We start from the raw sequence: 72089 nt of genomic DNA, 5'->3' as shown, positions 1-72089 counted from the left end.
TATTTCCACTCATGCGTTACCTATTCTATTTTTTTGTAAGTACTCTCTTTCCAAAGGTTGCCTGGAAGAGATTGATTTAGCGATAAGACCGCCTTGTTGAGGTTTGTTCATTAAAAAAAAAGTTGAAATTTTTAGAACAAATTATTAGAACCCATGGCGGCACTGCATTTGACAACCTCAGTGGTCTAGTGGTTTAGCATACCTCTTTACTATCGATGATCTCTGATTCGATTCCACGCACAATACAAATATTTGTATTTATAAGTATATTTGTTTGTATTATTTATATTCTATCAGTTGTCTGGTACCGATATGCCAGCTCTACTTACCTTGGGATTAGATGGAGGTGTGTAGATTGTGGAATCGAACCCGCGACTATCCGAAGTAAGGCGGTATGCTAAACCTCTAGACCACTACGGCCGTGAACAAAGTAACAAAACATTAAATATATTTATAAGCATAAATGCATTACTGATTTTATACCGTCCATTAGTAACTTTAGCCCGATATGTTAAAAAAAATCAAAATATCTTTATTCATGTAGGTCTATTACAGACTCTTATGATATGTCAAATCTACCGTCAGTTCGGAATGATATCGAGATGAGAAGAACTGACAAGAAACTCAGTTCATATTAAATGTTGTACATGTTTACAATAATACAGATTCATTTTTAAAATCTGGGACAATAGAGCGATCAAAATTTGGGACAATAGAGTGATCACCAGCATATGCTATTGCAAAAACAAATAGTCTAATCAGTGGTCGTAACACGAACAGACCAGTCTCCACAAGCACCTGTTCACAAGTATGACGGATGAGCCAACCATCATTGCACTCAACCATATTAAAAGGGGCACATTGACCCAGCCCACCACAAACCACAAGTTTGATCTTTATAACGAGCATAACTATTTAAAGTTATTCATGTAGAAAGTCAAATCTACCCGATGTAGTGGTAAATCAATAAGTTGACAACACTGATCTCGAGTTCTCGTGCTTTCATGTCACACGCAAACGATCTCTAATGCCGATGTACAGGACACGAGTTGTAAACACTAGTTCCTTATGAGACTCATTTATTACTTGCATTCTAACACCAACAGATATTTTGACAGCTGATAATTGACAATTTGACAGCTGTCAACGTACGTACAGTTTATTGAATAATATCTAGAAATAAATTGTCTAGTAATCAACTACCACTACTAATCAACGGTCATTGGGCTGGCTGGCATCCGTCATACTCGTGAACGAGTGCTGCTTGTAGTGACTGGTCTGCTCTTATCACTACGACTGATTTAATCATATTGTTTATTTATATTTGACCCTAATAAATTAGTACTGGTTGGTATTATGTTGTGAATACATAATACCAACCACCGTTTCGACTTGTAAAATGTGAACTTACAAGGATTTTTTAAAAGAGCAACACACAAGTTTCTTGCGTATTCTTCTTGTGATGAGACAGGTTTCCGAATGAGCGGTAGATTAAAATAATAATTTTGTTATGACTATTCAAAAGTGCTTAAATTAAGTTTGTCTTTAATAAATGATGTTCTATTCTATTCTATTCTAAATAGTAGAACCCGCTTACTCGATATGACAATGGATAACTTTTGAAAAACTCACACCATTGTAACTCCTTGGAAGATATTATATAAGTTTTCCCTAATCTTTATTCTTGTAAACAAATAAATAAATAATAAACATTCCTGGACAATTAACACAGCGCCATCTAGTCCCACGGTAAGCAGAGCTTGTGTTATGGGTACTAGACTAAAAATGTGACTATTCAAAAGTGCTTATATTAAGTTTATTTGAATAAAGATTATTTCTATTTCTATTTCTATATCCTATATCCTACTAGTACCAGCAGATACCTATACCTATTATATAGATAGGTACAATACACTTGTATGAGTTCATATTTAATTTCAAAATTGTTTAAATTAAGTTTATTACAATAAATGATTTCTATTTTATTCTATTTAACACTAATAATTTAAATTTAGTAGCCAATCGATCTGTCAATTAATTCCACTTTAATAAACTATATATATTTAACCCGTGACGTCGTCCGCGTTTATCGTTCCGATTTTAACTTTATTTTTCTAAAATAAAAGTAGCCTGTATTAAATGTTACTCCTCATTACATCAGCTACCTGCCAATAAAAGTCCCGTCAAAATCTGTGCAGCCATTTTAGAGATTAGCCGGAATAAACGGATAGACAGACAAAATTTGTAATTTAAATTATTTTGGTGTATGTGCCGTATTTATATTCATATATCTACATGCAGTAAAAAACGGTTATTTCGATATTACAAACAGACACTCCAATTTTATTTATATGTATAGAGTACAGATATTGCAAAAAAGAACATACTAAAGAGACAACGCTCGAGTTATTAAAATTGCTTTTAATAATAAGGTACACGCCCACATAGTATATTGATTGAGGTTACATTAAAATCAAGGTAAGTATTATAATTAAACGAATTGTTTATTACATTTATATCTCGTTGCCTCATCTAAACGAGCTCTCAACTAACCGTTCCGGATTTCTAATTTAAAATAATGTATTACGCTGTACATCACAAAAAACTACTATTACTACCGTTTCAAAAACGCCAATAAACAGAAGCCATCGTTCAAATCCGATTCGTTACCATCAAAAATCGATAATAAAAGTAGCGGCGAAAATCGTAATCGTTTACGATAATAATCGCCACTATTCGATATGTATATGACGGTAATCGATCCGATTTCACGCCGCTATACACAGATAAACACAATAATCGGCGTAATGAATAAAAAGAGATCATTTCGCGAGGGTCTCGATTACCCTAAGGTCAAATTGTGTGCACATGTCAAAACTGCAACGGAAAAATGAACTTTAACCGTTTGAAATAAGACTTATTTGATTTTAAATGAATCCATTTGTCACAAACCACAAAAGAGCCACACTTGTGCAGCTGACACTAAAAAACGTATCCCGAGGGGGGTATTGTTAAGTCACCCTCTTATGAACAGCGCGCACTTAACAAATAAAAACCCTATTTTTATGAATAACTTTAATGAACGCATTTGTAACAAGTGGACAGTTCGTGCGTTCACAGATGTTTGTAAAAACAATTTACAATCTGTGTTCATAAATCCAAAAGCGCTTAAACACATTATAGAACCTCAAATTTTTGATAGATCAGAGGAATCGAACCCGCGACCATCGGTCGTAAAGCGGTGTGCTAGACCGCTAGACCACCGAGGTCGTCAATAATGCAAATGTAATACAAATATGCTAATAACAAAACAAAACAAGTGAAATCGAGCATCGAGCAAATTGCTTACCGAATTAGTCTTACCAAAACGGGCGGAATGACAATGAGGCCGCCGTTTAAGGCTTGGCTACCCTTACCGGGCGTAATGTACGCGACCTGCGACCTGTGGTAGAGCTTCGGATATCACTTCATTAGTAGCACCAACCGTTACGCCTTTGCACTTTGCTTTGCGGACTACAGTCGCCATCTATACTGAATTAATCAGGATGTCCCGATTTCAATCATCTGTGTCCTGTGTCCCGACGTAATCATGCGTAACCTCAATTGTCCCAATTTTAAATATACTAGAAATAGTAATACTCTTTATTCAAATAGTAATAATCTTTAATCAGATATGCGTTATATATATAATGTAACTGTGTTGGTATAAACACTGTAAACATAGTTGGTGAATAATAAATAAAAAAAAATGCAGTGTAAGCTGTTTTGAATAGATTAATTTTTGTATTCTACCACTCATTCGAAACGCAGACTCATCACAAGAAGAATGAGCAAGAAACTTGTGTGTTGCTCTTTTAAATAAATGTTGTTCTAAGTAAATACACATTAACAAGGAGCAGGCATGTAACAATCAATATAGAAATCGCTACGTACTAATTCATCATCATTGCCTTGCCTTTATCCCATTATTTGGGGTCGGCGCAGTATGTCATTTTCTTCCACTGCTCTCTATCGGTCGTCATATCTAAACATACTCTTCTTTTACTCATATCATATTTCACACAATCCATCCATCTTTTCTTAGGGCGTCCCCTCCCTTTACATCCATCCACATTCATATTATACACTTTCCATAAGACATGGTCCTCATTCCTCCGCAGAACATGCCCATACCAGCTCAATCTGTTACCTCGCAACTTTTCTACGTACGTACTAATTATTTGTGTAATGTAATTAGACAATATTGTCAGCACTATAAATTTTGAATTAGTTTTTTCTAAAGAACATTATTATCATTTATAAACTCTTCAAATTTATATAATTAATTCATAATCACTTATAGTCGCGCAGTATTAGTTTACTAAATAAGTAATGCCTAACCTAAGAATCGGTTTGTTAGTTGTAATTAATGATTCAATTGCTAGCAACGTACCATGTCGAGAACTCCTGAAAACATCGTAGTTAATTTCTGTTGAATTTGTCATAATGACCAAACTACGCCATGAAGTATTGGCTTAGTAGCTTACTACCATTCTATACTATCATCTAGGCGGAATATACGTTTATCACAAACAAGTCCACTCTTCTATAATTATACACTAAAAAAGAACCCTAAAAATAATTAAGTTAGTTTAATAAAAATGTACAAGAACCTGTTTTTATAGAATCAAAATGTTTTATCTATTAATTCCTGAAAAAATATAGCTAGAGTTGGTCAGCATAGTGGTAACCTAATTTCAAGTAAAGCGTTCCACTACACGGCCATGTATTTCTATGAACATACAGAATAAGTAGAAAACCATCATTAAATAGTATAAAACAAAGTCGCTGTCCCTGTGTATGCTTAAATCTAAAACTTCGCAACGGATTTTGAAGCGGTTTTTTAAATAGATGGTGATTCTAGAATAGAATAGAATAGAAAATCATTTATTCAAATAAACTTAATTTAAGCACTTTTGAATAGTCATAACAATTTGTTTTTTATCTACCACTCGTTCGGAAAGCTGTCTCATCACAAGAAGAACGAGCAAGAAACTTGTGTGTTGCTCTTTTAAATAATCCTTGTAAGTTTACATTTACAAGTCGAAACGTGTGAATACAAACTACCAACAAGCACTAATTTTTTGGGTCAAATATAATCATGCAATAAGATTAAATCAGTCGTAGTGATAAGAGCAGATCAGTCCCTACAAGCAGCACTCGTTCACGAGTATGACGGATGAGCCAGCCATCACTGCGCTCGACCATATTTTAGGGAGCCCATTGACCCGGCCCACCACGCCGCCACATGTCTGGACATTTTAGTGAGCATGACTACTCATTCCACACGACCACGTCACAGCTACAAAAATTACTATATGGTAGTTACAGTATTCGCACTTTACATAAGGATGCATGCGGCAATCAATACAAAAGCCGCTACGCTATCATATATCAAGAAAGCAGTATGAAAATTAAAATTAAATAGAGGAAGGTTTATATATCTAATACATGTACCATTCCCCCTATATGTTATCTACTATTGAGCACAGCATAGTAATAACTGCTCTAACTCTTTGGGTCTATTTTGAAGTATCATCTTAAGGGTGATTTATTAAACTACTGTATGCCAGAAGCATCATTTACACAAATAATAAATAAAATGAAGTCTACGAAAATGAACAATATGACCACAATTGTGTTATTTTTTGGTAATAGTATTCAATTAAATAGGCAGGATGTAATTAAAGGAATTGAATATTTATTACAATTAAATGTGTATAAGATTGTATTGTGCGCTTTTCCTTACACAAAAGGACATCTTCATAAAAAAATTAACAGTAAGGTACATTACCTGAACAACTTATTACATACATTGACATGTCGTCATAGTGACATTTTTACATTTTTTGATACTAATAGTTTTATTAGTGATTTTTATTTGACAAAAGATACAATGTATCTCTCTAAATTATCTAAAAATAAAATAGCCACTTTAGTGGCTTATAATATTGACTACATGAACAGTTTACATGGTAAACTTAAACATAAAAATACTGACATAACAAATAATTCTATTAATATTTGTGACATAAATACTATGACTGCAGATTTAAACTGCTCACAAAGACAAAGGGAAAGCAATCAGAATTAATAATTGTTCATCAGAACATACAAAGTTTTCCCGGCAGCGAGTTAATTATACAATTATTTTTAGAAAAGTATAATATTGATATTGTCTGTTTCACAGAACATTGGCTTAAAGAGAGCAATATGATGTTCAATTTAAATAATTATAACGTTGTCAGCTGCTTCAATAGAAAGTCAGTTAACAGAGGCGGGTCTATGATAATTGCAAGAAATAATATTAAAGTAAAGGAACGTGCTGACATTGTTAGACTTTCTATTGAGTGTTGTATAGAATTATCTTGTATAGAACTAGAAAATTATATCCTTATATGTGTGTACAGGCCTCCTAATAGTGATTACAATGTATTTGAAGGGGTGATGGAGGATATATTAAAAAAAATATTTAATAGTATTAAAAAAATTATTGTATGTGGAGATTTTAACGTTGATATTCTTTGTAACACGCCCACATGTACAAAAATTATTAGTTTATTTCAATCATTTGATTTAAGTCATGTCTTTCATGAACCCACTCGTGTAACTGCCACGTCTGCTACTTGTCTTGACAATGTTTTTTGTAACTGTGAGTATACAGAAAAATTCATAATAAATAAACTTCCTTCAGATCACTGTGGTCAAGTTGTTAAGTTTAACAGTCAGATCAATAAAGTCAACAATAATAAAAAATCAAAAAGACAAATAAATGTTTACAATATTAACAAATACAAAAGCGCGATTAAAAATAAATTGGATTTGCTGTTACAATATAGTAATAATCCTGATTATCTTTACACCAAGCTAATTACTATTCTATCAGGAGAATATGAACAATTTTTCAAGAAAAAAGAAGTTTATGTTAAATCTAAATTCACGGAATGGGCAACAGTAGGTATACTTAAAAGTAGAAATATTTTGTTTGATTTATACGATCAAAAAAAATATCGATTTGATGACAAATTCACCACTTATGTGAAAAATTATTCAAAAATTTTTAAAAAAGTTTGTATTACGGCTAAATCTAATTATATTAATAAACAAATTAACCAGTCTTCTGACAAAATTAAAACCATCTGGGGCATTATAAATAAAGAAACCGGAAGATCTAAATTAGCCTATAATCAATTTGCATTAAATTATGATAATAAATTAATAACAGCAACAAAAGATGTAGTTAATGTTTTTGAAGATTTTTTTGCTAACATTCCGATTAACATTACATCTTCTCTGGACTCATCTCCATCTCGAGCAAAAATATTACTAGAGTCTAATATCGGTTGTTGTGCTTTAAGATTTAAATTTTCACATGTTAGCCCCGTTCATATCATAAAAATATTCAAACATCTAAATTTAAAAAATACAGAAGACCTTTGGGGCATGTCTGTAAAAGTAGTTAGTTCTTTCATAGATATTGTTGCTCCATATCTAGCTATTATTTTTAATAAATGTATTGATAATGGCACTTTTCCACAATTAATGAAATTTAGCAAATTAATCCCACTATTTAAATCAGGTGATAAATTTGAGCCAGGGAACTATAGACCTATATCTATTTTGCCAGTTCTAAGTAAGGTGTTTGAAAAGATAATGTTAAATCAAATGTTACAACACTTTAGGGATAACCGACTGCTTCACAGTCAACAATATGGTTTCACCGCCGGCAAGTCTACCACTGACGCAGGTGTAGCGCTGATAACACATATTTTCCAATCATGGGAGAAGTCACAGGATGCACTCGGAGTTTTTTGTGACCTATCAAAGGCATTTGATTGCGTGGATCATAAAACACTTTTGTACAAGCTCGAACATTATGGTATAAAAGATAATGATCTAAAATTAATGAGAACTTATTTAGAGGATAGGGTCCAAACTGTAGATATTGACGGTATAAAATCTAAGGGAGCTAATATTGGGATGGGCGTTCCACAAGGGTCAATCTTAGGCCCCTTTCTCTTTTTAATTTACATAAATGACCTTCCCTTTATGGTAGAGAAAATTGCAGATATAGTGCTGTTTGCGGATGATACTTCGTTAGTGTTTAAAATTGGACGTCAAACTAATCAATTAGACGATGTAAATTGTGCTATATCTGCTATATTAAATTGGTTTACATGTAATAACCTATTATTAATACACTTCCTAATGTAAGACCAATAAATACACAGTTATTGCTTAATGATGAAATAGTAAATTTTGTTAATGATACAGTTTTTTTAGGTATAACAGTGGACTCGAAATTACAATGGGGGCCCCATATTTCAAAATTGGCCAATAGACTCAGTTCAGCTGCATATGCAATTAGAAGAATTAGGCAATTAACAGACGTGGCGACGGCTAAACTTGTATACTTTAGTTATTTCCATAGCATTATGTCATATGGTATACTACTGTGGGGTAAAGCAGCCGATATAAATACTATATTTATTTTACAAAAGAGAGCCATACGTTCTATTTATGGTATGGGTTCAAGAGAGTCATTACGTCAGTGTTTTAAAGATTCAAATATCCTCACCGTTACTTCACAATACATTTATGAGAATATCATGTATACACGGAAGAATTTAGAGAGTTTTAGAAAACTTAAAGACTGTACAAATAGAAACTTACGCAATAAAAATAAGCTAATTTTACCTAAATGCCGCCTGCACAAAGTCAGTAATTCATTCTATGGTAATTGCGTAAGATTTTATAATAAACTGCCAGAATCTGCACTAAATCTGACAGAGAGGCAATTCAAATCTTATATTAAACAATTTTTGTGTAAGAAAGCCTATTACAGGATAGACGAATTCATAGACGACAACATATCAAGTAAATAACTAGTTTATTAGCATACAACGTTATAATTTAATTTTCTCATTGCTTTCTTGATTTAATTGATTGATTTTAGAAATATGAAAGCGTAGCGGTTTTTGTATTGATTGCCGCATGCATTCTTATGTAAAATGTGAATACTATAACTATCAGATGGCAATTGTAAGTAGCTTTGACGTAGTCTAGTGTTTTGAGTAGTCATGCTCACTAAAATGTCCAGACTTGTGGCGGCGTGGTGGGCCGGGTCATTGGGCTCCCTAAAATATGGTCGAGCGCAGTGATGGCTGGCTCATCCGTCATACTCGTGAACGGGTGCTGCTTGTAGGGACTGGTCTGCTCTAATCACTATTGACTGATTTCCTCTTATTAATTGTTGAACCAGTTGGTTATATATTCAATATTATTTCTATTTGAGTATTTAATAGAATTAGTGCTAATTGGTGGTTTGTATTCACACACTTAAACTTAAAAATGTAAAGTAATAATAAAATTATTTAAAAGAGCAACACGCAAGTTTCTTGCTCGTTCTTCTTGTGATGAGACAGCTTTCCGAACGAGCGGTAGATTAAAAAATGTAATGACTATTCAAAAGTGCTTCAATGTAAGTTTATTTGAATAAATGATTTTCTATTCTATTCTATTCTATTCTATACTGCCTCTTTAAAAATTATATTACTTTTACCCAACATTATTACAATATAGTTGCCGGTGGCTTTGTCTGCGTGTTCTTTGTATTTACACTACTGTACTTGTTCATTTACTATAGATGAAATGAGTATAGTAACGCCATCTGTTGTCGAATAGTTGAGTCTACGACAGCATATTTATTTCAAATAATGCAATGACATTAAAAATTATTACATTCTATAATCAATGTTTAGTTTAAGAGTGTATTTAGTGTAGTGTACATAAAAATATCTGTAGATAAAGTATACTCTATACTATGGCTCTTAGGTCATAAAAAATAAGTCTGTTTTTATGACTGGCAAATAGAACCCTTTACCCCTTCTCGCTTCAGCTTGTCGCGTGCTCATGTTCCTGGCATGAACATTAACTCTGAACGTATTGACACAGATCTGTGCAGCCCTGTTAAACCGGGGGGAAAGGGGATTGTTAGTAATGTGGAATAATAACCCCATTGCTAGCAATGTACCATGTTAGATTGACCTCCACGCGGTTCCCCCTGGAAACCATCGTGATAAATTCTTAGTGAATTTGTTACGATGGGCTAACTGACCTGACCTCATGCTCATCTTATCATCCTCCACTGGTGCCTCGCCAGCGTAAACCGTTAGTGCAGGCGGGTACACCATTCCATTATCATATAAAAAAAAAAAAAGCCCTGTTAAACCGTATTACCGTCTTGTCAGATATCTGTACCCGCAAAACCGTGATTTAGTTTTTTTTCATCCTTATTTAAAACAAAATAAGATTGGGACGCATTTGAAAATGTACAGCTGGCGCATACGGCCTCTTCATTTTCGATCGCTGCGACAGACGACGAACATTACAAAGGATAAGCATGATTGTATCGGTCTGGGCATTTCCTATGTATATTATGTATCTATTTAAAAACATATAAATGTATTAGTATGTCTAGTATCCATAACACTAGAATTACTTGATTTTAGAATTATCTTGGATTATTATTATTATATAATTAATTATCTAAATATACGTAATGGAAAATTAATAAACACCTGTATGATAGGTAAGTGTTTAAGTTTCCTTAAGGGTCTCCAACGCGCATGTGACACCCCTGATGTTTCAGGAGTCCATAGGCTATATGGTAACCGTTTACCATTAGTTTGCTTGAACTGTCGTAGTATAAAAAAATTGGTGGGTAGGCAATAAATAAAACGTCTCACTTATAATCTATTTTCATTGATTTAATAGACATGTAGGATTACATATACATATTTTATCTCATCATAAAACTATATTATATGTATTAATTTACTCAGCTAAATGTGTCCTAATAGTGATCAGTGAATGAACAACAAATACAGGTATGACGGGCCGCACGGCTGCGGCGCTGGCCGCCCACGTGTCTGGCTTGCGGTCAATCGTGAACTCGGTGGCGAAACCGCGGGCAGCCAGAGCCGCGGCGACGGCAACGCAACAGATCTCATAATCGTGTTAGCTACAATATAACACAAACAATTTTTACACACAAATGTAGCGGGGCACACTACTATAATTGAGGCCAACATATATCCTACACTTGACTAGGTTGGCACCGCGATGTTTGCTGCATCAAATGATATCTACTCCTTTATTATGTTACTCTGTTGCTAACAATTCTCTATTGCAACCATAAAATCTACTAGCGATGAACCATTTAAAGATACGTAATTGCAACTGTGAAATGGTTCATAAATAAGAAGTTATACATTTTCAATGTTTGAAACGACAATTGTTAGCAACAGTATTACATAATGAAGCCCCTGTACGAGTGCTAACATAAAAACGATATAACTAATATTACAGTGCACCCCATATGCGACAACATCCAACCACACAAAACATTTTGTATATCGACTGTTAGGGGTCGTTCAAGTATTACGTAAGCAGATTTTACAATTATTTACCCCCCATCCCCCTTGTCAGCAACAGTAAGCGAAGCTGTTACCCCTCTCCCCATGATTACGTAATGTATTTTTTAGTAAAGACAATGTGAGGGTTGCCATTCGTGTAAAAAGTAAATAACGACCAATGACGTAATCTTCACCTAGACTATCCTCTGCACCATAGTGCTTACGTAATACTTTAACGGTATTTACCTATTCAATACAGATTATCTCTGGCAAGACGTAACAATTAAATATAGGCTCAAAGCCGCTTTGTACAATATACCACTCTTTGGCTTAACACCTCTGGGAAGCGTGAAATATAATAATTTATATAAAAGCCATTTCAAAAATGAGTACAAAATAATATTTTATTAAAAATTTGCAATTTTCACAAATCGTATAGGGACTCGCAATTAAAAATAACTTTATATTTCAATTATTATGTATTAACATCACAACAAATATTATGCTTACTTAATGACTATATACCACCGTCTAACGCAAGGTACAACGGCGGATCCAGGGAGGTCATGGGGGTCATGACCCCCTGAGCCCAGGACTTAGGTGGACCACTAATTGAACATAATGATTTTAATTATATATTTTGTCACCATACAATTTTTATTAATATTACGTACATTAATAAAATACCTACTTATTACTTGTATCTATTGTTATCAAAATTAAATTATAAGTTCTTGACTTGACCACAACTATGTGAAACTCCTGGCGCCAAAGCTAGATCCGCCATTGGTAAGGTGGTTATTAAATACACAACATAATGCAATGAAAACTTCAGAACAATAAAATATTATATATAAAACTACTAATAGAAACGTCTATAACAGATCTTTGTTGAATGGGTAACATAACGCTGATCAAAACTAAAGGTATATATTTATCTGATGACGCATCAGAACGGTCTCGATTTTGTACTTTTAGTAAAGTACCGAAAAAAAAATTACCAATATGAATACTGGTAATTTTTTTTTTCGGACTACTCTAATCCTGTTTTTTTGTCTAGTCTAGGACCCATAATATAATCTCTGCTTGTCTTAGGACTAAATGATGCTGTGTTGTGATCTTTATTTATTTTTGTTTGTCATCAGGAATCTGCTTATTTTTTTTCGGACTACTCTAATGCTGTTGGCCGCAGCTGGCCTTTACAGCTTCACCGGACGATAGGAGCGAGTGCAGATGGCACTCCAAACCAAAGGAAGTTACGGAGCGGTTGCAGGCCAACTCCCGCCTGACGGATACGACTGAGGGCACCGCTAGGGGTTCGAACCTCGACTAGGCCGTCGTAATATCGATCCCCGTTTGAATTGGACAGGGATGTGTTGTGAAGGCTTCTGTTCTGTCTCATCAGAAATGGTCCCCGTTGAGTCAGAGGTGTGTGGGAACGGGGCGTCATGACACGACAGACAAATGTACAATCGCCAGTGTTGTGTTATGACGCGTCGGAGTTTCACCATTCCTAGAGTTACGGCTGTATTGATTTAAAATGACAGAAGGCGCAGAACATCTATCTAGATCTATCTAAATATAAAAATGAATTGCTGTTCGTTAGTCTCGCTATAACTCGAGAACAGCTGCACCGATTTAAATGATTTTAGTCTTGAAATATTCGTGGCTGTCTAAGAAAGATTTAAACGGTGATAATATGAAGAAATTGCTTATAATATAGTAAATACAAATCACTACATAGTACAAAAACAAAGTCGCTGTCGCTGTCTGTCCGTCCCTATGTATGCTTAAATCTTTAGAACTACGCAACGGAATTTGAAGCGTTTTTTTTAATAGATAGAGTAATTCAAGAGGAAGGGTTATATATGTATAATACATGTACACCCGAGCGAAGCCGGGACGAGTAGCCAGTTAAATATAAATTTTCCATACAAACTGCTGATACCTGTCAAAAAAAAACCTTTGATATATTTAATTTTGTGGCGGAACAGAGTCAGATAGTGACATATAAATACGAAAACTAGTCATCACGTCACGACACGTCACGGCACGTCACGACACGTCCGATAAACATAATCAACCTTTAGTCTCGACCATTATCACATAAATAAAGCTACCACACATACAGACACACGTACAATGTTAATAACAACTCTACATCTGTTAAAATACTTTAACAACTCGATACTAACATAATCTATACGTATAAATAAAATTGGAGTGTCTGTTTGTAATATTGAAATAACCGATGCATATGAATATAAATAGTACATACACCAAAACAACATTTTTTACAATTTTTGTCTGTCTGTCGGTCTGTTTTTTCCGGCTAATCTCTGAAATGGCTGGACCGATTTTGAAGGGACTTTTTTTGGCAGGTTGCTGATGTAATAAGGAGTAATTTAGGCTACTTTTATTTTTAAAAAATAAAATTCCACGCGGACGTAGTCGCGGGGACAGCTAGTATAGAACATAAAGCGTCATCTGAACATATTACATCTAACTGCGCCACTGCCTTTATGTATATCTCTTATCTCTTAAATTTTATTATCAACACCGACTAGTATGTTTTCAGGGGCGGATCGGGAATTTGTAGGGCCCTGGGCTAAATCTACTTAGGGCACTACCTAATTATATTACTCAACTAAAAAAATACACCGACCAAAAACAAGCGACCAGAGATTCCCCGTTCCTTTCAATAGACGCACTTACATGGGTTGATTGATCAGGGTTGCCAGCCTTATGATAGCTTTTTTGACATTCTATTATTTATATTCTAAATATAGTTTCAGTGGGTGACTGGGGGCCCATTGTATCCTCGGGGCCCTGAGGCAGATCCGCCCCTGTATGTTTTTACATAGATTTATACTTAACTATAACTCCATTTCTATATACATTTCGCCAATAAGAAAAAAATATAAAATTATAAATAATATTTATCAAATTAGTATATAAAACGACATAGACAAGCGGAATCTATCATATCTCTATAAACGTGTGTAATAGACAAATTCATTTAAAAAATTGTAAATAATTAATTCAAAAACTTCAATTTTTTCTAACAATAAATACACTATACTCTAAAATGTATAATGTCGAGATAAATCCAACCATTAACTCACATATAAAGTAAATTAAAAATTCATACTTTGTTTTATTTAACGTTAGTTTCTCTTGAAAAATACTTGATGTTCCAATGCGGATGGTTTGACAAATACGCAACTATATAAAGAAGTACATAAATTAGAGATCTATACATATAAATAAAATTGGAGTGTCTGTTTGTAATATTGAAATAACGGTTTTTTACTACATGCATGTGAATATAAACACCATATACCAAAAATACATTTTTTAGAATTTTTGTCTGTCTGTCTGTCGGTCTGTTTGTTCCGGCTGATCTCTGAAATGGCCGGACCGATTTTGACGGGACTTTTATTGGCAGGTAGCTGATATAATAAGGAGTAACGTAGGCTACTTTTATTTTAGAAAAATAAAGTTAAATTCCACGCGGACGAAGTCTAGTATATAATAAAAACATTACTGCAGATCTATTTGGTACATATAACAAGAATATTTGTGAAAATTGCAAATACAACTATACAATGCACTATGTCTGACACAGGCCATTCCTAATCGGCGACACAGCACAGATCGTGGTGCACCACTTCGATATCCGTTATTTAAAAAAAAAATAAATAGATCCACTATTAATCTGCCATTCAAAAATAACTTAAATGTTTGTAATGTTAAAATTGTTTTATAAATCATATTTGTGTAATACCGATTTGGATATTACCACTAAATGAATGACTAACTGAAAAAATGAATCCTTAATGAAAACCTAAACAAAATCTGTTATGATAGTATAATATAGAAATAAATTAACAAAAACGTCTGTGGATAATCGTTGGGTGCACCACGATCCGTGCGACAGATCCATTATAAAATATATGTATAATTCAACGTAATATAGTGTGATATGTTCAGTTGCTATCGGCTAACATATGGCATCGAAGGGTCACACGTGACGCTCGTTTACTTTGGACAACACTCCACAACAGCAAATGCAACTTACTCTACACCGCCTACCAAGTGCTATTAGAGAGATATATAAATAATCTTTATTCAAATAAACATTAAAAAATAACCTTTTAAATATATAATATTATTTTTATTCCACGACTCATTCGGAACGCAGTCTCATCTGAAGAAGACTGAGCGAGATATTTGCTTGTGACTATTTTAAATAACTGTTTTTAAGACTAAAACATACATATTTTCTAATCTTATTGTGATGAGTCTGAGTTCAAAATGAGTGCATTTGAAATGCTGAGCGGAGACCTAGTTGGTACTCTAATTATTAATATAAAATGTAAATTAAAAATTATTTTCAGTGTACCAAATAAACAATTTTCTTTCTTTTCTTCCTTTCTAAACTCATCACAGGAGAATGCTCTATTAAATAAATATTTAGTCAAACATCTTATTAGTAAAACAATAATGTAAGCTATATGAGATTAACGTACATCTATTGGCATACCTGGGCAGAGAGGTGAGATCAGAGTAAGCCAGCTGGCGACTGCAGAGTCGCTTCTGGAGAAATCTTAACCCGGTCAAAAAAAATCTGACTTACTCTACCAATCTCTAAGTCAGCTAGGTACGCCCATATGTATGTACATCACTCTATAGATTTACACTAATACATAAAAAAATACAAATACATTTTAACAATTGAATGTTTTGTCACTTTCTTTTATATGGAAACGATCAATGGGAAGAAAAGGACAAAACTACAATACCTCAAATTTATTACACGTTTGATATTTTTAAATACAAGCATTGTAAGGTTACATCGACAGTATTGTATTCATAGTTATCATTATTCCATTTAACCATCACTTGGCATTCACATTCCCAAGTGAGCACTGGTCGAAAGGTTTTTACTAGAGATGAAACGGATATCCGGTAACTATCCGGTATCCGGCCTACACGGCAGCCTTAGTACTAGTATTCCGGCCGAATTAAAAAAAATATCTGGGTAAAAGAAAATTTTTGTTAAGTAATTATTTGCTTTATTTAGTTAGTAGTACATAAGGAATAAAAAAGTTTTAGTTTTAAAATTTTAATCACTCAATAGTAAATGACTGTTATAGAAAGAAAATGAATTTATTAGTTAGAAAAGTTCCGCCGGATATCCGGCTATTCGGTTACATGGTTGGCCCAATATCCGGTATCCGGCCAAACTGCTATCCGTTTCATCTCTAGTTTTTATTCTGTACAAATTTTAATACTCTGTGATAGCACTTTGATGGGAATTATATATTTGAACTATGGGGTACATAGGGTTGCCATGTACATATTAACAGAAAATTACCATCAAATACAACACAGTGGTCAATATCTTCTGATAAACAGTTACCATATCATATATTTTAAAACATCAGTTGCATTTGCCATTGTCACCAATTTTCTATTTTATTTTAATATTACAATAAAGAATCCATAAATGTTAATATAAAAACTCGCAAATACATAAGTGTATTAAATTTTAAAGTAACATTCCATATAAATAACAATATTGTGCATTGTAAAACAATTTCTAATGTATATGAATAGAATCAATTTCAAAGCCAAATTATAACAGTGTGTACAGAATGATGTTTGTTGGCGTTCGGAGAAAATTATGACATATACACAATGTAAGGTAGTTGTGTGTAGTGTAACTACAATTTGCGATTAATTAATAAAATAATAATTATTATTTAATCTACAAAGAGTTTTTATTATGACGAATAGGTTGACTATAGCTTAAGGACATTCAGGGAACTTATATTTTTAGTCTATATGAATAGACTAAAAATATTGTAGATTAAAATCAATATATATTTAGCAAAAGCCAATTCCAAAAACTGTTGATAAATCTTCGACCATATATAGTAACAAAAAACTTCAAATATTTCATACGTCATACTTGTGAACGGGTGTTGTTACGACCACTGATAAGGTTATTTCATTATGACAACAATGCAATAGCTCATGCTGGAGGTCACTCTATTCTCCATAATTGAATTCAAAAATTAATCAATTTTTTATAATCCTGTACAAATTAATTTGAAAAGAATAAGAACAAAGTGTCTTGTCAGTTCTTAGCTCGAAAGTTGATACTAACGGTAGATTTGACATATCATAAGTCTGTAATAGACCTACATGAATATAGATATTTTGATTTAATTTTAATATCAATAGAATTGCTTCCACAACTGCTGTATATGCTATATTTTTATCCGCGCGATAAACAATCACCCTGTACAACATACAGGGCGCGGCTCATTGTAGCACTATGCTATTATTGTATATATCAAGCTATTTATACATATGGCTCTAGGTGCTGTGGCCGGTTGCTTCATATATATTGTGTTTCTGCAATTACAATCAAAGACACTAAAGTTTTAATCGATTTAGGTGTTTTTTTAAAGTCCATTTCACTACTTAATAGGTTTATATTATTTTGTTTAATTCCGCTACATTTATCATGTGTGAGATCACATATATTGAGTTCGGAAACTTGACTATCTTTACGACCTTCTTAATGGTGATGAAAATACACTCTAACCACGATTTGCTTGTCAACAGATTTGTTAGTTGCTACAAGTTTCAGCTTTTTAAGAGAAAATCTATTATATACAAATTTATTGCTGTAGCTAATAGTAGGTGTACTGTTTTTTTTTAAATAGGACTGGTAAATTGTTGTTTTTTTTAATCAAACAACAATATTATTACTAACATTAGAAACTGATAACCAAATATAGTTTTCTCAGACCTCTCCCAATTTGATTCATGCCTTGATCTTTAATGACTTGTAACTGGAATTGAATTAGATTTATAAAACATTGTATACCCCTTTAGGGGGTGGCGAACAGTCGCCCGGGGCCTCGCTCTTAAAGGGGTCTCGCTCTTCAAGGGGCCTCGCTCTTGAAGGGGCCTCGCGTAACAACCAAAGCAAATTTTAAACAACCAGTGAGTGGAAAGTTACTATAATCCGATTTAGGCATTAAATTGCAACTGAAGAAAATACCAACACTAAAATATACAAAGAAAAATAGATTAAAAAACAATAAAAATAAGGCCTAGTTTTCTATAAAGCAACATTTCATGTAGGACAAAGGGGCTCGGAAAACCCGGAGCCTCGCAATGGGTAAGGCCACCGCTGATTGTGTATACAAGGGATGTTAGGAAGCTTCGTAACCGAGAACCGAAACCGAAACTATCGGATATCCGATATAAAAAACCGTAACCGAATCCGAAATAACAGTTTCGAATAATATCGGATAGGGACAGAGCCTAATTGAGACACGTTATGTAACCATTTTATTAGCTATTTTTATTTTACTTTTGAAATTCCTTGAAAAAATCCGTAACACGAATTATCCGAAACTAACAGATGATCCGAAATAATTTCATATCCGCATCCGTATCCGGTATAATAATCATTCCTATATCCGAAACCTATCTGATATACACCAACATAATATGATGTGGAAAGTTACAACATTGACGACCTCGGTGGTTTAGCGGTCAAGCACACCGCTTTTCGACCGATGGTCGCGGGTTCAATTCCTCGCACGGCACAAACATTTGTATTCATGAGTATGATTGTTTGTATCGGTCTGGGTGTTTTCTATGTATAATATATATGTATTTACAAAAAAAATATCTATGTATATGTATCAGTTATCTAGTACCCATAACACAAGCTCTAGCTAGCTTAACTTGGGTCTAGATGGCGCTGTGTGAATTGTCCTGAGATTATTATATTTATTATTATATTACACTAAAAACCCGGTCTATAAATTTCAATAGCGTTTTGTACTTTGTAAATTGCAGAAACAAACAATAATCACAAACCGTCCGGCCACTGCGGACATCTGTACTTAGAGGTGATTTGGCACATTCGGTAACAGGAACAAAACTTATACATACAGATACACAATTAGTTATAAACAATATACCAAACGGAAAGCCAGGTGATACCCAAAAACTGAACCCGAACTTCAAAGTAGGAATTCATATAATGTACTATCAACAACTTTTTCTTTTCGGACTACTCCATTGCTGTTGTCCGCAGCTGGCCTTTACAGCTTCACCGGACGTTATGGGGCGAGTGCAGATGGCACTCCAAACCAAAGGAAGGGCTTATGGAGCGGCTGAAGGCCAACTCCCGCCTGACGGCTCCTACGGCCCTAAATTACAGTTTTATTAAAACACATCGCTATCCATTATTTAAATTATTAACCGGGTCTTAACACGAATAATTTTATGGCAAATAAAGGTATTTACCTCTCTCGACGTTTCGACTAGGTTGCACTAGCCGTGGTCACGAGCTGACTGGAGTAACAGCGATGTTAAAATTAACATCGCTATCCCTCAAATTGCAACACACAGAAAGAATTTAGAGGAATTCCGAAGGTATAACTTTCGAATTTCTCTCAACTGATTTGCCATGATTAACGTCGGGATGCAACCTGTCCTATTTATTTTGAAAATGGGAGATTTTTTCAAAAGTGCAGTTCGATTGCGATTTTCTGGTAAGCTGGAGGGTCGTTTGAGGTTTAGGGCTGCGGGGCACTGCCCCGCCTAGCCCCTAGGTAGCTACGCAACTGAATACAGTAGAAACCGGATATAAATACTTTAAGCACAAAATGCGTACGTTCTAGAAGTTTAGCATACCGCCTCACAACTACTTAGCGATCGCAGATTCGATACCCGCACGGTGTAAACATTTGTATTCATGAGTACGAATGTATGTATCGATCTGGATGTTTTCTATGTATATTATTTATGTATTTACAAAAAAAAAAAAATATCTACCAGTTGTCTAGTACCACAATAATAATAGTAATAACACGAGCTTGGCAGTAGATGGCGCTGTGTGGATTGGGGGGTTGGTTAGAGTTAGTTTATTATATTTGATTTATCCAGAAATTCTATATAATTAGACTCTATTTAACAGTTTTTGTTTAGTTTTATTTTATTGTTTTAATTTTTATGTAAATTCCTTCTATGTTGTTGCATCAAGTATCATTACATAGTATAAAACAAAGTCGCTGTCGCTGTCTGTCCGTCCCTATGTATGCGTATTTAAAACTACGTAACGGATTTCGATTTTTAATAGATAGAGTGATTCAAGAGGAAGGTTTATATATATAATACATGTACACCCGTGCGAAGCCAGGGTGGGTTGGTAGTAATAAATAAATAACCAGTTACTACTGTACTATCACCGGCTTTGAACTGGTACACCATTTACAACTAGTCATGTATATTCGAGCTACTACAGTTCACACTGCGAGATATATAATAAAAGAAATATATGCCCTTAGTTTAATGAAAAATTATATGTAACGTGTTAACAGTCAGACAATTTGACTTTTAAACTCAATAAAATCACTTCAAACTACGCCTTTACGCTTTTAAATAACTATAATATATATAGTTACAGTGTTTTAACTTGAATCTATCATCTATACATCTATACATATAAATAAAATTGTAGTGTCTGTTTGTAATATTGAAATAACCGTTTTTTACTACATGCATATTAATATAAATACGGTGCATACACCAAAATAACATTTTTTACAATTTTTGTCCGTCTGTCTGTTTGTTCCGGCTAATCTCTAAAATGGCTGGACTAAAAAAAAACAGGCCACTTGTATCTTACAATCATATGGTGTTTCTGGAATATTCTATTTATATATAAACGTTTTGAATATAAATTAACAATATTATATCTATGGTATATTATTTAGAAACTGTTTATTATACCATCATTACATAGTATAAAACAAAGTTGTTTTCGCTGTCTATCCGTCTCTATGTATGCTTAAATCTCGAAAACTACGCAACGGATTTTAAAGCGGTTTTCAATAGATAGAGTGATTCAACAGCAAGGTTTATATATATAATACATGTAGAGCCGAAGCTGTTTTTTTTCAATAGATAGAGTGATTCAAGAGGAAGGTTCATATGTATAATACATGTACTCCCGGGCGAAACCGGGGCGAATAGCTAGTTTTCAATAAACTGAGGACACAGTTTCCTATAAGCGTAATAAACCATATAAATTCTAAACATTATAATCAACAAAACATTAGCTGTCACCATATATTCATAACATATAATTCGAGTTAAATTACTATATCTCCACAATATATGTATATATAACGAGGTGTACATGTCTGTGCGTTTATCTATAGAGACGTAACCGGTATACCAAAACTGATACCCACTGATATTATTAACAACTTTAACTTAATGACCTCAGTGGTGTAGCGGTCAAATACACTGCATTACTTTCCGATGGTCGTGAGTTCCATTGTATAATACAAACATTTGTATTCATGAATTTGTTTGTTATTTATATAGTATATAGGACTATACCTGTTCAGATTGAACCTAGATACTGCTGTGAGATATCCAGTGTTGTTTATTATGTAATAACAAGCTTTAGTTAGCTTAACTTGGGTCTAGATGGCGCTGTGTGAATTGTCCTGAGATTATTACATTAATAACTTTGTACAATTCACACAGCGCCATCTAGTCCCAAGCTAAGCAGAACTTGTGTTATGGGAACTAGAGAACTGATATAAATACATAGATATTTTGTTTTGTAAATACATAGAAAACACCCAGATCGATACCATCATCTTCATGAATTACAAATGTTTATACCGAGCGAGGAATCGAACCCGCGACCATCGGAAGCAAGACAGCATTCTAAACCGCTAGAGCACTGTGGCAGTCATTTATTACAGTAATTAAACCATACCCGAAATATGTACAAAATACATTCCCATGATTGTATGAAAGGTTAAATACATTATCAAATTGATTGTATTTTGAACATCATTCAGTTTGATGGGCACTGGGTTCGATTTTGATACACCCATTACTAACCTTGTATGTACTTATGTGTATATATTTATACCGGATGACTGTTTGCCGTTCGAAGAAAGTTATAGTACATCTATAGAAAAAGAGATAAAGTTTGTTTCTTTGTAAGTAAACTGGCTTTTAAAAAAAATCATTTGAGTTTCTTGCCAATTCTTCTCAATTAAATCTCAATACTGAACTGGACGGTAGGGAAAAAATTACAATACAAAAAGTTCGACGTTCATAAGCGGCTAAAATGTCCTACATGAATAAATTTTTACTTTCGATATTTGTTCGGAGAAATCCCAGGTTCTGCTGATCCGATTTTAAAAACTCTTTCACTGTTAGAAAGGTATTTTATCCACGAGTGTTATAAGCTATATAACATCACGCTACGACCAATAGGAGCGGAGCAGCAATCAAAAATGTAGCAACAAACATTCATTTTGAACGCATCCGTTGCGTGCACTGCGCAAAATATACGAGATTGTTCTTTTTTAAAAGTTGTAAATAATTTTTTTTATCGTAATAATTTCCTTTTCACGAAATCATCATGGAGTTAGTTCCACGTAGATATTCTACTATATTTCCTTCCGTGCGGCAAACAGTCACCCGACATATATAGTATTGTTTTGTGCTTTACTCTCAACATTACTAAATTGTACTACATTAATTAACTATTACCGTACCGAGTACACTATCCACAATGCATCATACTGTATGTTTATACCGTTAAAAAAAATCCATCGAAAATTCTGGATGCATACCCGCATTTCAATAACTACACTACGATTCTGGTTTAAAAAAAAAAGATTCAAAATATCGCCACGTTTCATAATGCATATTGAAAACCATAAAATTGTTATTACAATCATGCAAAAATAAACTCTGCGGACAACATAATAAGATTCACAGTAGGACAACGCAATCCGTTTACGTATTTGTATCCATTCAAACACTGTATAGCTTAAGGCCTATATGGACCGTTCAATATTAGAAACACAAAACAACCACTATATATTTCACGTTCGCTAATGTTACAACAATTAGTACTTTATTTATAATATTAAGAACGCAACGTCAGAATTGGGACCACGCGCTCGCAGCCACGCACGCAATCACACGCACGCACACGCCAACAACACACAACTATGAAATTGAATAAATGTGAGCACGCACTGCGGCCGCGTGACGTCACGGGCTGGTGACAACACGAGCCCCATGACGTCATGAGCCCGGTGACGTCACGCGGGGCGCGCTAGCTCGTACACTATTCAACGTCTATACGCTAATGTATTAGTATGACCCACATAGAAAAAATACGTTAGTGATGGACGAACGGACCGGGAGCGAACCAATATCGAATTTGCTATCACTGTAAAGGCCACATCACTACACTAACGTGAACATAATGTCTTACGTTTCTGAGATCTATGTCTCTGAATAAATATACTAAAGTATCGACTGTCTGACAAATACTATGAATTTGAGAGGACTGGACTGAGGACTGGGGAAGTTTGTATCCCCAGAAGTGAACAGGGGTAATGCAATAATTAATTAATTTCGCCCAGGGGTTTCAGGCATCCATTAGGGATTTTCTCCAAATAAAATACTAGCTAGAGATGTATTGAAGAATAGCAGGAACAACACTGTGTAGCTTTACAGTGATACATCATCGAAATTGTGGATTCTAGCGTCAACTCTCGAAGTACTCATATATAGTTCTCGAGAGACGGCCGTTAAACAATATGGGGTTAGTACACTATCATCAATATATTTCTCATGCACTTAATCCTTAAAAAGAACAGAAATTAATTACATATTTATTCAAACTTCTGTTTCATTCATTCATTCTTAATGAGAGATGCTTTGAAATGTTTGTCATTGATAAATGGATATATAAATATTTAGATTATATTACCGTTTACATATTATACAAGATCGTAGAAATATGATAGTGTAATAACCCTGCATGCCACGTTTATCGACCGAGAGACCGCTAACGATATTCCGCTCCATTCACACAGTTAGTCCATTCACACTAAATGAAACGTTTTTATACAAACATAACATTCGAAATAATGTATAAATAAAATATAAATAGTAATTATACATCAACATGTCAATATACCGGGAACACGTACAGAGATTTATATTTTATATTATTTATTTTATATACTAACGGCTACATAAAGCATTACATTTGTGCCATGATGTTTGCGCTCTCCCCACCAGCGCCGAGAACGAACCACGTACAAACACTCCCACCAAATAAATATATTACGACTATACACGTTCAGTTAACAACTAAACTATAAACTTAACACCTTTGGTTTTGATTTGTTTAAAAAATAAACACATTAATACTAGACCGTGTGGATGGAATACAAAAAACATCGGGTGACTAGAATTATCTATATCTATATATATATAACTCAAAGGTGACTGACATAGTGATCTATCAACGCACAGCCCAAACCACTGGACGGATCGGGCTGAAATTTGGCATGCAGGTAGATGTTATGACGTAGGCATCCGCTAAGAAAGGATTTTGATTAATTCTACCCCCAAGGGGATAAAATAGGAGATGAAAGTTTGTATGAAACTTTGTCAATTTTAAACCGATCAGGCTGAGACTTTGCATGCATAAATCTACTATAACGTAGGCATTGCCTAAGAAATTATTTTGAAAAATTCCACCCCAAAGGAGATAAATTAATGAGAGCGAAGCCGCGGACAAAAGGTAGTCTGTATATAAGTAGCATAATAAGCAATCCCTTTTTTCGGACTACTCTAATGCTGTTGGCCGCAGCTGGCCTTTACAGCTTCACCGGACGTTAGGGGGCGAGTGCAGATGGCACTCCAAACCAAAGGAAGGACTTATGGAGGAGCGGAAGGCCAACTCCCGCCTGACTTCGAGCACCGCTAGGTATTCGAAGGCCGTCGTAATTTCGATCCCCGTTTGAATTGGAAGGGATTGGAGGGGTCCAATCTGAGCGTAATTAGTTATTTATAACAGTATGCATATACAAGTTTTAGATACTGTTCTGGACGTTTAAAACATCTCAATTGCAATAATATATTGCCCTCCATCTGTATCAGAAGTTAACCATAATAATAGTACACATTATTTATGATTATAAAACAAAACCCGAGTCAAAAGATTGCCTTCTTTTGATTCTGTATAAACATTTACTCATACGATGATAACCATAATAAATAGATATAAGCATTGTTATATATAAATTATCAAAACAAAAACCGATACTTTTGGTATTCCAAACACATTAGCAAAAAAATACTGTTGCGATACGTAACAGATACGTGATAACACGTAACAGGTAACGTTGGCAACGAAAAGATATCCACAACACTACAGCAACCAATCGATTTCTAAAATCGTATTGCATGTTAATCGAATATAACTTTTAATCATAACACCAAAAGATCGAATATTACATTTCACATAATCTCAAGTTTAGTAGGTGCAGGAATACATTTTCATTGCCAATAAATAGATTTTTAGCCCGCAAAATACCATCTCAAAAATCGAGTTACAAAAAATAACTATAAAAAAAAAAACAAATGTCAAAATTTTCCAATATGTAAATAATTGAATAAAATTTCAGAGACGGTCAACATTAGATCTTTATCTAAACTCGAAGCGGCAGGCACAATTTGTACTTTTAGTACTAATCAAAAATTAAAAAAAATAAAATGAACAAAAAAAAAAAACGTACGCGCTAAAAAAATACTTCAAAATAATCTCAACACAACAGTGTTACAAAATAAGACTAAACCTTTCCAATAATCTCCTTAACAATACAAAATTCGTCAATACGAGTCGCGTCACCGGCGCATACGCACTGCGTACTGCGTACTGCGTACTGCGTACAACACACGCGTACGATGCGCCGCCGATTCAAAAATTAATACTGCAAGTGTCCAAAGTGCGACAACTCAATGAGTATTGGCCCTACTATAAATACACAACGAAGGACTAGAAGCGAGATACACATCCCTCACCGACCAACTAGGAACCGAGCGCGGACGGCGGCCGACCGAGCCGTCAGCATCACCGTCATCATCATCACCGTCACCATCACTGTCACCAATGGGGTTTACTCATCGGCCTCCTCCGCCGCCGCGACGCCCCCACCCCACCTACCGCTCAATATTTACAACAATTTATAATTGCTTCAACCTCTCGTATTAATAGGATAATCTCTCGAATATCCATCGCCGCACCGTCGATTGAAGACTTTCCGAGATTACATTGGTATATGCAATGGTGGGACACCATGAAGCTTCACCACAATATACTCTATTCACGGAGGACATAGGGACTTCTACTGCATCTGATCGTTAAGTTATAAATGCAGAGTACGCGTACGCAATACTAACTTCTAAATGAGATTCTGTTTGGGTTCAATTTTAAATAATTAATTAATTTGCATTTATTTCTTTTTAGTGATAGTAATAATAATACTATCCACTGAAAAAGAAACAAAAATTATAAGTGAACGATCTGTATATATGCATTTATTCTAACCGATCTATTGCTGTCTCTATCTTATATAAGTGTAAGACAGAGAAAGTGCTATAACTCGTCTCAGTGAATAGAGTCAAAGAACGTACGGCGTGCGACGATAGTCATACTACTGGTAATGCTACCCGCAGGCAGAGAACGATAGGATACGAACTCGTGGAGTGTAGGGGCGGTGGTGACGGTGACGGTGATGGTGAGGGTGGGAGTGATGGTGAGGGCGCGTGGTGGTGGAGGTTCAGGCGAGCGGCGCGGGCTCGTGTGCGGGCGTCGGGTTGTAGTCGCCGTTCACGAACGAGAAGCCGCGGAATTCCTCCTGCGGGGAACAAAGAAATTCATCAATTATTATGATAGAATACTCAGCCAGGGGAAAAAAACTCTATTCATCATTTTTTTAAATTAATTATAATAAACAAACCGTAAGCGTTAACCATCCTTATATACATGAACAGCAATGTGTAATATCCTTTTCAATTCACGAGTGCAGACATGTCTCTAATCACTATGACTGATTTTCTCTTATTAATTGTTTAACCAGTTGGTTATATATTCAATTTTTTTTCTATTTGAGTATTTAATTGAATTAGTACTAACTGGTGGTTTGTATTCACACACTTAAATTTAAAAATGTAAAGTAATAATAAAATTATTTAAAAGAGCAACACGCAAGTTTCTTGCTCGTTCTTCTTGTAATGAGACAGCTTTCCGAATGAGCGGTAGATTAAAAAAATGTAATGACTATTCAAAAGTGCTTCAATGTAAGTTTATTTGAATAAATGATTTTCTATTCTATTCTATTCTCAGGTGTTTTCAGTTCTCTAAATCCTGGTGAGTACTTCATATATAACAATTCATTACATACATAGCTCTACACTCATATTATGCTTTTTAAAATTCACACAGCGCCATCTAGACCCACGTTAAGCTACGTAAAGCTTGTGTTATGAGTACTAGATAACTGATACAAGTACATAGATTTTTTTTTCGTAAATACATACATATTATACATGGAAAACACCCAGACCGATACAGACAATCATACTCATGAATACAAATGTTTGTGCCGTGCGAGGAATCGAACCCGCGACCATCGGACGTAAAGCGGTGTGCTAGACCGCTATACCACCGAGGTCGTCATATATAATATAGTTTCAAATTTCTGTTGAGTATGTTTTTAATTTATACAATACAATAAATCTATTTATTCGTACTTATAATACTACCCTTTTAGTGCCATGTTCTCGCTAGTTGAAATTCAAATTCAAATTTAAAAATCATTTATTCATATAGGACATTTTAGCCGCTTATGAACGTCAAATTTTTACATTATAATTTTATTTTCTTCCCTACCGTCCAGTTCGGTATATAGATCGAATTGAGAAGAACTGGCAAGAAACTCAATTGTTGTGCGTCGCGATACAACTCCTTTGACAACAGTTTAGGTTTGGCGACTCTTGGCGCGCGAAGGTAACCGCGCTCGTATCTTTACTAATTATATTGCATTCTGACTATCTTCGATTGCATATATTTTATATAAACAATTTCTGTGTTTTTAATTATTATAGTATAAAATGTATTGAAGAGAATGTTGAAAAAATTATGAATATTAGTGTATTGTTGCGGATATGGTAAATATTCCTCTTGTTCATATACATTATCTATAATAAATTCTCGTGTCACAGTTTTCGTTCCCATACTCCTCCGAAACGGCTTGACCGATTCTCATGAAATTTTGTGAGCGTATTGAGTAGGTCTGAGAATCAGCCAACATCTATTTTTCATCCCCCTAAATGTTAGGGGTAGTCCACCCCTAAATTTTATTTTTTATTTTTTAGACAAAATTTTTAGTTTCTATTTTTTTATGATACAATATACAAAAATACATACAATTCTAAATAAACCCCTATTTTTTTATAGCGTTATTAATTTATATGGTAAAACAACGTTTGCCGGGACAGTTAGTTATCTATAAAAATGCGCTTTTTTACTAGCATTTTCGGCATATATTGCTAAAATACGTATGGCACCAAAAGAGCTAGTATAGATATACAATTATTTTGTCAAATTTGCATTTTATTTATGTAACTGAAATAACCCTCAAGGTTTTTTTTTCGGATAACTTTAATGCTGTTGGCCGCAGCTGGCCTTTACAGCTTCACCGGACGATAGGGGACGAGTGCAGATGGCACTCCAAACCCGCGGAAGGACTTATGGAGCGGCTGAAGGCCAACTCCTGCCCGACGGATACGACTTTAGTCTGAAGGCACCACTAGGGGTTCGAACCTCGGCTCAGGCCGTCGTAATTTCGATCCCCGTTTGAATTGGACGGGGGATCGATCGGAGGGGCGCCGGTGTGGAGTGCCCGGGCGCCCGGTTGAATGCGCGATATTGTGTGTTGGGGGTCGTCGTCTTCGCCGGCGAGGACGGTGTCGTGTGTGTGTGTAAAAGCCACACCACCATCGACAACATGTCATTCACCCCATATATTGATAATCGACGTGTCAATTCGATGACACGATGGACCGATGCCGTATTTCATATCATATCATTTTAACTCATATACAGCTTACAAAGCAAACTGCGACCGACATAGACAAGTGTGAGGGACCTCGGTGACCCGCGATTTTCTTCAAGTACTCCGTATGGTACAGTGTCAGTGTTAGTGCGTGTTCGTACCTGGTTGATGGTGCGGACGACGTCGTTGGGCACGGGGGTGAGCACGGGCTCCTCCTTCGTGAACTCCGCGTCGAAGTTCGCCGCGTCGCGCTTGCTTTTCTGTAGACAAAAAAAAAACAATATAATAACTTGTCTTTTACTAACCACTAATTGGTCATCCGCACCTCCTTAGGGGGGTGAAGGTTGGAGCTTCTGGACGAACCTTTTCAACCCGGCATCAGCTCCGGGGCAACAACCTTTGGGTGGGTGGTTGAAGCATTTTAGGGTAACCATTATGCTTCGCTATATTATGACTAGTTAATCTCTGACTGTCATTGTTATTTAAGATGTCACAGGGAATTTTACATTTGATATATTGACATTTTGCTGGGTATATTTTAATTTAGTTTATTTCATTGTTCATTGTCAGTGTTTGCTATCTATCTTCTATCTTCTAGATATATTCTATATCTATCTATATATTCGGAAAAAAATCGACACAAATATTGTTGATTATATTCTGACTCCCAAATGTTGGATTTTCTTACACGACTAATAATAGTAAACAATGATAATTTTCAATTTCCAGCCGAAGCGGCGTCCCAGTCCACGTCCCTGAAGAAGGCGTGGTGCCGGATGTAGCGTGTAGTGTAGTGTAGTGTAGTGTAGTGTGGTGTAGTGCGCGGTACTCACCAGCTTGGGCCTGAAGGGCGGCCGCAGGCGGCGGGCTGCGAGCGCGTCCCAGTCCACGTCCCTGAAGAAGGCGTGGTGCCGGATGTAGCGTGTAGTGTAGTGTAGTGTAGTGTAGTGTGGTGTAGTGCGCGGTACTCACCAGCTTGGGCCTGAAGGGCGGCCGCAGGCGGCGGGCTGCGAGCGCGTCCCAGTCCACGTCCCTGAAGAAGGCGTGGTGCCGGATGTAGCGTGTAGTGTAGTGTAGTGTAGTGTAGTGTGGTGTCGTGCGCGGTACTCACCAGCTTGGGCCTGAAGGGCGGCCGCAGGCGGCGGGCTGCGAGCGCGTCCCAGTCCACGTCCCTGAAGAAGGCGTGGTGCCGGATGTAGCGTGTAGTGTAGTGTAGTGTAGTGTAGTGTGGTGTAGTGCGCGGTACTCACCAGCTTGGGCCTGAAGGGCGGCCGCAGGCGGCGGGCTGCGAGCGCGTCCCAGTCCACGTCCCTGAAGAAGGCGTGGTGCCGGATGCCGCCGGCGCCGCCCGCCACGCCCAGCCGCCGCACCGGACTCTTCGTCATGAACCCTGCACGTGACAACGTCACACGTCACACTCCCACATCGAGCCAAACAAAATAAAAAATATGAAGACATGGCTGTATGGGTGCAGTTTTTGCCTTTCCGATAAAGGATAAACAGAACCAAAAAAAAAACAGTCCCCGCATCGACACCATCACGATCATCTACCGTCCAAAGCATATCACCCTGTATGCGTTGCCGTACAGGGTGATATGGAGGACAAAAGTTGTCGTGCCTCAATACCTTGTGATTCCACTGCCTTATCTCATTCTCCAAACCGAATACCCGACTTACTAAAGTACGATATTTTAATTTTGTACACAAAAAATTAGTACGCAGATAATCCAGACCATCAAAAAAGTCATAAGTTACTTTTAATACGAAATTGTATAGGGTTGTAAGCTAGAAACTTAAAACTTATTTTTTAGCCTATTGATTGAATATAAATAAAGAAGAAGGGATGTAAGGGGTTGAAAGGGGAGATGAAGGGTTGTATGAAAATATCATAATATTTAAAGCAAAAAGCTTGAAACGTATCTTTTAGGCTGTTATTTAAATATAAATAAAACAAAAGGGTTCTAAGGGGTTGAAAGGGGAGATGAAGGGTTGTATGAAAATATCGTAATCTTTAAAGCAAAAAGCTTGAAACGTATCTTTTAGGCTGTTATTTAAATATAAATAAAACAAAAGGGTTCTAAGGGGTTGAAAGGGGAGATGAAGGGTTGTATGAAAATATCGTAATCTTTAAAGCAAAAAGCTTGAAACGTATCTTTTAGGCTGTTATTTAAATATAAATAAAACAAAAGGGTTCTAAGGGGTTGAAAGGGGAGATGAAGGGTTGTATGAAAATATCGTAATCTTTAAAGCAAAAAGCTTGAAACGTATCTTTTAGGCTGTTATTTAAATATAAATAAAACAAAAGGGTTGTAAGGGGTTGAAAGGGGAGATGAAAATATTTAATTTTTAATGCTAGAAACTTGGAAATTATATAATACGCTGTTAATTAAATATAAATAAAGAAAAAAGGATTCTAAGGATTTAAAAGGGGAAATTAATGATTATTTTTTTAAAGAGTGTCGAACAGGGTGGGTCTTGCGGACTCACCCTTGAGTATGGAGACGGCGTCCTTGGAGAGCCAGACGGGGTAGAGCACGTCGTCGTGCAGGATGCTCTCAAAGAGATCATCCTCGTTATCGGCTTCGAAGGGCGGCTGGCCGGCCAGCATCTCGTACAGCAGCACGCCCAGCGCCCACCAGTCCACCGACGGACCGTACTCCAGCTCCTGCAGGATCTGGACACCACACACACGCTATACTCCTTAATCACTGTCAGAATCGCTAGTTATAATGACGACTTAGGCTTTAATACCGGTTATCGGAAGAGAAATCCCAACTAAATCCGGGTTAAACCCGTATCTAATACAACTTCACGCCACTTGAGTATCCAAAATACAACCGGCACGTTCTGTGTTCGTCGACCGAATGCCGTGACTTACAAAAACTCCCTTCTCTTATACAGAGATGCGTAAGAGTTATACGCAACAAGTTTAACGATACCGAGTAATAATAGAATAGAATAGAAAATCATTTCTTCAAATAAACTTACATTGAAGCACTTTTGAATAGTCATCACATTTTTTTTTAACCTACCGCTCATATGGAAAGCTATCTCATCACAAGAAGAACAAGCAAGAAACTTGTGTGTAGCTCTTTTAAATAATTTATTCTTACTGACAATTTAAGTTTAAGTGTGTGAATACAAACTACCGATTAGCACTAATTCAATTAAATAATGAAATAGAAAAAACATTCAATACACAACAATTGGTTAAACAATTAATAAGAGGAAATAAGTCATAGTGATTAGAGCAGACCAGTCCACACAAGCAGCACCCGTTCATGAGTATGACGGATGAGCCAGCCATCACTGTGCTCGACCATATTTTAGGGAGTCCAATGACCCGGCCCACCACGCCGCCACAAGTCTGGACATTTTAGTGAGCATGACTACTCAAAACACCAGACCACGTCATAGCTACTCACAATTGCCATCTGATGGTTATAGTATTCACATTTTACATAAGAATGCATGCGGCAATCAATACAAAAACCGCTACGCTTTCATATTTCTAAAATAATTAAATCAAGAAAGCAATGAGATAAACAAATTATAACGTTGTATGCTAATAAACTAATTATTTACTTGATATGTTGTCATCTATGAATTCGTCGTGGTAATGAAACTACCTTCTATAAATATTTTTAAATTACCGGAATTTTCTCCAATATCGAGGAAATAGAAATAGAAATAGAAATAATCTTTATTCAAATAAACTCATTAAAAGCACTTTTGAATAGTCATATTTTGATTCTACCACTCATTCGGAATGCAGACTCATCACAAGAAGAACGAGCGAGAAACTTGTGTGTTGCTCTTTTGAATAGATGTTGTGTTAAGTAAATAAGTACGCTGTAACAAGTAAGAGGCATGCGATAATCAACATAGAAGTCGCTACGCACTCATTATTAATGTAATAAGATAATATTGTCAGTGCTATAGATTTAAAGTTTTTCTATAAAAACATTATTATCGTTAACGAATTCTTCAATTTTATAGTAAGCTTTTTTGCAAAGGAACTGTTTTATTTGACATTTAAATCTTTTTTCTGGCAGATTTATAACAGACTCTGGTATTTTATTGTAAAACCTTACGCAATTGCCATAAAACGAATTACTAACTTTAGCCAAACGACATTTAGGTAAAATCAGTTTGTTATTGTTACGTAAGCTTTTATTAGTGCAATCACTAACTCTTTTGAAACTATCTATATTCCTTCTGGCATAGATGATCTTTTCATAAATGTATTGAGAAGCAACGGTGAGGATATTTGATTCCTTAAAACACTCTCGCAATGACTAAGATGACTGAGGTGAACCCTAATAGAACTATGCGGCGAAAAAATAAGGTAAGTTGGAGTATTTATCACATTTTAGGATCTTCTTTCAAGCGGACTAAGACTCATTCTCACGCAACGCAGATTTATTGAACACGACGCGGTAAATCTAAAGTATATTTAGTAATATTTAACATGTTTTTTTATTCTCCTTTCAAGCTGACTAATACAAGAATCTTTTCATTTTCTACACTATTATTATTATTACAGATCATGTGCACACTCACCTCAGGCGCGATGTAATCAGGAGTGCCGCAGAATGTGGTAGTTGTGGCGCCATCTGTAAAACATAATTCATAGTTTAAATACAAAATAGAACATAAACATCAGTATAAAGTCTCTATGGGCGGTGTGTAGTGTATTGTGTATAGCAGTGTTTATAACAATAATATATTTATTTATGTAAATTAACATTTATTAATTTACTACAAAACAATTTTATACTTTTGTAGTCCCCAAACTTGGTCGGACCTGTACTGTTTCCCAACTGACAACAGTGTTGTACCGTACCCACATACCCACCGTACCCTTTCTAAAATTCTTAACTCCCCCCCCCCCCCCCCCCCCCCCCCCTACATACATAATAATTAATACTAAAAAACTGAATTGTTCGCTTAAGAAACTAAATTAACATGTTTTAGGAATATATCACTAGGAAATTGTTTGAATTAAAAATTTTAAAAATTTATAAAACATAATTAAAAACTTTAAATGTTAACTTCAATAAAGATTTTATTTTTAATTTCGTGATAAAACAGTTATTTAACAATCTGCTATTTTCAGTGAATTTGATACTGAAATCTAAATCTAGTATTGCAGTTAGATGACCCGGAGCGTAAGGGTTAAACTCGCGCCCAGTCAATTTTCGAATTGTCCCCCTTAAAAACCAAATTGACCTCCGGGGGGCGTAGGCCCCACGTTGGAAAACACTGGTGTACAGTGTCCAATATGACGTGTCTCCAGTGTGTAGTGTAGAGTGGGCCATGTATTATGTATTATCAGTACGCAGTGTGTAGTGTAGAATACGCCATGTATTTATTCATTTATTTCAGGCAACTAGGCCCATATTATAAATACCTTATAGACTAACATACATATAATATATTTATAAACTAATACATTGCAATATCAATGTATTAGTTTATAAATATTTTGTTGTCTGTGTGATCACGGCACTGAAGACGGCAATCTGCCACGGTAGCGCCGATATACCACACCTTTCGGCCAGTCCTCTTTCATGAAGGTGGGCAGCAAGTTGGTGGGGACCAGGGCCACAAACGCTTTGAAACTCGCGTTGTGACTCGACTTCAGCTGCGTTACCCTCGTTTGCGTATTGTACGCAGTGTACAGTACGCAGTGTGTAGTGTAGAATACGCCATGTATTGTACGCAGTGTGTAGTGTAGAATACGCCATGTATTGTGCGCAGTGTGTAGTACGCAGAGTGTAGTGTAGAATACGCCATGTATTGTACGCAGTGTACAGTACGCAGAGTGTAGTGTAGAATACGCCATGTATTGTACGCAGTGTACAGTACGCAGTGTGTAGTGTAGAATACGCCATGTATTGTACGCAGTGTGTAGTGTAGAATACGCCATGTATTGTGCGCAGTGTGTAGTGCACTAACCGATGATGCCCTCCTTGCACATGCCGAAGTCTGCGAGCTTGCAGTGTCCGTCGCTGTCCAGCAGTATGTTGTCGAGCTTGAGGTCGCGGTAGATGACGCCGTGCGAGTGCAGGAACTGCAGCGCTAACGTCACTTCAGCCGCGTAGAACCTGCATATCACATGTACCACATATGTATTATGTATACCTTTATAATTGCTTTTTTCTCTGACCCGCATATATAAGTCGCAGGTTCGGCCGCACATGGAGTACTGCTATCATCTTTCGGCGGGAGCACCTGGATACCAGCTCGGTCTTAATCTCTCAAACGGTATCGAGCCACTTAGCTTATGGGTAGATGTCGTATCGTTCTACCGAATATACAACGACAATTCTTATGAATTGTTTGAAAAAAAAAGTACCATAAGACTAGGGGGGAAGGTGATTGATAGTAATGTGGACTAATAACTCTATTGCGAGCAATGTACCATGTCAGGTTGAATTCTAAAATACACTGAGTAGGGGGAAGTACTTTTTATATGGATAACGTAGTGCTTGCAATTGCGGTGTTGTTGAAGTAATGAGTATGGGAATCTTTATAGCATAAGAGGATAAACGAGTTTGTTGATTGGTTTACTTGTACGTAACTAAGTATTCTTAATGAGATCGTTGTTAATTTTTTATTAAAGAATATTTTAAATAGCGTGCGATTCGTCAGTATCTGTAACTTAAGGGACATTACGAGAGCGTTGTCGATTTGTAATGCCCTTTAAAAGAGTTTAACAAGGAACGAGAGCTCTATGAGCACTCGCAACATTAAGGCATCACAAACACGTCGCTGGCCGTCTAAGAGAAAGTTTTACGAGTGACGAGAGGTTTGCGAAGGGCGTGACGAGCACGTGGGTGGCGGCGGTGGTGAGGTTTGTTCGTTCACCTGGCGCGCGGCTCGTCGAACTTCCTGGCGCGCTGTATCTGGAACATGAGGTCCCCGCCGTGCACGTACTCCATCACGAAGAAGAGCCGGTCGCGCGTCTGGAAGGCGGAGTGCAGCGCCGTCAGGAACGGGTGCCGCGCAGCCAGCGCCAGCACGCGCCGCTCCGTCAGCGTGCACTCCACGTCGTCGTCCTGGATTATCGCGTCCTTCTTCAGCACCTTCACCGCGTACACCTGCACCGACGGCACGTACCACTCTCATTACCTCTATGTCAACATAAAACTCCATGTGTATTTATATCGGTGCCCATATTCACACGAGCTCCGCTCGGCCTGACGCTATTAACTAAATTACTCTCGTGCAAATTATACAAAACAATGGTATGTTATTATTAAATTAATTTATTAAATTAATTTCAATAAAAAACCGATTTCTGAGATTAGCACATACAAACAAATAGACAAAAATTGCAACTCTCATAATTTTAGATTCTATTACATTAGTAAAGTACCCCAATAATAGTTTTTCTCATATACCTCTTATGTAGAGACATCGACTGTCATTTCTACAATGTGTATTATTTTGTTTTATTTTTCTTATTTATATTTCTTTCATATATATGTATATATTAATACATTTACTTACTATTATCCCTGCATGCATATACAGTTAAAACAAAACACTAATACCAAACAGGATAAATGTAGTCTGTTTGTAAAAAAGAAACACCACCTACCAAATCCAATCCTATATTCAAAGAACCCATTGAAATATACAAAAAAAATTAATTCAACTGATTTGTCTGGTGTGTTTTTTGGATATTTCAATGATCAAATTTCCATTAAATTCACTTATATAGCAATATAAGAGAACTTAAATAACAAATACATATACCCAATATTAATAGATACTAAGATAAAAAAAACAAATCAGTTATAAGAGACCATTGTGCAAGCTGAGTTAGTTCTTTAAAATATAAAACTTTAAAACGTCACTAATAAAATTTAGTGACGTTTCTTTTTCTCTTGTCACATCAAACTAGAAAAAGGCCTACATATTTTCTATCCCTCGTTCCCTTGAATGAAAAACAACTGAACTATCCACGCGTTATACTACTTACTAGTAACTGCCTTTATACGATACAATACTTCACGCGCTTCACATTATGAGCTCGCAATTTAGCGCGGAAAAATAAGCGCGCGCAATCGAAAGTTATTCCATTACAACTATTTTTGTATTCACTCTTTCGCACGTGATACTGAGTATTTATCAAGTTATTTAACTTTCTTTTAGAATTTTATTTTTAATCCACAGATTAAAAATAAAATTCTAAAAAGAACGACACGTTAATTATGTCTGAAGTCCGCGATTTTGCAATGACAATTATTACAAAAAGGCGCTGAAACACGCACGATTGCACGCACGTACGACTGCACACACGCACGATTGCAGGCACGCACAATTGCTGTATGCGGGAATGCGCCCACTTTTTACGCACTTACGTGTTAACGCGCGCGGTCCTTGTTGTTCTCTTTGTCTACATATACAATGTCAATTTCCCGCGTTAAAGGCGATTGGTGCGTGAAAGTGCGTACTTGTAAAGGCAGCTATTGTTAGTATGTATTTGACGAACCTCCTCTGTGCCCTTCTTCTCCGCGAGCATGACCTTCCCGAAGGAGCCCTTGCCGAGCACCTTGATGAAGTGGAAGTCCTCGAGCGAGACCTTGTCGTGTCCCGCGCCCCCTGCTCCGATCACGCCCCCCACTCCTCCCCCCGCGCCGCCCCCTGTCTCGCCCCCTGCACACCACACACACGCTACTACCCACTACCTCACTACTACCCTTATATTCAACCCCTTAAATACGGGGATTAAGTTAAGAATGGTATCGTTACAATCTATAAACACAAATCTTGATAGGAAGAAACTGTCTATAATATATATATTTCTTCGGATATATTCATCATAGTTCTATGAAAAATATAAACGGAGAAATATTTAATTTTCTTTTTTTTTTAGGCTTTGGAGTCTAGCGCTAAAACTGCGCTATACTGCCTAGTAACTAGAAGCTGCTAATCGTAACGATACCACTGTTATCTGCCCTGAATATATAATACCCATTTACAATATAACACAGTTGTTGTACTTCATTAAATTACAAAACAGCTATACTGTATACAATTACTCGAAAGTTAATTAACATTCTCAAATAATTTATACATAAAGTTACATGAGTAAATACATAAACAGAGTGCAAGCTTTAATATTTCCACACTACGTATAATATATGATTACTGTGTTCCACAATACAAAACTATTTCTACAAACCAAAACCAATTTGCAGAACAAAATAACCTTAGTATTGAAAAAAAACATACGAGATAGCCCGCGAATATCTACCACATTCAGTATTTGCGAAAACAATATTTCATATATTCATAAGAAACCTTAAAAATGCGTAAAGACAAGCCGGAACTTTCTAGCAGCTACTTGAAAGTTAATGACAAATTTTACGTCTGAACTCGTCTCTGACTCTGTATAGATCTTTACTCATGCGCATAGTTCGTTTATATGAGTAATATAGGTGTACGCATGCATAGAAGGTGTTTATAATACAACATATAATTAAGCTATTCAATTTAAATGTTAATAACTATATATGTAAGGTATAAAAAAAGGTTATATAAAATTATGAACTGTAAACACCCTGTATCGTAATGGCCCATCCATTACGATACAGGGTGTTTACAGTTCATAATTTTATATAACCTTTTTTTACTGCCACTTATACTTTTTGCTTTACTTACTGCTACAGAGTGTATTTCTATATAGGTGTTAGTTAAACGGTATTAAATTTTCAGTTACACCTCGCATACATGTCATATATAATTTTTCAACACACTTGCAAGTAAATCGCAATCACTGTGGCACTGAACCCAAGGTCTTATAGCATGCTGCTACACCGACAGGGGCGGATAGTGAATCAGTAAGCTAAATCTACTTAGAGGAACCGAACCTAATTATATTACTCAACTAAAAAAATACACCGACCAAAAAAGCGCCCAGAAATCCCCGTTCCTCTCGATAGACGCGCACTTGAATGGGTTGATTGATCTCAAGGTTGCCAGTGCCATAATAGGTATTTCAGTGGGGACTGGGGGCCCTTTGTATCCTTGGGGCCCTGGGCTGCAGCCCAAAAAGCCCTTAGGTAGACCCGCCCCGTACACCGACCATGTCAATGAACCTATTTCCTACACTAAGGAGCAGGACATCGACTACATACAGACAGGTGTAACCTGACATTGAGGGTGACGCAGGTGGAGTGGAGCGCAGTGGAGGAGAGACAACTCCCCGAAGAGGTTATATCGGCGTTACTGTAGCAGATTGCCGGCGTCAGTGCCGTGACCACACTGACAATACCTATTTATATTATTCATATGTATATTAGACGAGGAAAAATGTTAGGACACTTGATACGGCACGATGATTTCATGAAAATTATTATTGAGGGGAAAATAGAAGGAAAGAGGGGGAGGGGAAGACCAAGGCATAGCTACATCAAACAAACTGAGGACAAAATGGGAGTCGTGTCGTGAGAAAGTGGCAAGAGCTCCACCGACAAGAGCGTAGCTCTTAAATTATGGATGAATGAATGTATGTTAGTCTATAAATTATATATGATATAGGCCATTACTAGCCTTAAATATATAAATAAATAATCCCAATATCCCGCCACCAAAGTGTGAAAGAATTTTAAACCTTCGTATGACGTGAACACGTCGACGAGATCGTCGACCCACTGCGAGCGGCACACTGTGCCGTTGCCGTTTTCAGGCGGACCTACATATGTAAAGATCATGAAAAACATTGCTACAAAAGGTATTAAACGGTTGCCACACAAAAAGAGACTATAATATATACAATTATTAATTTCAACTTGCATTGCACATTTTTTTTTATTTTGTTACCAATGAAACCAAATATAAATAATTAACTTATCTATATGATTACACGAAGATGGTATACCAACAACAAATCGAAATTGATAGTTATAGTAGAAGTAAAATTTTATCATATATTTTTATTACAATTTTTATATATATGAGGTATGTACATGTATAGAATGTAAAATGGATGCGTTTATTTCTGCCTACCTCATAGGAAATGTTACGATTTGTATGTAAGTTCTATTACAAGTAATACGAAAGTAAATCAATTGATTGTTCATAGTGGTAGATTAGAATTTGGTTTATTCTACATACTTACATATCGTAAATAAATTATTGATTGATGCATATTTGATAACATTAATCAATTTATTATAATCACTTTTAATGACAATATCAATTCGATTGTAATAAATTGCAATTGTGAGTAGCTATGACGTGGTCTGGTGTTTTGAGTAGTCATGCTCACTAAAATGTCCAGACTTGTGGCGGCGTGGTGGGCCGGGTCATTGGGCTCCCTAAAATATGGTCGAGCGCAGTGATGGCTGGCTCATCCGTCATACTCGTTAACGGGTGCTGCTTGTGTGGACTGGTCTGCTCTAATCACTATGACTTATTTTCTCTTATTACTTGTTTAACCAGTTGTTGTATATTGAATGTTTTTTTTCTATTTTATTATTTCATTAAATTAGTGCTAATCGGTGGTTTGTATTCACACACTTAAACTTAAATTGTAAGTAAGAATAAATTATTTAAAAGAGCAACACACAAGTTTCTTGCTTGTTCTTCTTGTGATGAGACAGCATTCCGAATGAGCGGTAGATTAAAAAAAAAAAGTTATGACTATTCAAAAGTGCTTCAATGTAAGTTTATTTGAATAAATGATTTTCTATTCTATTCTATTCTATTGTTTTGTACATTGGCATTTTATTTGTAGTGTTTGAGGTTTCTTCTGGGATTCTATTTGCGTTTGAGGAGGTTTTAGCTTCATATAGTGCAAGTTATATATGTGTGTTTGTGTGTGTGTGGATATTTGTATTTGACTGTATATCCCGGCAAACGTTGTTTTGCCAAATAAATTTAAGTATTAATATCGCTATTAAAAAATAGGGTAGATGGTAGAATAGTAAAAGTTTCGTGTTGCATATATTTTTTAATGCCAAATAATAAAATAGTAAAAATGGTGTACAAAAATAAAAATAAATGTTAGGGGTGGACAACCCTTATCACTTAGGGGTATGAAAAATAGATAGTAGCCGATTCTCAGACCTACTGAATATGCATATAACATTTCATAAAAATCGGTCAAGCCGTTTCAGAGGAGTATGGTAACAAACATTGCGACTCGAGAATTTTATAGAATAGAATAGAAAGAATAGAAAATCATTTATTCAAATAAACTTAATTTAAGCTCTTTTAAATTGTCATAACATCTTGTTTTTTATCTACTCGTTTGGAATGCTGTCTCATCACAAGAAGAACAAGCAAGAAACTTGTGTGTTGCTCTTTTAAATAATCCTTGTAAGTTTACATTTACAAGTCGAAACGTGTGAATACAAACTACCAACCAGCACTAATTTATTTGGGTCAAATATAAATATACAAATAAGATTAAATCAGTCGTAGTGATAAGAGCAGATCAGTCCCTACAAGCAGCACTCGTTCACAAGTATGTTGGATGAGCCAGCCATCACTGCACTCGACTATATTTTAGGAAGCCCAATGACCCGGCCCACCACGCCGCCACATGTCTGGACATTTTAGTGAGCACGACTAAGTGTGTTTAGTATGACAATGATAATATATAAGATACAGACACAAATTACATAATCCTAACCCCATTTCTAACAACATATATCATGTGCGGCAACCTTATAAGCAACCATAAACAAAATACCCGCCACCATAAACAAAAAACAGAACCTTGATCGTAACACGTGAATATGTCTGCGAGATCGTCCCAGTGACTGCGTCCGCCACCTGCACACGCCACACAAAGCATCACATACAAACACATAACAAACATTTATAACACCAAGACATTGTATATTGAACTTTAATAACTACGAATTACGAGTTACATTATTTAAATTATTAACTAAGTCTTAACACGAATAATTTTATGGCAAATAAAGGTTTACCTATGTATTATGCGCCCTCAAAAGTAACGAACAATTTACGTTCACCAAAGGATAAGCTACCTTACGAAGCTCCAGGTGTCTACAAAATTGACTGTAGTTGTGGTAGCTCTTATATTGGCCAAACAAAACGACCAATAGCCGAGAGGGTCAAAGAGCACATCGCAGCGGTTAAAAATCGACAACCACACAAATCAGCGATTGCCGATCATCTACTGAACGCTGGAACAAATCACTGGATTGAACTACATGCGCCTAAGGTCCTCTCTACTGATCGCCACTATTACCCACGAATGGTCCGGGAGGCGATTGAAATTAAAAAACATCCCAATTTCAACAGAGAGGATGGCTTAAAATTATCATCTGCGTGGAATCCAGTCATAAATAAATTCAAGCAAAGTTCAGTAGCATCAATAGTCAATAAGTGTACGGATACCGTGAGTGCTGTGTCGCGAACTTTCGTTAAACAATCTAGTGACGGTAGATGAAGAAACTGCTGTCACCTATCTACATTGACATCGCTGTTACTCCAGTCAGCTCGTGACCACGGCTAGTGAAACCTAGTCGAAACGTCGAGAAAGGTAAATACCTTTATTTGCCATAAAATTATTCGTGTTAAGACCCGGTTAATAATTTAAATAATGTATATTAAACACGAAAGTTTAAAATTAATGTACCGTATTTATATTTTTATGCGTGTAGTGTAAAAAACGGTTATTTCAATATTACAAACAGACACTACAATTTTATTTATATGTATGTATAGATAATTATTTTCTAGTATTCATAAATTACTGTAGTTAGTTACGACTATCATACTTTGTTTTATGTTACAATATAAAACAAAGTATAATAATCTCAACTAACTGAACCAATAGTAGCAACAAACGAAGACGTGTGAAGGTAGACGAATATGTCTGCCCGTAAAAGATTTATTTACCATCTACCAGCTGCTCTTCAGTTCACCCGTGATCATGGCGGTTGAAACACTGCCGAAATATCGGGAACTCAACAAAAATAAAACGTGGTAAAATCCCGTGATTTACTAATTATACTTATAACTGACAGTTGACAGCCTCGGTGGTCTAGTGGTTAAGCACACCGCTTTACTATCCGATGGTCGCAGGTTCGGTTCCTCGCACGTTGCAAATATTTATATTCATGAGTATGATTCTCGGTCGGTCTAGGTGTTTTCTATGTATAATATGTATTTATTTACAAAAAAAATGCGTCCATGTATTTATATCAGTTGTCTAGTACCCATACATTATTTTTGTGTACACTCATTAACCTCTTAATGTTGGCAATACGAATTATAATCTATTGATCTAAACTTCATCTATCTAACATAATTGCTGTACGTTAAAATTAAACAAACAATTAGACAAAGCAAACATATATATAAAATATTAACTGTAACATGCATCTATTCAAACACTGGACATAACAAAATTAATCTATCAACTAACAAACAGAACATTATATAAACACTAACATAACAAAACTCGTTGTATTACATTATCATGCATATAAATACATAATTGTATAAAATTAAGATGAAATGTAATTAAAAATAGTCGTTCTGAAATTGTAGATTCAGCATTTTTAACTTTAATACTAGCACATATGTTACTTGACAATATTATAATTTTAGCGATGGTCGCAGTTCGATTCCTCGCAAGACACAAACATTTATATTCATGAGTATGATTATTTGTATCGGTCTGAGTTATGTATGGATTTACAAAAATATATCTAAATATTTATATCAGTAGTCTAGGACCCATAACATAATCTCTGCTTGTCTTAGGACTAGATGATGCTGTGTTGTGATCTTTATTTATTGTTGTTTGTCATCAGGAATCTGCCCTTTTTATTCGGACTACTCTAATGTTGGCTGCAGCTGGCCTTTACAGCTTCACCGGACGTTAGGGGGCGAGTGCAGATGGCACTCCAAACCAAAGGAAGGACTTATGGAGCGGCTGAAGGCCAACTCCCGCCTGACGGATACGACTTTAGTCTGAGGACACCACTAGGGGTTCGAACCTCGGCTCAGGCCGTCGTAATTTCGATCCCCGTTTGAATTGGATGGGGGATCGATCGGAGGGGATCTGCCCTTTCTTAACCCATCTCGTATTATATGTATTCTTTATGTCAATTGTAACTTCAAATAACTACAGTAATATAAAAAAAAGGAACAAACCTTTGCCTTTCTGTTACAGCCAACCTAACCCTGTGACTTAGTTGGTAGTTGGTAATTACCAGAGTCTGGAATATTGCAGGTTCCCAGGCAGAAGTATTGTACATATATTTTCTGTACATACTTCAAATATACATTATGAACTGTCATTATTATGTAGCTACTGTTACCATTAGCTGGGTGGTGTGGATGGTGTCCCTTACCTTTGTCGTCGTGCTTCTCAGCGTGTTCCTTGGAGTCTGAGTCTCCGGAGGACGCGAGCTCGGGCGCGCCCTCTAGTAGCGCCGTGTTCAGGTACTACACAAACGTATATGTTCAATCATCAATAAATTCATGATTAAACATTAATTTTTAATATAAATATTATATACTAGCTGTACACGCGAATTCGTCCGCGTGGAATTTAACTTTATTTGTCTAAAATAAAAGTAGCCTAAGTTACTCCTTATTACATCAGCTACCTACCAATAAAAGTCCCGTCAAAATCTTTACTTTTTCTTTACTTATATTCAATCAATAGTGAAAAATAAGTTTCAATCAAAATGACAACACTTTCTACCCCCTTTTTATCCTTTTTTTATCATGGAAAAATTAGCCATGTCCATTCTTGAGACTATCTGTGTACCAAATTTCATTTAAATCGGTTCAGTAGTTTTGGCGTGAAAGAGTGATAGACAGACAGAATTAGTAAGGATGAACCTGGGGTCTCAGCTGGGGTTCTTGTTGGGCGAGATGTCCATCTCGTTGAGTATTAATTCTATAGTGCCGACCACGCCCACGCCCTCCAAGGTACCAACAAACACCCTTCTTGACTACAAGGGTGTTTGTTGGTACCCAGCGGGGCATGGGCCTGGGGTTCTTATTGGGCGAGATGTCCAACTCGTTGAGTATTAACTCTATAGTAACGTAGTCACCAAGGGTGTTTGTTGGTACCTTGGAGGGCCTGGGCCTGGGGTTCTTGTCGGGCGAGATGCCCATCTCGTTGAGTATTAACTCTATAGTAATATAGTCAGCAAGGGTTTTATTGGTACCTTGGAGGGCCTGGGCCTGGGGTTCCTGTCGGGCGAGGTACCCATCTCGTTGAGTATTAACTCTATAGTAATATAGTCAACAAGGGTTTTATTGGTACCTTGGAGGGTCTGGGCCTGGGGTTCTTGTCGGGCGAGGTACCCATCTCGTTGAGTATTAACTCTATAGTAATATAGTCAACAAGGGTTTTATTGGTACCTTGGAGGGCCTGGGCCTGGGGTTCTTGTCGGGCGAGGTACCCATCTCGTTGAGTATTAACTCTATAGTAATATAGTCAACAAGGGTTTTATTGGTACCTTGGAGGGCCTGGGCCTGGGGTTCTTGTCGGGCGAGATGCCCATCTCGTTGAGTATTAACTCTATAGTAATATAGTCAACAAGGGTTTTATTGGTACCTTGGAGGGCCTGGGCCTGGGGTTCTTGTCGGGCGAGGTACCCATCTCGTTGAGTATTAACTCTATAGTAATATAGTCAACAAGGGTTTTATTGGTACCTTGGAGGGCCTGGGCCTGGGGTTCTTATTGGGCGAAATGTCCAAGTCGTTGAGTATTAACTCTATAGTAATATAGTCAACAAGGGATTTATTGGTACCTTGAGGGCCTGGGCCTGGGGTTCCTGTTGGGCGAGATACCCGTCTCGTTGAGTATTAACTCTATAGTAATATAGTCAACAAGGGATTTATTGGTACCTTGAGGGCCTGGGCCTGGGGTTCCTGTTGGGCGAGATACCCGTCTCGTTGAGTATTAACTCTATAGCAATATAGTCAGCAAGGGTTTTATTGGTACCTTGGAGGGCCTGGGCCTGGGGTTCTTGTCGGGGGAGATGCCCATCTCGTTGAGTATCTCGGCCATCGCCTTCGTGTTGATGCCGCAGTTGTTCGCCACATTCTTCTGGCATCGCTTGTGCACGTTCATAGAACATACTGGAATGTAATATAATTTTACTAAATATAATTCTTCTGAACAGAACTCTGTAAACTCTCTAGACTCTACTCTACTCTACTATACTATTGCGCGATCTACTATATGAAGAGTCGTCGTCGTCTCTTTAAGAGAGAAATTCAAAGAGGCAAATATTCTCACCGTTGCTTCACAATTTATATATTCAAATATCCTAAGTGTTCATAAAAATCTTGACTTATTTCCAAGAAACAGCAATATTCATAATAGTAATACTAGATTTAAAGACAAACTTGCTGTCCCCAAGTATCGTTTAGAAAAAGTCAATAGGTCTTTTATGGGAATAGGTATAAAAATTTACAATAAGATACCAAAGGATATATTGAAATTACCCTTAAATAAATTCAAAACATCTGTTAAATAATATTTACTGTGCAAAGCCTATTACTCACTAAACGATTATTTGAATGACGAGTGTGCTATGTATTTGTATCAGTTGTCTAGTATCTATAACACAAGCTTTAACTAGCTTAACTTGGGTCTAGATGGCGCTGTGTAAATTGTCCAGAGATTGAATAGAAATTGTCCACTCGGGTTGAGTGTAAATTGGGCATAAGGTGCGAAACTCTAACAGGGGTATACAGGTACTGAACTTTTTACACACGTACAGTATTTTCCCTGACAAGCATGACTCGTCCGCGTGTAAATTAACTTTATTTTTCTAAAATAAAAGATTTGTTTAAAACAATAGTAGCTTAACTTACTCCTTACTACATCAGCTACTTGCCAATAAAAGTCCCGTCAAAATCCGTCCAGCCATTTCAGAGATTAGCCGGAACGAATAGACAGCCAGACAAGAATTGTAAAAAATATTATTTCGGTGTACGTACCGTATTTGATATTCATATGCATGTAGTAAAAAACTGTTATTTCAATATTACAAACAGATTCGAGTAATCGTTTAGTGAGTAATAGGCTTCGTACAGTAAATATGATTTAACATTGTCTTGAATTTATACAAGGCTAATTCCAATATATTATTTGGTATGTTAGTGTATATTTTTATAGCATAGCTATGTATAAGAGCAGAAGCGTACCTTCGCACTGCAGCCCCTGCTTGATGAGTCCGTAGAGCAGCGAGCCGCAGTGGTCGCAGAACGTGAATCGCTTGTAGGAGTGCACCGTGAACCGGTGCGGCACGTTCACGTTGAAGCGCTGCCCGCCCGACACGCCCACGCCGCTCTGCTGCTGCGGTCACGTCCACACTCACTAACTACTTCACATCTAACCGTACTCTATACGTTTATGACAGGAAGATTATAGGCGATTTCATAACAGTCAGTGATTACGCTACTAGAAGCTTACGCAACAATAACAAATTTTACTTAAATGTCGTTTAACTAAAGTTAGTAATTCGTTTTATGGCAATTGCGTAAGGTTTGACAACAAAATACCAGAGTCTGTTATAAATCTGCCTGAAAAAAGATTTAAATGTCATATAAAATACTTCCTTTGCAAAAAAGCTTACTATAAAATTGAAGAATTCGTTAACGACAATAATGTTTTTATAGAAAAACTTAAAATCCATAGCACTGACAATACTATCTGATTACACTAATAATGAGTGCGTAGCGATTTCTATGTTGATTATCGATCTCCTTGTAAACATAATTAAATACTTGTGATAGGAGAAATGTGTAAAGTAACCACAGTCACAATTTATTTTATGACTCTTTTCCCGCGACTTCGACGCGTGGAATTTAACTTTATTTTCTAAAATAAAAGTAGCCTAAGTAACTCCTTATTACATCAGCTACTTGCAAAAAAAGTCCCGTCAAAATCGGTCCAGCCATTTCAGAGATTAGCCGGTACAGAGAGACAGACAAAAATTATAAAAAAAAAAATTTGGTGTATGTACCGTATTTATATTCATATGCATGTAGTAAAAAACGGTTATTTTAATATTACGAACAGACACTCCAATTTTATTTATATGTATAGATGTGTGTATAAGTTGTATAGAGGACAGTTCCCACATTCCACCAACTGTCAAAACATTGGGTGTTTGGGAAACTACTCTGCTACCAAAATGTTAGGGAAGCGTCAGTCATTTACCTTTATGGTTCTGCGGATTTCTTGGGCTTCACGGTCTCGAAGGTATCTTCGCTAGCTTTCCAGCTTCACAGTAGGTTTCACAGTAGGTTAACACAGTTCTAATTTATTTTAATTCACAACACAATGCGCGCGCGCGTCAAGGTCGCTGTACAGTCCGTTTGTTACTAGGTAAGGGAGGGGAGGCAAAGGCGCGGGAGCAGAAAACTAACGGACTCTAATATAATAATCTGTGCTTACGATGTTACAGGGTAGATTTTGAACATTGGGTATTAAAATAAATAAAAATACAATTTAAATCGATGTAACTTACCTCTTCCTTCATCCCGGGACATTTGGTGACGACTAACGAATGGCATCGTTTGTGAACGACACAGGTACATACTGTAACGAAACATATAGTAATACAAATAAACCGTAACCTTGTAATACAATCATTATAACGCAGGTAATAAAGTACAATTTACCTTGGCACTGGTAACCTTGTTTACCCAAACCCCTGGAAATTAAAAGACATAATTATTCCTTTTAAATTCACAATCAGTATTGACAGTAGACATTTTAATAGTTCAAAAAACACATAAGCTATAAAAGCTACTGAAAATATGCTTGGGACAAATGAAAAATCAAATGTTTACAGAGCACTATAATAGACAGACCGATTAGCATCGACCCAATCTGCTAGTATTAGAAAATTTCTTTTCTTTTCTTCCAACATTCAATTCAATTCAAAATATCTTTATTCATGTAGGTCTACTAGTCTCTTATGATAGGTCAAATCTACCGTCAGTTCCGGACGATTCCGAGGTGAGAAGAACTGACAAGAAACTCATTTATCTACACTTACATGCGAAGTGCATGTAAACATAGATAAAGAATGAGAATGGACAAGAGCTGATTCGATTTCGAAAGTACATCCATTAAAAAACTGCGTGCGACTGACCAGATGAACTCGCGGCAGTGGCTGCAGAAGGTGGGCTGCCGCAGGAACGTGGCCATGAACTTGTGTCCGTTGACCTGGTGCACCCGCCGCCGCATGGCGCCGCGCCGCCGCGCGAACCCCGCCCCCTCCCTGAACTCCCGCACGCCCCCGCCCGGCCGCCCCGCGCCGCCCCCCGCGCCCCCGCCGCCGCCGCCCGCGCCCCCGCCGCCGCCCGCGCCCCCGCCCGCGCCCTCCGCGCCCCCCGCGCAGCCCCCCGCCCGGCACACCTCCACGCCCGCTGCAATGCCACCGTCGAGTACAGAGCGGCCCAGCCGCGGGACTGCACCGTGACACCCGGTAACCGAACCGAGCCATACGGTCCCTACGTATGGCGGGGCTCGTGTACCGAAACAATAATATAATACATACAATACCACTATCAAATAATTATAGACAATATAAGCATAAACTTATTATATATATAATATAATTAGTAAGTTATTACAAAAATCACTCCTAAGAATATCCTTCAATTCTTGTCCCTGACGGGTCTAGGTAGCGAACTCTTTAAAAAGGCGAGCACAATAGATCTATGTATTATAGATCGCAGTGCTATAGGTGCTACAGGCACCTTACAATAACCCAAACAACCCAATAAAAAAAAGTTATTACAATAAAATTATACTTCATTGACTGCAATACAAATATCTACCACACATACAAGAGATATTTTATATATATCTGTCTACTATAGATATAAAAATATGATAGTAATGTTGTCAATTACTATAGCAGTGCTAAATATAGCACTATATTAAGTAACTCTACAATTATTTTGCATTATTATTAAATCCCATTCTGAGACACAAGGTGGGGCAACATTTTTTAACTAACATAGGTCAAGATAATTGTTACTAACAAAATGAACTATATAGTCTAACAATAAACTACTATAATTAATATTGAAATATATATTACAAGGAATTAAAAATTTAAATTATACTTTCAATTATACTACTAAACAATATATATAATAGAAACAAAATATATAAAAAAGCATAAAAATAAATGAGCAGAAAATTTCCCCAAAAGTTTAACCATTTTACTGCTAACAGTTTGTAAAAAAAAAACAGAGACTTTAGACAGAATGTCAAATATGTTCTATTAATTAAAAGTTTACGAAAAATTATATATTTTTATCTGATACAGAGAGATGTCCGTAGTTTTTATATTTATATGTACATATCACATATAAAAAAACATATATCTGTATCTAATATAGAGAGATTTTCGTTACATTTATATGTGTACATGTGGCATATCCAACTATACAAATATATATATATTTTATATTTATTTTTATGTATCTATGTATTTATATTATTAATATTTTTATAATAATAATAATAATCTCAGGACAATTCACACAGAGCCATCTAGACCCAAGTTAAGCTAGCTAGAGCTTGTGTTATGGGTACTAGATAACTGATACATATACATAGATATTTTTTTTTTGTAAATACATACATATTATACATAGAAAACACCCAGACCGATACAAACAATCATATTCATGAATACAAATGTTTGTGCCGTGCGAGGAATCGAACCCGCGACCATCGGTCGTAAAGCGGTGTGCTTCACCGCTAGACCACCGAGGTCGTCAAAATAGAACAAACAATACTTTAATATATCGACTCTACGCAGTTTTCGTGTTCTTACAATGCGTCCATATACTAATAGTCTGCAGTAAAATGGTTAAAGATACATATATATATACACACACAAAAATTCCTACGATTATAACATTTTTAACAATCATTAAATTTTTAGCATCCTCGTTTACAACATACAAAATGTCAATATTTAACCAATTCCTAAAGAGTCAAGTTCAAAAAACAATCAAACAATATCAATAATGAATTTAAAAATAAATAAGAGAAGAATATTATATAACTGATTGTCTATTCTATTCTTCTATATTTATCCTTCATTGTCTTCTTCATTCCTAATTGTACATTTCAGTCATCACTACACAGTATAAAACGAAGTAGCTGTCGCTGTCTGTCCGTCCCTGTGTATGCTTAAATCTTTAAAGCTACGCAACGGATTTTGAAGCGGTTTTTTTTAATAGATAGAGTGGTTCATGAGGAAGGTTTATATATATAATACATGAATACCCGTGCGAAGCCAGGGCGAGTAGCTAGTTATGTAATACTAGCTGTTCCCGCGAATTCGTCCGCGTGGATATTAACTTTATATTTCAAAAATAAAAGCAGCCTAAGTTACTCCTAAGCTTCAGAGATTAGCCGGAACAAACAGACCGACAGATAGACAGACAAAAATTGTAAAAAATGACATTTTGGTGTATGTACCGTATTTATATTTATATGCACGTAGTAAAAGTTATTTCAATACAGTGGACCCCCGGTAGTCCGACAATCATTTTGCAGGGCAGTGTCGGACTATCGAATTTGTCGGATTATAGAGTACTGCCTAAGGGTCCCCTATAGACAGGATATTTTTTTACAAAAAAGTACCTTGTAATCCGACAAATTATAGATCCAATGATGATTCTTTATATTATATACATATACAGTGGACCCCCGGTTATCCGACAAACGTTTTGCAGGGCAGTGTCGGACCATCGTATTTGTCGGATTATAGAGTGCTGCTTAAGGGTCCTCTGCTTATAGTCCGGAATTTTTTACAAAAGAGTATCTTGTAATCCGACAAATTACAGATCCAGTGATAAGATTCTATGTTATATATGTATGTATGTATATGCACTCTGAAGTATATTGTCAAAGTAATATTCAATAACAAATAATAGACAATGTCGGATTACAAGGGGGGCCGGATTAGACAGGGGCCGGATTACCGCGGGTCCACTGTATTGCAGACACTCCATTTTTATTTATATGTATAGATAAACTATTATACATAGAATTCAACCATGTAGTAGTAGTATAGTATAGAACAAGTCAAGAAATTAAAAAATTTGCAATGCATCCGTGCGAAAGCAAATTTTCAAATAATCCCCAGTTTATTTTTTACAACTCATTGGACGTAGAATGAATATTAATATATAATACTGACCTTGAGAATTCCATTTCAGATCAATTTTGAGATGCAACTTCCCCTGAGGTTCTAAGTCCACCTGGAAACAAAACATTTGTATATTAACATTAATTTAGTCTCCAATAATTTTACTTAAATTAAATTAATATATAACAGCCAGACCAAGACAAACTATCAAATTCATAACTAAAGATATTGTATACCATGCAAAGGAATCGAATCTGTGACTGTGTCTAGATTTAAAACACAGAGGGAGCTGGGGATGGGGTTAAATCCACTACCACTGCAAACTGGGACTTCTAGAGCCTAAATGTTTTTTAGTAGTAGTAGTATATAGACAACAACTTGAAATCGTAGACAAGGAATTAATGTTCGTTCTATATAAATTTGACTTACACTTTGATTTAGTAACTGTAACTGTAATGATTATATAAACTACTAGCCGTCCCGGCAAACATTGTTTTGGCTTAAAAAAAAAATTTGGGGTGGACTACCCCTAACATTTAGGGGTACGAAAAATAGATGTTGGCCGATTCTCAGACCTACTCAATACGCTCACAAAATTTCATGAGAATCGGTCAAGCCGTTTCGGAGGAGTATGGGAACGAAAACTGTGACACGAGAATTTTATATATAAGAAGTATCTTGAGGGACTAACTCCAATTATTAAACTTCAGTTAATTATAATAATAATTATATTGCTACAATACCTAAGCAACTACAATATCTAGTGGTTACAAGAAATTACATAGTAACAATATGTTGCTATACACTTCCCACAGTCACAGATTCGATTCCTTTGCATGGTAAAGATATCTTTATTCATGAATTTGAATGTTTGTATTGCTCTAGGTGTTTTCTATATGTTGTATGTATTTTTAATAAAAATCTTATCCTTTGTTTAGTATCCAAACACAAGTTCTGCTTAGCTTGGGACTAGATGGCGCTGTGTGAATTGTCTTGAGTTATTTCTATTATTAAATTAAATGTCAAAAAATAATCCAATTTAAATGTCAAAAATACACTTATTATATTAGTAGATAGAAGCCTACAAAAGTACTTCAAGCTTAATATTTAATTTATGAAGATTTCCAATACTTAAAATGTCAAAGGGTAACTTGTTAAATTTAACATAAAAGCAAATTCATTATTTTTATATTACTATAATATTAATCAACAGCAACACCACTGTTATCACCAACAAAGAAGCTTTATTATTATTTTTATTTGATAGCCTCAGTAGTCTAGTGGTTTAGCATGCCGCTTTACGATCCGATGGTCGCGGGTTCGATTCCTAGCATGGCACAAACATTTGTATTCATGAGTATGATTGTTTGTATCGATCTGGGTGTTTGCTATGTATAATATGCATTTATATTTAAAAAAAAAACTGCATCCACATATTTATATTAATGGTTTAGTACCCATAACACAAGCTCTGCTTAGCTTGGGACTAGATGGCGCTGTGTGAATTGTCCTGAGATATTATTATTATTTATATTTATACTTAAAAAATTAGTTAGCTTACATAAAACACTAGCACACCCGGCCATGCGTTGCTGTGGCTAAAGTTCTTAAATAAAATAATATTGCGACTACAAATTGAGATGTAAGCTATCCTACCTTCCAAGTGGGATCAAATTGCACACAATGTACAAATCAAATTTGCAATTGGTTCAGTAAATTAGAAGTCCATCACGGACAAATAATGTGACACGTAATTTTTATATATAAAGATTAATTCCACATATTAATAACTTTGATAGAATTAATCAAAATCCTTTCTTAGCGGATGCCTACGTCATAACATCTACCTGCATGCCAAATTTCAACCCGATCCATCCAGTGGTTAGGGCTGTGCATTGATAGATCACTATGTCAGTCACCTTTGAGTTATATATATTTAGATATACAAATGTCCACTCCTCATGCCCTAAATATTATTTAAAAACCAATCCTTCACTTTAATTGAACTTTACATTTGCAAGATAATTAAAAACTAAACTAAAGAAATTCTCCAATTATTATCATAATCAAATCATCATAATAATTGGCCCCACCTGCTCATCCAGTTGTGTATATCGAGGATCGGGCAAAGAGAATCTTCGCCTTACATTAAACATAATCACTAACTCAAACACTAAACTCGATTATGAACATGCACTCTTTACAATTCTGTTTTCATATCACAAAGTTATTATCAGACAAACAAACATTATGTTAAATCTTGATAATAACTTGTGCACTGCAAATATCTTATCTTATCTTAAGATTATGAGATTATTATAACTAATTACAATAATAGTTAATTTCAAACTTGTTATTGTTATGTGCAAATTAGCACATAGTCAGAGCTACTTGGTTCATAAAAACATTGAAGTACATATAGATCTAGAAATGCCAACTGTAAAAGAAGAGATACAGAAAGCCTGTCGAAGATATAAACACAGTTTAGCTGGCCATAAGAACCAGTTAGCTTCAAAACTACTGGATATAAATAACTATCCATCTAGATCTAAAGAAAGTAAATGAGATGACACCTTAGGGCCCATAACACCAAAAAATCTGATTACAGCCTGTAGGGTGATTGCAGATAGAAAAAAAAATGTGCATATTAAAAATTAAAACACTCACCCAAAAGTCTGTAGCTTCTTTATCTCTATGCATCAGATCTTCAAAGGGGATTGTGCAGTTTGCCACAAAGTCGTCTGGTGGTATAGCCGCATCGTGAAACACGGTGATTCCCAAACTACAACAAATAATACTTATTTATTTACACAACTATTCACGCACAACGGCCCGAATGAGAGGCCAATCGCTGAAAATGGAGTCCAACCTACAATTACACAACTATTACTACAGGCCTAAGCCCAATACAATAGTGTATCTAATACTATATCAATATAATATGACTATGTCAATATGATATCATTATGATTTGTATTCTTCATTATTGCCTTGGTTACCCATTATTTTGGGTACTGCAGTATGCCATTTTCTTGTACTAATCTATAGATACAAATAAAATTGGAGTGTCTGTTTGTAATATTAAAATAACCGTTTTTTACTACATGCATATGAATATAAATACAGTACATATACCAAAATAACATTTTTACAATTTTTGTCTGTGTGTCTGTTTGTTCTGGATAATCTCTGAAATGGCTGGACTGATTTTGATGGGACTTTTATTGGCAGGTAGCTGATGTATATATAAGGAGTAACTTAGGCTACTTTTATTTTAGAGAAATAAAGTTAAATTCAAAGCAGATGTGGTCGCGGGAACGGCTAGTGAAACATATAATATACAATGTTGTTTTTTTGAATTCACACAGACTACAAATAAAACAAATCTGTTCTTTCTCCTATTTGATTGAGAGTGGCCAGTGTGAGCGTCTAGTACCTTATTTAACAAGTCAGTTCTGCTGCAAGGTACTGCTAGCAACTGCCTTCGTAACTGCCCCAGATAAGTATCTGGTACCCTACAACTCAATAAACCAAGCCCCAGAGAATTGCTGATTTAACCCCAAAGCAAATATGTTTTATTTAATACTAGCTGTTCCCGCAACTTCGTTCACATGGAATTTAACTTTATTTTTCTAATATAAAATATATTTTCTAAAATAAAAGTAGCCCAAGTTACTCCTCATATATACATCAGCTACCTGCCAAAAAAAAATCCCGTCAAAATCAGTCCAGCCATTTCAGAGATTAGCCGGAACAAACAGACCAACAGACAGACAGACAAAAATTGTAAAAAAAATATTTTGGTGTATGTACCGCATTTATATTCATATGCATGTAGTAAAACATGGTTATTTTACTATTACAAACAGACACTCCAATTTTATTTATATGTATAGATGTATAGATAGACATTATTATTAAAAATAGCCAGGTATCAAGTACAGAGTGTTGATAAGTGATAGAAAAATTGTTCGTTACATACCTGCTGACATTGTGAACCTCATGTATAAAAGTTTCGTTCCACACTGGATCAAATGTTTTAGGCTTCGTGGTCGAACGGTCTAGATGGTGCTCGTCGGCGTCGATCGAGACATACGGGTCTATCGGCTGGTCGTCTGCAGAAAGACACCATTTATTACCAACCACCCAATTTGTAAACATGCAACGCCTTTTTCGTGCGTAATAATACATCCAAAGCTAGCATGATGCAGAACATTTTAAATCACACAGTTAGGGCATATGCCGTAGCTAAATTTTAAGCTCGTACACAAAGCTCACCTGGTTTCCCGAAGGTCACAGTGTGCCTTTTCTGAAAGTCGGTCGGCCTGAGACCTGTCGCCTCACAAACTCTTACCCGCACCGTTCCGCTGAACATGGTGCCGCCGACCCGCGAGCAGTATCACCGAGACCGCGTCGCCACACGATCACTACCACACTATATACCCATATAAAATCATTGAAGACGCTTCATATTGTACGAAAATTAAATAAAAGATTTGACAGAGACGACTTCGGCCATGGATGGATTAGATATTTTACTCTATGGTCAATAATGGATTCCAATTCGATTTCCTGAAAAACGGGTTGCTTGCTTATGGCAAGTACAGACAAAACATAATGTTCTTTAGTACAATTTTTGTACATATCATAAATCGTTGTGTACTTGAATGTACCTTATACTGCTTTCGAAACTATTAACTACTACTTATTACTTCTAACTTTAAAATGTATTATTGGAAGTAAATTGAGAATAAACAAAAATACACAATAATGAGTACTCATTAATGTACTCGTACAAAAAAAATGCGTTTGTTATCAGTATAATCTTTACGAAAATATAGTCATTTACTTTGATTCATATTTTTTAGATGATTTGATTACGGATTATGAATTTTTGTGTTTACCTGTGGAGTACCGACAAAACGATTCATTAACGAAGTGGTCTCTATAATTAGTTAATTATGTTATACTCTTTGGTGAACAGAGTAATGTTAAATAACACATACATAATAAACTATTTCGGTCACAAATAGTTTATTATGTAATTTCCTCCTTTTGAAAAAAATATTTCAATAAATACGAAGTATTGTTAGACACAATAAAGTTATAAATTAGAGATACAAACTTAAATAGAATATTTTTTTAAAACTGTACATTGTAAGATTTGAGATAAGAACATGTATTACTTAATATTTTTTATTATATACTGGCAAATTGTACGAATGAGACAGTATTCCGCTTTATGAAATCACATATAAATTCATTGTCTTAATCAAAAGGTAACGAAATATTACTATTATATAAGAAATTAATAAGGTTTAAATTCCTTTTATCAAACTTCTTTGTATTAATCAGCACCTGGGTCACATTTCAGTCAGTCTGAGTGTCAAACTATCAATCACTTGTTAACAGTCTATCAGTCTTATTGCTTACTCTGAGTCAAATATTTTTGTTTTACCTTATTAATTCATTAAAAATAAAATAATTTACCCTTAACATAAAAAGTCTTTTATTATGGGTTTCCTGACAATATTGAAGAAGTTACGGCAAAAGGAAAAGGAGATGAGAATACTTATGTTGTATCCTTTTTATTATAAATAAATTTTAATATAAACATCTGATTGTTTCACGGCCAATAATTTCCTTAGCACTCGTTTCCAGAGGACTAGACAATGCGGGTAAAACTACAATATTGAAAAGATTTAATGGAGAACCAATAGACACTATATCTCCAACCCTCGGCTTCAACATCAAGACTTTAGAACACCGTGGTTTCAAGCTGAATATTTGGGACGTCGGCGGACAGAAATCACTCAGGTTACAATAAATACACTTCTTGTGAGAAATTTACATATATTCACAGTTTGCAAAGCAGTTTTAAATCAAGAAGAACTGAGAAAAAAGTAACTTTGTAAATTTAAAATATCTTTATTCTATTAGAAAGATCTTATCAGACTCTTATGATATGTCAAATCTACCATCAGTTCGGAATGATTCCGTGATGAGAAATGACAAGATACTCGGCTCATATTCTTTTCAAATAAATGTACATGTTTACAATAATACAGATTCATTTAAATTCAATTTGCGGCAATCACTACAAATAATGCCACCACTCCAGCTAGGAACAGGCCAACCAATCCGGGGCATGCGCGGCCGCCCACCCGCTCACTATTTTATAAATATGTCAACTATATCAATAGGATAAGTAGTATATTCCTTGCAGTTAGTTAATACACACACAATTTGGTCGCCATATAGTTTTGTGTATATACAAAACTATATGCCGATCACAAAATAAAAAAGCATTCCTTTAACTCACACCATAAAAAACACTGAGATCTTCAGGCCCATATCTGGTGTTTATAAATTATATATTTTTTATTACACATTTAGGTATTATGGATTAAAACACATTTATATTGTAGAATCATGTTTTTTAATATGAATGCTTGTATTGAGGGTTACATAGAATGATTATATTTGAGTACCCTACATATTTGACTTTTTTAATAAAAAGTTATATTGAGGGTGACAATAAAAGACACACACAATTATTGTTATACAACATTAGGTCATATTGGAAGAATTACTTTGAGAGTACGGACGGGGTGGCGTGGGTGGTGGACAGTGCAGATGCAAGGAGGCTTTCGGACTGCGCACGGGAGCTGCACTCACTGTTGCGGGAGGAAAGGCTCGCTGGAGCAACGTTGCTAGTGCTGGCTAACAAAGCAGATTTACCTGGTGCATTAACTTTACAGGAGATTAGAGAGGTGACCTTTTCATTTTTAAATACAATGTACTTTAAATATTAACATATTATAAGCGGGCAGGTATTTGTACTTGTTCAGAGGATTTCCACTTATAAGCATATCGCCACTTATAAGGTACGACAACTCATTCTGCACATTGCCATTTAAAAACGGGGAACATGCCCTTTCAAATAAGTAGTTTTAGTGACACAAGGCAAAAATATATACATATATATATATATATATTTATTAGTATGGGTACAAATACTTGCATATCTCATAATGTGTTAAGTTTAACAAAATTTATTACTCTTGATTCTACATTAATATATTTTTATATAAATTTTATTTTGTAACTGATTATAACTAACAGTAACCTCTTGGATCAATAAATTTCATTTAGCATTTCATGTAACGTTTATTATAACTTCTGCCCTTCCTTTAATTGTTGTAGGTTCAATTCCTGGCATAGTACCAACATGGGTTATTCATTGGTTTCAATCCACATTATGATATAAAAAAATATGATGTTTTTATAACATGAAACTATAGTGCAATGTTATCTTTGTACCGTGAGAGGAATCAAATTCATGACTATTGGAAGTAAGGCAATGCGCTAAACTGTTCGACCACCATGAATGAAGTCTTGATAGATTGTATTCTTTTGACTCTACACAATGACAGTAAATTGATTTTGTATTTACAGGCCCTAGATCTGGACAGTATCAAGACACACCACTGGCGCATTGTACGATGTTCAGCTGTCACAGGAGAGAACCTTCTAGATGGAATGGATTGGATGTTGGATGATATAGCTTCTAGGATATTTACTCTAGACTGAAACTCATCGGTTTGACATCGGTCAAAATTATGCTTGGATGCAGAAGTGCTTTGTGTCCTTGTGTAAATGTTAATTGATCTGACAGACAAGGCAAAGCTATGTCTTCCTTTCTACACATATTTTCCACAAAGCAAAAGCTGTATCATATTATTTAAACAAAATCCTAGGCATAACACATAACACTATTAAAAGCAGCTAGACCCTCAACTTAATGGGTATATAAATGTTTCCTTTATAAAATCACTGGAATAAAATATTAAGTAAAGCTTATTAACTCATTAAGATACATATTTCTTGCAGCAAATGTCACGCTGGCCAGAATAATATCTATAGACTACTTTCTCACAACGTATACACTTCAGTACATAACATATCTTTCCCCCCAGATTGTTCAATAGTAAAACAACACTATTTCAAAGTTCAATTTTATTTTTTAAATTCATATCTTGCAATCGGCTCATCAAGTCAGCAGATTCGCCATTTGCACTCGTCTAAAGCCTGTACCATAGAGTTAACTAATTAAGTCATAAATTAACAACATAAACCTTATTCTTAGCATTCTCAGCCAACTGAAACAGTCCTTTCTACAAACACAGTCAAGAAAACCGTAAACCACACCACTGTGTCTCCCAAACCACGACGTTGGCAAAATCACTGACCGCATTTGGTGGAAGCCATTTAAATTAAAAGAAGAAGAAATAAACCTTAATAATGTGACTAAATTCTATTGTGATTGTGGTGTTACTTAAAATGATAATTGATTTTTGCGGGAATCTGTTTATAGAACAGAACTGCATCTCCAGTGAGGAAACAGTCTCATTTTACTTTACTGAATTTTTTTCGCATTAGTGTATAAAATCCCAGGCATGTCTTTTAAGCATACTGTTTGTAAGGTCAATAATTGTATCGCAATTACAATTCACTTTTATATTTCACTGACCTTGCATGTTTTGTTTAATATTTAAACAACTAATTACTATGCTATTGATTTTACCCTTTGAATGGTTGGTGAGTTATTCTGCTTCACATGAATCATCTTTTTCAACCTGAGACTCTTCATCGTCCAAGTTAAATTCGACTTGAGATCTCATTTTCTTGGAAGATAATGTAGGTGGGGATCATGACAAAGCATTCTTTGTCCTTAATAACTCAACTGAATATCCTGTCATTACAATATCTTGTGGCTCTGATACTCCAATGATGTCAGCTCATTTTTGTGGAGATGGTATAAGCACATGACTTGCATTATCACTATTTCAGAATGAACGGTTACTCAAAAACATTGTTTTTCATTGAGAAGATTGTACAGTGACTCAATTTATTATTGAGGATACATCTTCAATACATGCTCTCTTCTTTTCACTACTTGAACCAGAACTTTCATCCTCTATTTTTCTGTTTAAAGGATAATTGCTAAAAGCCATTGTAGTGTCGTTTTCAGCCCCTATATTAATGTCTTTGTAGTGTCTTCAATAAATTTAACGATGGATCATTTCTTTTTGTCACAAAAAAATAGTTTGTCTGGAATATAGTGATAGATTTATAACCCTCAGGTAAATGTTCACTATTTTTCTTTAACCATTCTGTTGATTTGATTGGCATGTCCTTTATTAACATTTTTATCTTGGAGATACTAAAGTTGGGTAGCAAGCAACAATATAACTCCCCCTCTAGATTTTTAAGAGTAGCTTTTCACAATTACTTCACCATCTAAATAAAGTTCATCGCCAGTATTCCTGATTGAGATGCCTGATGTTAAATCAATTCTTATTTCATATCTATCACAATGTATTTTATCCATTGTTGTTTTTCTATAATTTATTTGAGGCCTTGAACAAAAATTATGAAATCGATTCCAGGAACAACTCTGGTTTGCGTCCTCCTCAAACACTGTCCCCATCGACACTGGAGACCTCTGACATCGACCAGAACTCCAGATCTGGCGCACTGACGTCACGACTGGAACCTGCCATTGGTAGGCTCTCTGTACTGTTCTGATTTTCTGGGGTCTCCTCTTTCCAGCAGTGCTCCGCATCTCCTTAGGAAAGACTCCTGTATCATTTCTGTCCTTACACCGTCCTTATCGGATACCTTCTGCACTCCGTCCTTTGCGGACACCACTTTCTCACCGTCCTTCACGGACCCAACGGTTGTATTTTTTTTTTATTTCCATTTCTGTTCCCACGAGTATGGGGCCATACAGAGCCGGCATTGTATTTTGCTACCGGTTGGTAGTCGGCCGGAGTTACTCCTCCGAGCCGTCCCGAGGAACACGCTAGCCAAAAAGAATTCCAGCAGCGTGTTCCGCGGGACGACCTGTCCCTCGCCAGGTACCGAGCTTAGACAAGAGGTTTTTTTATAGAGGTTGACTCCTCACGGCACCGAGCGATTAAGCCAAGGACCCCCGCTCCCACACTGGGCCGATAGACGTGATCACCGACTCCCAGTGCAGGTTTACGGTTTGTAGTCAGTTGCACCGAAGTACTGTCCGGCTGCGCAGTTAAGCACCCACCGGACCGGAAACGAAAAGGAAAAGAGATAATAGGAAAAATTTAAGACAAAAGAAAGAGAAGACAAAAACAGAAAAGAAAGAGAACAAAAAATTGCCTACTCCTATTTCGCCGGATTATCGGCCGACATAGTAGCAATAACCCGAAGGTACTACTACCATCCCGATCAGGGCGCACCAGAACCAAACCATTGCTCGGCCACCATTCCCCGCGAACGTATCCACCAGGATAAGGAACCTCCCAATGGCTGGAACATACGAGGAGGTGGTCCGACCACGACTCCCCTTTTCAGGTTCACCTGTCTTAACTTCGATTGAATTTGAAAATCGAATTGCACCTATCTCCATAGAGTTTATGGCATAATGTAACAGTTTTACTTGATTTTCTCTTAATCCAATCCAAAAACCTTTTTGTATCATACCTTTTACAATTGTATCTTATCTGCTTTAATGTTTTGGCTTCGAACGTATCAAACTTCTTCAAGGAAGCCAGCAATAATGGATAGTACTAAGGCTTCTTTAGTTTTGTTCTATTTATTGATATAGACAAAAACGCATCACTATTTTCTCTCGCCGCCACTATTATATGGTCTCAAAACACGTATTTCTTGAATCACAAATCACACTGGCCAGAATGACATCTATAGACCTTTTTCACAAAGTTCCTACTATAGGACATAACAAAATATATTTTTTATTGGTGATAATGGAATGGTGCACCCGTCTACGCTGGCGGGGCACCAGTGGAGGATGATAAGATGAGCAGTAGCTCAGGTCAGTTAGCCTATCGTGACAAATTCACCAAGAATTTATCACGATGGTATCCAGGGGAACCGCGCGGAGGTCAACCTGACAAAATATATTAGTTAACTGAAAACCACACCCAAATTGGTTAAGCAGTTAATGAGTTAGTTTAAACGTATAACAATTGTAACAAAACTTTTTTTAGGTTCTATTATGTACGTATAATATATTTTTCTCGTATCTTTCATGTACAGACTATTAAGTATTGTCAGCATCTTAAAATTGCGCTCATAATAAAATAAAGCACTGATTCAACTTAATGATGGAAGTCAACTGAACGAGGATCCATCAGTAACATATTTGATAATTATTATGTACATATATTTAAATAAAGTTTATTATATTTTTTGTAACTATATTGCCGTTTTATTTCTCTAAAACTACAACAATAATTATATACCTAATATTGTTTCAGTAACTTCAGGACACCTTTCATAATACATAAAAAAACTATACATATAAATAAAATTGGAGTGTCTGTTTGTAATGTTGAAATAACCGTTTTTTACCACAGGCATATGAATATAAATACATTCTTCATAAATTTCGATCTATTGTGGTAAATATAAATTAAATATATTTATTGCATTTTTCATAGTACATAACAAATATATTACTTCTCTTTTATGTATATATGAGCTGTACTTGCGACTTCGTTCGCGTGGAATTTAACAAACAAATTATTACAATCCTCCTTATTACATCCTGCAACAAAAATACAACCTGCCAGACAAAAATTGTAAAAAATGATATTTTGGTGTATGTACCGTATTTATATTCATATGCATGCAGTAAAAACCTGTTATTTCAATATTACAAACAGACACTCCAATTTTATTTATATGTATAGATAAGAATCTATGTGTGTTTAAATGCATGGACAAATAATATCATAGTTAATTTTAAACTTTCGTGTTTAATATACATTATTTAAATTATTAACCGGGTCTTAACACGAATAATTTTATGGCAAATAAAGGTATTATCTAGTGACGGTAGATGAAGAAAAAACTGCTGTCACCTATCTACATTGACATCGCTGTTACTCCAGTCAGGTCGTGAGCACTGCTAGTGCAACTTAGTTGAAACGTCGAGAGAGGTAAATACCTTTATTTGCAATAAAATTATTCGTGTTAAGACCCGGTTAATAATTTAAATAATAAATAATACTATGGTAATAAAAGAGATTTACACTTTCCATCAATCATATATATTTCGTGATTTTCCATTCAAGAACAGGATGACAACCGTATCGTTGACATAAATTGTTTTTCCATTGAAGTGTTACCTTATCTCACATCTATATATTTTACATAATTCAGTACACAAACTTCATCAGCGTTAGGAATGATCGGAGTTCTGCTCCTCTTTGTCAGGCTGCTCCTTCACCTCCATTTGGTCGGTCGTGGTCTCCGCAGGCCGGCTTTCGTCTTGCGTGTCCGTTTCCATCGTTGAATCCTGGTCTTTAGTTGTATTTTGCTGCTCAATACTGGTGTCCATTGTTGCGTCATCTGATACAAAAAAGTTAAAGACATTTTTAGGAAATTCCTGCCTACTGCCGATACCTTCTCGTGAAGATAGGAACATCAAAAAGTTAGAGGCATTTTTAGGAAATTCCTGCCTACTGCCGATACCTTCTCGCGAAGATAGGAACACCTTCTCGCGAAGATAGGAACATCCTTCTCGTTAAGATAGGAACATCAAAAAGTTAGAGGCATTTTTTGGAAATTCCTGCCTACTGCCGATACCTTCTCGCGAAGATAGGAACACCAAAAAGTTAAAGGCATTTTTAGGAAATTCCTGCCTACTGCCGATACCTTCTCGTGAAGATAGGAACACCTTCTCGCGAAGATAGGAACACCAAAAAGTTAAAGACATTTTTAGGAAATTCCTGCCTACTGCCGATACCTTCTCGTGAAGATAGGAACACCTTCTCGAGAAGATAGGAACACCTTCTCGAGAAGATAGGAACACCAAAAAGTTAGACATTTCTAGGAAATTCTTGCCTACTGCCGATACCTTCTCGTGAAGATAGGAACATCAAAAAGTTAAAGCATTTTTTGGAAATTCCTGCCTACTGCGGGTAGCTTTCCTACTGGACGTGAACATAGACACATTTTTAATATTCTTATATTTTGTTATAGAGACAGGGGCGGATCCTGAATTTATGGAGCCCTTAGCTAAATGTACACGGGGCCTACCTACCGTACTTAATTATATTATTAAACTAAAAAAAATACACCGACGACCAAAAACAAGCGACCAGAAATTTCCCGTTTCTTTCGATAGACGCGCACTTGCATGGGTTGATTGATCTCAGGGTTGCCAACCTTATGATTTTAACATTCATATAACATAGGCTTTTAATATTCTACATATTTTTTTATATTTTAAATATCATTTCTGAGGATTGGGGCCTTTGGAGCCTCGGAGCTCTAGGCTGCACCCCAAAAAAACCCTTAGGTAGATGCACCCTTGTATAGAGATATAAGGGTAAAAAGAACCAGACTACGTAACTTTCAACGTTTTTAATTTTCTTTTCATGATTAAACCTCTTAATGGATCTAATGAAATTGTCCTGCCGATAGGATAGACCTACAATGAGATTCAGTTTATATATTCCTTTATTATCCATATTTAAAATAGAGGTACTCTTTTTTACTATTGTTTTTATAAACATTTCTATGACTGCGCTTTTATAATAAACGTGTAAAAGCATATATCTTTTTCTATCATTAAATATTACTGTATTTATATCAGGCTACTAATGGCCACATTATAAATACATTCTATATGTGAATTCATATTATAATCTATACATATAAATAAAACAGTAGTATCCGTTTGTAATATTGAAATAACAGTTTTTTACTACATGCATATGAATACAAATACAGTACATACACTAAAAATTTTTTTTTTACAATTTTTGTCTGTCTGTCTGTTTCGGCTAATGTCTGAAATGGCTGGACCGATTTTGATGGATCATTTTTTTGGCAGGTAGCTGATGTAATACGGTTACTCCGTAATTCCGAAATTCTGTTAATTCCGAAATACTCCGAAATTCCCGCGACTTCGTCCGCGTCGAATTTCACTTTATTTGTAAAAGTAGCCTAAGTCAGCCATCTCAGAGATTAGCCGGAACAAACAGGCAGATAAAAATTGTAAAAAATGTTATTTTGGTCTATGTACCGTATTTATATTCATATGCGTGTAGTAAAAACCGCTTATTTCAATATTACAAACAGACTCCAATTTTATTAATATGTATAGATGTATAGATGAAAATTTTACACACAATACCTTTTTCTTCCTTTGGTTTAATATCGCTATTTGAAGCATCCTCTTGCCGATCATCAGCATCACTGTCATCCTTGTCTTTCTCATCTGCATCCATTGCGAACTTATTCCTTTTACTTCCTTTCTCATCTTCTGTCATTTCATGATCTAATGCTTCTGAATCTTTATGATCATTGTGTGTTGATTCTGGATCATTCTCCTTGGCTCCAGGTCCTCTCATGCGGAGACAGCGCTGCTCTATCCGCTGCAGCTCCTCTTGTAATTCTTGTCGTTTTCTTATCATGCATTCTGTGAGTTAAATTAAAGATTTGTATAAGATACTTTGGTACTTCAATAAGGTTAGAATTAGATCCCTATATTTACACAATCTTATATATAAAATTCTCGTGTCACAGTTTTCGTTCCCATACTCCTCCGAAACGGCTAGACCGATTCTCATGAAATTTTGTGAGCGTATTGAGTAGGTCTGAGAATCGGCCAACATCTATTTTTCATCCGCCTAAATGTTAGGGGTAGTCCACCCCTAATTGCTTTTTTATTTTAAGGCAAAACAACGTTTGCCGGGACAGCTGGTATAATATAAATAATCAGTTTATTGGTGAGAATTTAAATAAATTATATTAATAATAATTGACAACCTCGGTGGTCTAGCGGTCTAGCACACCGCTTTACGTCCGATGGTCGCGGGTTCGATTCCTCGCACGGCACAAATGTTTGTATTCATCAGTATGATTGTTTGTGTCGGTCTGGGTCTTTTCTATGTATAATATGTATGTATTTACAAAAAAAAAATCTATGTATATGTATATATTGTATAGTACCCATAACACAAGCTTTAGGTAGCTTAACTTGGGGCTAGATGGCGCTGTGTGAATTGTCCTGAAATTATTATTATTATTAGTTTATATTACAGTTTGCTTTTTAACCTTTTAAATACTGAGAAAGTTGACCAAATTAGTAGCTTTTTCATACTCAACTCAGCAGCTGTATTGTTATCCTTTTACATACTTACTTTCATGGAATTTTCTACTTGAATTCAACTTTTCCGTGGCCTTATCAGTCATTTTCTTAGGCAACCAATACACGTGGGGCCTGGCTTTAGTCAGTATAAAGTTGCCGAGGCTCTTTTGTGATGCCTCCCACTTCTCAAACTCCTGAACACGCGCCATCTTGGCTTCGAGGGCTTTAATGTTAGCCTTCTTGTGTTCTCTCTCTGCATACAGAGTTTTTCTTTCTTTCTGTTCTCTTTCTTTTTCTAATCGTGCCTGCTCCTCAATTTTGCGCTCCACTTGGGCTTTCTTATCCTCCTGTAAGTGATGTATAATAAAAAGTTATATAAAATTCAAATTCAAATCAAATCCTTTATTAATTGAAACAAAATTATACAATCTAAGATATCTATTTAATTAAAAGTTTAAAATATAAAAGGTTATATAAAATAAAGGAAAGAGAGGAAGGGGAAGACCAAGACACAGCTATATCAAGCAAGTTAAAGAAAAAGTTGGAGTCATGTCGTATCAACAGCTAAAGGGACTGATAGAAGATCGTGGAAGGTGGCAGGAGATCCACTGACAAGAGCACAGCTCTTGAATTATGAAGAAGAATTATGAATGAATGAATATAAAATAGTACCACTAAATCAATTGTAAGCATTCATTTAAATTCCAATGCAAAAATTAAGTTAAGTGATAACACATTTTTATTTTTTCTAGCTACTGTCCCGGCTTCCTCTGGGTGTACATGTATTGTACCTTCCTATTGAAACACTGGATCTATTAAAAAAAAAACCGCTTCAAAATCAGTTGCATAGTTTTAAAGATTTAAGCATACATAGGCACGGACAACGACAGTGACTTTGTTTTATACTATGTACTGATGTGTTATACAGGGTCCTAAAAATACATTATACAGGAATACTCCTACAATGCATTTTCCTATATTGTGGAACCAATCTACTGTTTTGTAGAGTGGATTACTGTATTAATTAGACATGTTATTAGATGTTCTGCTAGGGTTGCCAACTATTTTTGACAAAAAAACATATAAACTGGTTTGGTAATTGGCTAATAGGAAAAAAAAAGTATTTCTCAATTTCTATATTTCTATTGCTTTAAAAACATATTACAGTGTACTTTTAGCACATGCTAAATTTGTTTTGTTATCTTTAAATGTTGCAAAGCTTGTTTGACAATCAACATTTAAATTTAAATAAATAAAGAATTCGTTTTTTAATCTTCAATTATAATTTGTTTATACCAGAGGATCATTTTTATACAATTTCGTTGATTGTGAGTGACATCTGTGAGCTGTGACAAATGTCACAACCCACAACTGACATCTAACATTTCGTTCAGTAATTATAAATTGTTAAGTACCCATAATGAGTATTTTGTTTTATGCATCACAGTAAAGGTTGAAAATAAAGTATTTCTGCATACTTTATTTGTGTGTAAAATTATATATATAATTACCAAAAATAAAGTAGGATATGTTATTATAAAGTATGGTTAGAAACCAGTTTTTAAACCGGACTCGGGACATGTCCTGAGGAAGAGGTTGAAACACCTAGATTTCAATCATAAACAGTCTTTTGAATATTTTTCCACACTAAAAAAACCTTGATCCTCACCTTAGTCTGTAATACAATTTCCTCTTGTTTGAACTTTTGTAATGTGCCTAGTAGTGAGCCAAAGATGCGTCTATTGCGTGTCCTAGCCTGTTCATCGTCACCTTGGGCCCGTAACACTGCGGCCCTGGTGGGCAGCTCCCGACACACTGCTGATGGGACCCGCGCCCTCTTATTCCCTGGCCCATCGTCTTCACCATCACTGTCATGAACTCGGGCTGATAATCTGAGAATACAGAATTATATTGATTAGAATTTATTTTTTTTATTTAATCATTTATGTCAGGCAACTACGCCCATATTATAAATACCTTATAAACTAACATATATATAATATAATATTTATAAACTAATACATTGATATTGTCTGTGTGATCATGGCACTGAAGACGGCAATCTGCCACGGTAGCACCGATATACCACACCTTTCGGCCAGTAGTCCTCTTTCATGAAGGTGGGCAGCAAGTCGGTGGGGACAGGGGCCACAAACGCTTTGAAACTCGCGTTGTGACTCGACTTCAGCTGAATCATCCTCAATGTCAGGTTACTCTTAGTACAGACATAATCGACATGGTCCTGCTCCTTAGTGGCGTAATGTAGACGGGACAGGTACATTCTCGTGGTCGGTGTATCAGCACACAGCAGAAAGTTGGGCCCAGTGACTGCAGTGCCACAATGGTTCCTATTGACCCTGTTTGTGCGCCTCTTCTTTTGTACCACGACGAAGCCATCATCGTAGCGGTTACCAGTGGTAGCACACGTAGGGTCAATGTTCAGCGCCGTTTTTGACACACGCCGCTGTACTGAAGCAGTCGGTTTGCTAGCGACAACGGCGGCAAAATCTCGACGCTGTGGTTGCACCGAGGATTTTGTTGGCATTATGCTATGATATTGTCTATGGTCTTTAAATACAGTCTGCTAGGAATAATTACAAGTGATAGATAACTGTTTGTTACTTTTTCACAATTAAACTACTGAAAGTATACTAATGAAAATAACGTGATAATATCGTGAGGGTCTCGGGCTTGAGATTTAAAAAAGCAGTGAAGTTGAGGTAACAGCAAGATTATAGTAATACCTGCTAAACACAGTCTTGGTTTCATGTTTCCTTTTATTGAATTGGTCGTCGTTTTTATAATTATTGCCGGCCTCTGGAAATGAATTCCGGCCGAGCTGACGAGGTGCACCTCTTGCGTAATCTCCTGACGAGTTATTAAATCTGTAAATAAATAAATAAGTAATTGACAGCGGCAGTTGAGAAACATATTCAATTCATCAAGTTATATTCGCTAACCTATCGTTTGGGAAGCGGGTTATCTGTATTCGCTTGATGTTTTCATCAATTTTATATAAACTACTTTTCTCATTTTCTAATTGAGCACGTAAATTACTAAACGATATAGCTATTTCTGTACCCATGATGCTGGTAAAATAATGAAAAATATCAATAATTTGTCATTAGCACTTTGGTTTACTTTACAAGTTTTTTTTAATCACTTTACAACCTTCCACAGGTTACTAACAATTTTATTCTATATTTCTACAGATTAATAAGTTGAGATGTCAATCATCGTTTTAGTAGTATTTAAAAATTTATTTTATTACGTACATTTGTTATATTATTACGTATTATCTAAAATAATTATTATTATGATATGCAGTATTTTTATCTTTAAATATCTTTAGACAAATACTTTTACTAGATAACCTATCGTTGTACCTTTGTGTGCCATCTATTGGTAGATTTAGTCATGTTATTTTTTTGTTTTCACTACTCGATACTAGATGTCACCACAAATCACATTGTTGAAATTCAGAATTTATATAATTATGAAAAGACCGACAAAAGGCAAATTATAATAATTAGAATTACTTGGCCTCCCAAACCTGTTATTCTAAGTTAAGAAGATATAGACACAGAAACGAATTTTAGGAAAATTTTCAGAAAAGAAAATATTTTTAATACACGTCACAAATCAGCTAAAGATGAGATGAGAATGATGTCAGGTCAGTTAGCCCATCATGACAAATCAGTTAGCCCAGCATGGAGGTCAACTTGGTATATTGCTAGCAATAACATCATCAGTCCACATAGCTAACAATCCCCTTTAAAAAGGAATAAACTCGATTCTTGAAGGTTTCAATATTGTATCTACCATTACCATTGCCTGAAGGTGATTCCACAACGTGATAGCAAATGAGCCTCGGCTCAGACCGTTGCAATTTCGATCCCCGTTTGAACTGGATGGAGGATCGATCGGAGAGTACTACAATACAAACAATAGATCTTTGTAGCACTATCTGAAGCCCCTAATACGACGTCAGAGGGGAGATGGGGATTGTTAGTAATGTGGACTCATGGCCCCATTGCTAGCAATGTACCATGTCAGGTTGACCTCCACGCGGTTCCCCCTGGAAACCATCGTGATAAATTCTTGCTGAATTTCTCATGATGGGCTAACTGACCTGACTTCATGTTCATCTTATCATCCTTCACTGGTGCCCCGCCAGCGTAAACCGTTAGCGCAGGCGGGTGCTCCATTCCATTATTACCCATAAAAAAAAATCTATATAATCTTTGTGTATCTGATGAGTACTTTGTTTCTAACTAGAAATCATGTTTTGACCTCGAGTTCT

The 72089-nt window shown here is 35.9% G+C and overlaps 3 protein-coding genes across 3 annotated transcripts; 1 reads left to right on the top strand and 2 right to left on the bottom strand.

Annotated features, from left to right (window-relative positions):
• Window positions 1-27136: 27136 nt before the first annotated feature.
• On the bottom strand, window positions 27137-57129 carry LOC131843249 (protein kinase C). Its single transcript, XM_059191861.1, has 21 exons — window positions 56899-57129; window positions 56603-56735; window positions 55288-55402; window positions 52672-52732; window positions 49866-49870; window positions 49594-49823; window positions 49118-49149; window positions 48964-49034; window positions 47636-47786; window positions 46425-46561; window positions 44815-44908; window positions 42197-42253; window positions 40086-40166; window positions 37962-38125; window positions 36329-36561; window positions 35417-35565; window positions 34019-34071; window positions 31943-32129; window positions 30706-30845; window positions 29617-29715; window positions 27137-27256 (listed from the first exon to the last, which is right to left on the bottom strand). The coding sequence occupies exons 1-21, from the start codon at window positions 56993-56995 to the stop codon at window positions 27179-27181; spliced, it is 2367 nt and encodes a 788-aa protein (XP_059047844.1). The 5' UTR covers window positions 56996-57129; the 3' UTR covers window positions 27137-27178.
• Window positions 57130-58043: 914 nt separating this feature from the next.
• On the top strand, window positions 58044-62728 carry LOC131843284 (ADP-ribosylation factor-like protein 2). The gene is made up of 4 exons (XM_059191920.1): window positions 58044-58199; window positions 58282-58437; window positions 59195-59393; window positions 60079-62728. Exons 1-4 carry the CDS (start codon window positions 58135-58137, stop codon window positions 60211-60213), a joined length of 555 nt encoding a protein of 184 aa, XP_059047903.1. The 5' UTR covers window positions 58044-58134; the 3' UTR covers window positions 60214-62728.
• Window positions 62729-64725: 1997 nt separating this feature from the next.
• On the bottom strand, window positions 64726-70951 carry LOC131843299 (pinin). The gene is made up of 6 exons (XM_059191925.1): window positions 70747-70951; window positions 70531-70671; window positions 69456-69678; window positions 67839-68133; window positions 66830-67114; window positions 64726-65037 (listed from the first exon to the last, which is right to left on the bottom strand). The coding sequence occupies exons 1-6, from the start codon at window positions 70869-70871 to the stop codon at window positions 64868-64870; spliced, it is 1239 nt and encodes a 412-aa protein (XP_059047908.1). The 5' UTR covers window positions 70872-70951; the 3' UTR covers window positions 64726-64867.
• Between the last annotated feature and the right edge of the window lie 1138 nt (window positions 70952-72089).

Source organism: Achroia grisella, unplaced genomic scaffold, assembly GCF_030625045.1.
Source record: "Achroia grisella isolate CSIRO2021 unplaced genomic scaffold, CSIRO_AGI_Agris_v1 utg1086, whole genome shotgun sequence".
In the NCBI taxonomy this organism is placed as follows: Eukaryota; Metazoa; Arthropoda; class Insecta; order Lepidoptera; family Pyralidae; genus Achroia; species Achroia grisella.
The sequence above is the reverse complement of the archived record's forward strand: the minus strand, read 5'-3'. Positions and strand labels throughout refer to the sequence as shown.

Excerpts from the sequence above, each read along its gene's own strand:
- LOC131843249 (XM_059191861.1), bottom strand. The coding sequence starts at position 56,995 with ATGTTCAGCGGAACGGTGCGGGTAAGAGTTTGTGAGGCGACAGGTCTC. Across the intron at positions 46,562-47,635 it reads GCAGGGGCTGCAGTGCGAAG|TATGTTCTATGAACGTGCAC; the intron begins GTACGCTTCTGC and ends ATTACATTCCAG. Across the intron at positions 42,254-44,814 it reads TGAGAAGCACGACGACAAAG|GTGGCGGACGCAGTCACTGG; the intron begins GTAAGGGACACC and ends TGGCGTGTGCAG.
- LOC131843284 (XM_059191920.1), top strand. The coding sequence starts at position 58,135 with ATGGGTTTCCTGACAATATTGAAGAAGTTACGGCAAAAGGAAAAGGAG. Across the intron at positions 58,200-58,281 it reads GAGATGAGAATACTTATGTT|AGGACTAGACAATGCGGGTA; the intron begins GTATCCTTTTTA and ends ACTCGTTTCCAG. Across the intron at positions 59,394-60,078 it reads CTTTACAGGAGATTAGAGAG|GCCCTAGATCTGGACAGTAT; the intron begins GTGACCTTTTCA and ends TTGTATTTACAG.
- LOC131843299 (XM_059191925.1), bottom strand. The coding sequence starts at position 70,871 with ATGGGTACAGAAATAGCTATATCGTTTAGTAATTTACGTGCTCAATTA. Across the intron at positions 70,672-70,746 it reads ACCCGCTTCCCAAACGATAG|ATTTAATAACTCGTCAGGAG; the intron begins GTTAGCGAATAT and ends ATTTATTTACAG. Across the intron at positions 69,679-70,530 it reads ACCAAGACTGTGTTTAGCAG|ATTATCAGCCCGAGTTCATG; the intron begins GTATTACTATAA and ends CTGTATTCTCAG.